This window comes from Bidens hawaiensis, unplaced genomic scaffold, assembly GCF_021521415.1.
Source record: "Bidens hawaiensis isolate Kalapana, Puna unplaced genomic scaffold, B.hawaiensis_p1.1 tig00022333_1, whole genome shotgun sequence".
Taxonomy (NCBI): Eukaryota; Viridiplantae; Streptophyta; class Magnoliopsida; order Asterales; family Asteraceae; genus Bidens; species Bidens hawaiensis.
In genome coordinates, this window is record NW_027493480.1 from 138,944 (window position 1) to 211,032 (window position 72,089).

Genomic DNA, 72,089 nt, shown 5'->3' on the forward strand with positions numbered 1-72,089 from the left:
TAATTTTAGGGTTAATTTGATCCTTCATTTCGGGATTTTGGTAGTGGATTGAAGGCGATAGGAGATTAAGGTGATTTTTTTTGGAACGATCAACTCAGTAAGGCCGGATACTCCGTATGCAGCCCCCATAAGTGATTTAAACGTGATTATACTTCTCTAATTTCCTTGTCTTATGTTATTTCAATTTCCTTAATTTTAGGCCTACTCTTTTAATTTTGTGAAGAAACTATAATAATTGCATTTGATTCTACCATTAAACTCATCCCGATTAAACTCGTCCCAATTAGAGCCTGTAGACCTAATTCATGGTAAATGATTTTTTTTTCATGTGTTTTCATGTTGTTTCATGTTAAAGTGATTTTCTTTGGGTAAGTGTTTTAGATGTGAGATTTATTAAGGTATGTTAGAGCATTCTTATCTGACCCTCTTATTTTATGGGAGTGATGTTTTTGTAATTTATAGAGTGATTTAGGGTGTTGTGAGTAAGAGTTTTTATATTTTAGAAAACGCATGGTCAGGTTACAAATATGATTGTTTTTAGCTTTTAGAAAACCAAATAAGCTTATTAAATACCGGTAATATTAGGTTTATATCATCTTCTTTCTTACCACATAAAATAAATCGAATACAGGCTTTGATCTGTAAAATAGAATAAATCAATTCAGTGGTGGTGGCTAACTTGATCCGTAAATTTGTTCAGGCTTTGATGCTAAATCAAAAATAGGAGATTGAAGAGGCCAGAAAGTCTTTGACAAAAGCCAATTCTAGGAATAACCCTTAGCAATACATGATAATTGTCACTCTTCTCATTTTTGTCCCCCCTTTGTAGAATAACTTGACCCTTAACAATATATGATAATTGTGTTGTTTATTATATTTTGCTTAATAGCTACCATTTTAAATTTTCATCAATTATTCGTGTAATACACGAGCCTCAAACTAGTGGATTCATATACAGATTATTTGATGAAATATGTTTTTATTTCATTCTTGTTTTTTATACTATTTAAAGAAATGTGTTGTTTTTCTTAAACTAATTATGACAACACCTCAGCAAATAAGAAATGTATTTACCTTTTTTGTATTCTTTGGGGTCTTTGGTTTGATTTTTTATTTTTTTGATGAAATTTATCTTTCATTCGAGTATTCATATTTCGTTTTCTAACCTCATCTTACTTTTGGAATTTAGAGTTTTTTTTTCTCTCTATCTCTATCATTATCTCTAAAAGTTGGTGACTAGTATATCTCCATATAAGATCCATTATTCTGGTCATTAAATTTAAAGATATATTTTGATTTGTAAGATTAGTTATTCTACAAATGTTGATAAAAATAAAAAGTGTGAAAAATCATAATTAATTGAAATGTGTCAAGTGAGAAAACAAAGGAAAAATGGTATAAAAGTAATACTAAACATTTTATCTCTCAACATACAAGTCACATGTTAATTCCTTCATCATTTTAAAATTTCTATAACTTTTTCATATGATATATATTTTTTTTATAAGTTCACCATAATATAAAGCATTTTTTTATCTTTAATATGAGTATAATTTTGTTATATAAAATAAAAAATATATGTCATTGTGTATTTTTGTTTACCATTGTGTCTTTTTTCTTCACTGTGTTTTTCTATTGTCATTGTGTTTTTTAAATACTAATAACACCGTTGTGTAATAATAATATGTAAATATAATGAAAAATACCAACAAATTATCTAATACATAAAACACAATGATGAAAACATATTACACAATAACCTGAAACGTAAAACACAATAATGAATACATGTAACACAATGGCCTAAAACGTAAGACACAATGATAAATACATATAACACAATGATCTAAAACGTAAGACACAATGACAAATACATATAACACAATGACTTGAACGTAATACACAATGAACATAATACTATTTTTCTCAAATTAAGTGAATGTTGAGCACAATGACTAAAACACAATGATAAGTATAAAGACAAACGCTGAGCACAAAGATACAATGCCGAACAAAAAGACACAATGACGTAATTTTTGTTTTAATTTTTATCTTTAATATGAGTATCAATTGAAAAACATAATGACCAAAATCTATAACAACATACATAGAAAAACACAATAGACAACTAAATAACACAATATAATAAAACCCATTATTTTTTTATTTTTATATAACAACATGATATATGATATTCATATTAAAGATAAAAAAAAACGTTTGTTATTATGGTAAAAGAAATATCTAAAAAATGTTGTATGAAAACGTTATAGACGTTTTAAAAATGATGGAGGAATTGACATATGAATTGCATGTGGAAACATAAAGTCATCATAAATGGGTTATTGCTTTCATGCCATTCTCATCAATTTTTATTCTTAAATTAATCTTCATAATCGAAATCTAAGATTGATGAATTAGATTATTTTTCACCTTTCTTATATTTGTTGTACTTTGTATTTTAACCTTACTCTTGATTTATACCACAAACATTATGATTTGTATCTCAAACATGAAAAAAGAGAAAAATAATAATAAAGTAATATAAATAAAGAAACGAATGATTGGATGTATGGAGTTTTATAAAATTGTAGCTAAGTTGGAGAATGAGGGATTTTAGTATAAGCATATATAGAGACATAGACATAGACATAGACATAGACATAGATGTAAAAAACATCAAGAATCTTTTCATTGAAAATCCGTTTTATGACATAACTTCAACATACTTCAATTTCAATTTTGGGATTTTATACCATACATGTATCACCCTCTTCTTATAAAATTCTTTTATTTTATTTAACTGATTTTTGTCGTAGTTGTTACTTAATTTCGTGACGAAATTTTTAAAAGTAGTGTAACAACTTGGGTTTTCACATATTATACTAAATACCAATACCCGACCCATTATCGTTTTCGGGTAATTTTAATCAACAACACATCGCATTATCGAGTTGATATTATTTTATTATTATTGTTCATTATATATGTTTATTTATCAAAATAATTTTCCAATAAATACATATTCAACCTTAAACTAGGTCTTACCTCTTTATGTATCCATACAAGAACAGGAGGGACTTATTTGCAAATATGGCTAGTTATTATACTAAAACCTGTTTACCCATTAACCCTAGCCCCTAACCATGCCCAACTCGTGAGTCGATTCCTTTCTTGATCCTTAATTCTCGTTGTATATGTGGAATTGATCTTTGCAGATTGTGTATAGGTCTATTGCGATCTTCATCGACTTAAATAATTAGGAAATTATGATCTATATGATACGGAATTACAAAATACCAAAACCGTCTTTACCTAGTTGGTGTTATACCATTTAGAAGGCACGGTATTACAATTAAACGGGCCTGCTTCGTCTCTGTGACCTCGCGAATCTAAGCTCCTTAATCAATTTCATTTTCATAGCCTGTTGATATGGATTCTTGTTCAAGATATTGTCGTCATTATAACACACCTTTAACTCATCAATTCTTTAACATTGTAAGTAAATATTATATGCTTCTGGTTCGTTGTTCATCATATATCATTAACCCTAAGGTTAATTGAACCAACAACAAGCAGAGTAATCGATATATGAATCTAGGGTTCTTAACAGAAATTAAGAATTTTTATAGTGTGTTTAAATTAAAGCATCTGTATATTGCTTGAGTTAGCCACCAGCCCAATGGCTGGTGCAAGATTGTTTAAGGCTCGAGACCGCTGGGGGAGCAGGTTCGAACCCCCTCCCCCCAAGCTCGTTTTTATTTTGGAAAGCTTTTGTTATATATTTTAATCATATTAAATCATTATAATACATATTAAATGATATAAAAAGAGTTATTAACTAATATTTTTATGAAATCAACTCGTTTAGTTAGTCGTTTCCATGCTTTTTGTTAAAAATATACATATGTATACACACATATAACATCCCGTTTTCTCGTTTCGGTTAATAAAATACAAATATGAGTTATTATGAGTCGGGCTAGTGTTGGGTTAAATGAATATGGGCTATGGACTTGGGTTATGAAGGAAAGAAGGAAAGACCATGGGCTTAAGCCCATGATCCATAATTATATAAGTTATAATTACCCATTTAATCATTTATTTTACACATATTCCATACACCACCAAAACACACACTTAAGCTCTCTCTCTAATTTCTCTCCTTTCTATAGCCGAACCAAGATAGAAAATCGATCCCGATCCAAGGTAATGATAGTATGATGTTGTATGAACTCAAACACGCTAGATTTAATCACGAAACGACGAGCCGACCCGTTAAACCGTTAAAGTCACGAGATCCGGGTGGAATCGGGTATAAACCGAACCTAAGATGAGCTTAGGGGTCACCCTAGCTCAGATCTGGATCGAACGGGACTAAACACGGTGAAAAGCGGTGGAAAACGAGCCAGATCTCGTTTTTCTTGTGAAACCGCGTTTTTCTGGCGACGGCGCCGGAAAGGCGGTGGGTACGAGGAATGTTATGTCAGAGAATGTTTCTGACATTCTCTGACCTAACCCTAATTCGTTAACGGAGAGTTAACGAACTAAGGGCGATTCGTCTGATGATTCGTTAAAGGAAGTCTAACGAACTAGACTTAGCTTGTGTTCAAGTTCGTTAAGGATAAGATAACGAACTAGCTCCCAATTCGCTATGACTATTCGTTAAAGAGATAACGAATTAGAAAGTCCAATTCGTTACATGGACTGGTTCGTTATATGGACTGGTTCGTCAAGGGACCAGTTAGTTATAAGGTCCAATTCGTTACAAGAACCAGTTCGTTATGATAACCCAATTCGTTAAGAGCAGTGTAACGAACTAGAAGTTTAACAAAATGACAGAATGGTCCCTGGACTTAGAAAAAGAATGATTTAATTACAAAGAAGCCCTTGAACTTTTAAGTTAGCAAATTAATTAATGATTCAAAATTCTAATGGAAAATGTGATAAGACGGTTAATGGAAATAAAATTTTTTCAAACTGACCTGGCAGCTCGACCCCAGCCAGGGGCTTTGCCCCTTGGACTTGCTAGGGGCTGCCGCCCCTAGAACCCCGCTGCCAGGGCCGCTGCCCCCCGGGCCCCCGCTCATTGAGGGTTATAATTGAACTAGAAAGTGATATGGATAGCGATAAAAATTAATACGCGTAATTATTATACAGTTAGCCGTGCACAACTAAAGAAAGGGATAACTATTAACGGTAAACGTAACATAGTTCAGGTGAGTTTCTAGCCCCATTTCCTTGTTATGTTTTCGGGGTTGTGTGCATACTCGATGTGATAGTTAATACACTTACCTTAAGTGGTAAGTGTATGCCTCGTATGATTTATGTATGGTGATTGTTTGACGGTGCTTGAACGATCTTCGGATATTGCATGCACCGCCAGGTAGTAGATAAAGATATGATTGGTATATATGATGTATGAATGACGTATGTACGATATATATATATATATCATATATATATATATATGATGCATGAATGATGTACGAAAGAAATGTTGACCGTACGTGAATGATCTTCGGATATTGCACGTATCGTCAAGGATAGTATGTAAAGACATGTATGGTAAAGTGGCACGAAACAAAGGGACCAGACCCTAATAATATCTGTGAGGATAGGGACCATACCCTAATAATATCTGTGAGGATAGGGACCAGACCCTTATAATATCTGTGAGGGTAGGGACCAGACCCTAATAATATTTGTGATTTTGGGGACCAGACCCTTATAATATCTGTGAGGTTATAGGGTGGAAGGCTCTTTAAGTAGTATGGATAGTTATGCATGTAAAGTAAAGTATGAATAATGTAAACCCCTTCGGGCATGTGTGCAAGTATGTGAACTGATTGAATGTTGTATGATTAACTAAAACTCACTCAGCGTAGCTGACTTTTAGTATGCACGCATGTGAGTAGGATGAGACAACTGGCTTGATGGGAGACACATGGCAGATGAATAAAGAAGCTGGAATATGAAGATTTATTTGTTAATATTTGAACTAAAAGACATGTTTCAAGTTATGTTTTAAGACAAGTTATGATTTATTGTGTAATATTTTTGAAAGTTTTAAATTCCGCCTAAAGTTTTAATTAACTATGATATTTAGAACTATGTTTATGAGTAAATCCAACGTTAAAGTGAGGCACCGGTAACGGGGCCTTACAACACACACACACATATATATATATGTATATATATATGTATATATATAAGTTATAAGTTAATAACGATCTTAACAAATAAAATTTTAATAACTATACTATAAGTATTGTTAATCTATAATAAATATTTAAAAATAAATATTATTATGTAAATTATCTAGTTATGATTTTTGGTTGTATTTTAATTATAAATATATGTTATGATTATATTATTTAATCTTAACTTACGGTAAATAATAATTTTTGTAATCATAATTAATTAGTATTTTTGTTATAACCGACATATTAACTAGTCGTTTTCTCGTATCTTTGCTAACCATATGTGTGTGTGTATATATATTTATATATGTAGGGGTGAGATCTAGAGAGAACTCCTCTTAAAGAGAGAACTAGAGAACTAGTAAAGAATTATTTTTAACTGTTTTTAAAAAAATATTTTGTGATTTTTTTCCTTCTTCTAATAAGATGATATTGATACTAAAAAAAAAACTTGTCGGTGTAGTACTGTAGTGCATATGTGCACTAATGCCTATTGCATATATACAATAGTGTTTTATTGCAAATAATACAACACAATTGCATTATACAATACTTACTACCGAATATATGCAAATACAACACTAATAATTGTATGCAATACACACTATCACATATATGTAATACAACTAATGCACATATGCACTATATCGATTTTTTTTATTTTTGTATATAATATAACACTATTGCACATATACAATAAAAACAATTACATATACGCTAATCAACACTATTGCACATATAAAAATACAAACTAGTGCACATGTGCATTAAGAAAAAGTCGACGTATTGCATATATGCATTACAACGAGTTTTTTTTTATTTTTTTATTTTCATATATTTTTTTGTGGTGAAGAATAACAACATATAAGAAGTATGAAAGAAAAAAAATTTAAAAATATTTTTTAATTAAATTAAAAATACTAATTTATTAGTTCTTTAGTTCTCTCTAAAATGGAGTTCTCTCTTGATCATTTCCCCTATATATGTATATGTGTGTGTATATATATATGTATGTATATATAATAAGTATTGAAAATTGGTAAAGGTTTTAATAAAGATTATAATAAGGTTTTAATTTAAATATATATAATTAAAATATATCTTATTAATTAAGTTAAAATAGTTATTTGTACAAATATTTTGTCACACCTCAACCTACGACGGAACATGCCTGGGGGCGAAAATATTGTATCATAGCTCAAATGACACTAAGTAAAATACACGTGTCAATATCTAAATTATTCATTCATATATCAAGTTTCAAAAGCACAAACATTGTCTCAAAATAAATATCGTTGCAAATAAATATTCAAAATATAAATAACTTAAAATAAATGTGTTCTTCATTGATCATAGCAACCTAAAGTATCATCTAAACTTCAATACTTGATTCATCCAATAATGCTACTTGCGTCATGCGTGAAAATATATATATTCGTCAACATAAAGTTGAGCAAGTAAATCACGGTTTTGCGTATACATAATATTTAAAAAGACAATTCCATGCGATAATTGTAAATCACTACAACTAGTATAAGAATAAATAAAAGTTGTCTTTTCACACGAATCATATTGATAACGAGTTATTTCGACGGCGTATGATCATACTATTGAGGATGAAAATGAGGATGAGATACCAATCACCACAATAAAATCAAACACATAGTAACATTCACACGTATCAACTAATCAATCAATTTCAATTCACACATATATTGGAATCGTAGTGAAAATCTATAATAAGTTTGATTGTGAACTCATAACGCCCCCAAAATTTAAACGGTAAAAAGGGGGATGTGAATTACTTACCTTAACAAGTGGATTTAGTGAAGATGAGATAATAAAAAGAATTAGGATGAAAACGGTCAAGCTCCTCGAGATTCGCCGACAAATATTCCTAGTTGTTAATGACAACATGAATGAAATATAATCATAACGAATTACTAAGATTTATGACAGGTTTTGAGATTCGATATGGTTGTGTGTAACATTAAAATATTATTAGATACATTTTCGTTAATTATAAAGGTTATTATTATATTTATTAATGTTATTGTTGTTATTATTATTATTATTTGTTGTTATTATTATTATTATTATTTATGTTAATTTTAATAGATAAAATAAATATTATATACAATAATAACGAAAAGATAAGAGATAATTTAGTTCGGGCGTTAATAGGATAACAATACGTCTCATTTAAGCGATTGGTAAAAAAAGAAATTATTGTTATTATATTTGTTATGTACGACATATCTATATTACATTATAATACATATAGGAGGCCTTTCATCTCCTGTCTTCTCTCTCTGAGACGCCGTAAAATTAAATGCATGTTTAACTCCTTCGGCAACTCACCTATCTCCGGTTAATCCACCCTCTCCGTTTAATCTTCTTTTCGCCTGCCCCAATTAATGATAGGTTTAAATTGTAACATAATTGCACATTCAATTATGGCAGTTGAAGATCTAATGATGCGTTTAAGACCTCCGCTCATCCTAATTGAAGTCTGGGTTCTCCACAATAGTTGTTTCAATTTGGTTCATCAGGTTCGTAGAATTGCAAAAGCCTCCGGCCCTAATCGATTATCTGCTTCTTCACAGTAGTTATTCCATAATCTGTGGAATATCTCTTCACGATTGATTTCGTTGTCGATTGGGTTCAAGGGAGTGATTTGGATATTGCTGCTGCTACTGCTAGGGTTCAGGTGAGTGATTTGGTAGTTTTAATGTTTCACAGGTCTTTGAACCCTTACCTTTTCACTATCATACTTGAAATCTGAGAACTCCTAAATCGATCTCAGATCTATGTTTACCTTAATCGATTGTCTGGATCTAGTTCATGATGCTAATGATTATATGTTATATGTTATTATATTAGTATTAGTTATATATGTGTATGTATATATTAAGATGAAGATCGAGAGAGATTTGGACAGAGTTTCGTTAATTAACTCTCAAAAACTTAAATTAACTTGTGAACAGAGTTCACTATATATAGAAGATAGGTCTAGTTCGCTAGCATTCCATAGCTAACTAGACACTACTTCGTTACATACATAATAAGATAAATAACTTAACGAATCATCTCCTGATTCGTTAAACATCCTTAACGAATCAGAAGGAAACTAACTTAAGTCTTAGTTCGCTAAACATCCTTAGCGAACTAGACATTACATTTAACGAACTAACTTAATACCTTAATATTTTATTATATTAATCAAAACGACAAATACGTTAAAGATAAATACAAAGACTCGAGACGCAAAACCGTGCACTAACAGACACCCTCTCGTCTTGAGCTCTTTGTCTTTAAATTACTTGAAGCGCTTGGACTGCCAGTCTCTGCAACTATGAATTCCGTTTTTATAACAAACACACACAACGCGTTGGAATTGCATAGCCAGGTCATAGTCTTCATTGCACTCAATCAGAATCCTACTCTTGTGTAGCACATCATTGTCGGTCTCGGTAAAATTCACCAACCACATCGGGTCAATGATCTTTATCAGCTCAGTCTTCAACCCTGTACCAAGAACAATGACGGCCTCTCCAGTACGATTATCGTAGTACCAACGGTTGAAGGATAAATGCATGTGTTGGTTTAGTGTCTTCACCGGCACCCGCTTCATCGTCTTCGGCGGCTTTACTTTAAGAACCAACTTCTTCCAACCCATTTTTGGATCAATCTCATTGAGACGCTTGCGGATAGGAATTTGTGGCTTAAAATACTTGAAACCGTGATTCACCTCAAACACCAAGTGTTGGTGAAAGCGTTTTTCATGTTAGTCATCCCCGCGATTAATAAACGGACGATATGCCAGAGTGCGTACATCCCTTCTCGGTAATGAAAGAAGATCAGTCATCCTTTCGTAATACTGGACGCCCTTTTCCCATTTCACAATATATACCTTAAGTTCAGATTCAAACATCCAAGAAACAATATTACCTTACACCTTTGACACGACCTTAAATGAAGTCTTTTGATTGGCTTTGGCTCGTGCAATACCTTCTTATTTATGTTCTTGATCAACAATCCTGAATGCCTTGATAATCTTACTTACTTTCTTGTTTCTGAACCAACTCTGAATCTCCTCAAGAGATGGGTCGAGAAGCGAATCTGATTTCATGTCAAAGACATTCTTGCCTTTAGAGTTCTTCTCGAGATGGTCTTCCGCTTCTTTTACCGATTCTTCATTAAATACTGGAGCACCCTGATTAACATTGGTGTGTTGAAACAGATCAGGGTAATCCTCAGCAGTCACATCTTCCACCTCAACCTCCTCATTCTCATAAATAAAATCCGTCCTCATCTCCACCGTAGGATCATTTAAGATCTCATCATCATTAATTACTTCAGCATCAGGCTCAGTCTCTAACACGGTCATCTCGTCTTCTTTCAGACCAAGCAAGATCGCAATCTGCTTTCGTGTCGACAACTTATCAACAAACTTCCCCACATTTATCTCATCGGCATTCACCATGCTTCTAACCATCCCCTCACCATCAATAAAAATAATCGTATTGGCCTCGATCATTTCAATTGGTTTGGCAGCCGTATAATCATGATAAACCATAACCTGCTTGTTCGAATCATCAACAGAACTCGTACCCACACCTGAAGCTGGGTCTTGAGTTTGTTTAGGCTCACCTGCAGCATCAGATTCATCAGGATCTTCCTCATCGTTCTTGATCTTCTTTAAAGCATCATCTTTGCAAGTTAATTGCAAGATCAGATCCTCTTGTTCTTTAAGCTTCACCCCCTGAGACTCAACAATCTCACGTAGGGCTTTTGTTTCTTTTTGACAGAAAGAAACATAACTGATTAGCTTCTTCTGGTTCTCCATCAAGCATTCTTGATTCATACGGTCAGCAGACATTTGATTTTCATACAAATGTAATAGATTCAAAAGCATATCTTTCTGACGATTCGGTGGCATAGAATACAAAGATGGATGAACATGCTGGATTGGTCCCTGAGGCCTTGTAATTCTCATAAATGAGATATCACTAGGTGAAGGAGGCCTCATAGACGGTGTTGGAGGAACAGTAGAAAGTGTAGCAGACGGCAATGGTATTTCAGTGAAGGCCGATTGTGGAATCATACCCAACTGCTCATGAGGGACCATCTTTGTTGTCAATGTAAGTGCCGGAGTGCTAGTAGTAGGCGGCACTACTGGGCGTTGGTACATGGTTTAACGAGACGGTGTAACTCCAATAATTACACCAGCTCCAGCTGATACTCGTCTCTTTGCTGGAACCTCAGAAGCCGGTGCTTTACCCTTTCGTTTCCGTTCACGTTGAGCTGCAATGGTAGCAGCTAACGTAGCTTCGACAGCAGCTTGTTATTCTCGAAGAGCTACATCACCATTACCACCGTTTCCACCATCTCCATCTCCTCCATTACCACCATCACCTCCATCATCACCATCGTTCCCACCTTCTCCTCCCTCACGCTCGGAATCCGAGTCATCATGGATCCGGCGATCCTCGGGAGGACAGACATAATCAGGATTAGCAGGATGACCTATCAATCTCTTGAATCTGGGAGGAGGAGATTGACGGTACTGTTTCATTCTTCGCATTGTATCTGCCTTCATGTTATCCAGCTTAAACTTATCATTCTCATCATTTGGATCAAGCACCAAATCTCTAATAGCATCATTTACAACAGTTGAACAAAATGTGGATACATCAAGAACTTCACGCGTCTCTTTCCTGGAATACAATTTTCTTTCATATGATCAAAGATCAATTCAGAAAAATTGTAACGCTTGTTTAGGATAAGTGCAACAAATGCTGATTGTAGTGCAATACAACATTCGTCAAACCCAGCCTTACGTCCACCAAGGCAATGAATAAGAACATGAAGTAAATACTTGTATTGGGGACACAAGTATGCCTTATTATACATGGATGCAGTGAGATCGTGAGCATAAAACAATCGCCTAAACAAGCCCTTGATCAATTCTTTATCAAATTCACTCGGATAATCAACTGTATCATCAAATTGTAACACTCGTCGAACTGTTTCAACGGAGACGACAACTGGTTTGTCATTTACCACACAGCTATATGGTCCTCAACTTCTACATACTGAGTAGTGTTCCAGAATTGATGAACTATGCTAAATCTAATATCCGGATTAGCAGTAACAACATAATGGATACGAGATCGGAGTAGAAATGCTAGCATACCACCAAAGACATCCTCATCAGGAAAGTCTGTATCAACAAAAGCACACACATTGTGTCGAGGATCATAAGGAAGTAAAGGAGCTTCCTCAGCTGGTTCACCAACATCTTGAGCTTGTTGTGCATCCTGAACTTGTGGTGGTGCATCAATAGGAGGGTCTTGTTCCATGTTATCAGCCATAATCCTGAATAAATAGTATTGTATATTAGTAATGTGGAAGTCTAGAAATCACACAAGTGTTATATACTTTAAGCATTTAGATGTAAACTATAATTATGGTTTAATCCCGTGTATATAAGTAATGTATCGACGCGGTTAGATCCTTGGAATATTGTATTAATTTATAATATCAAGTTACGTTAATTAATTAATTTTGAAATGTCATTCGTTATCAAAACAATCTGATTCGTTCTTGAATCAACTGATTCACTATCAAGTAAATAATTTAACGAAGTAGAATTAGCGAATCACTATAAAAGGTAACGAACTAGCAATCTAATTCATTATAATTAACGAATACCAATCTGATTCGTTAGAACTATTGATTCGTCAGAACCATTGATTCGTTATATTAAGTCGCTATTCTAATTCGTTTGAATTACTTAACGAATTGGACACAAATAGTTCCAATTCGCTAAGTATAACGAATGGCCACAAAATTGGCTTAATCTTTGACTTTACTTAGTCAAAGTCAAAATTAACCAAGAACACTCAAGGTCAAGAGTGCAATATGGAAATCAATTACTCCATAATTATCGATCAATAGCCAAACAAAAGATCAAATCAGTCTCTGAAACCTACAACGATACCAATGATATAGATTTGAGAAACCAATACATGATATAGGTTACTTAAGTTAGGGTTTAACCGTAGTATGAAACCCCGAAAACAACCACACACAATTAGTTCATCAATCAGTACTACAAACAAGATTAAATGTCACCATTGATCTCGGAAATCAATTCCGTTCAAAGTAGTAACAGATTCAAGGTTCAATACAGTTTAAAGATTAAAGTTTAAAGGATCCTAAAACACCCTATTACTAAACCGCATAATTAAACCATCACACCCAGATAAATGTTGACGAAAATCATAACGATGTGATCATCATTACCTTATGAACTCAAAGATATGATCAAAATGCGGAGAATCAATGAATGAGAAATCGGGAAATTTTTTTTTGCAGAGTAACAGTGTGAGTAAGGAAGAAGAAGAAAGTGTATATGACGGTTCGTTTGCACGCCGTCCTATATACACTTTTTTTCACACTTCCCAATGTACGAATTGAACAGATTCGTTAGAAATTTGAATTCACGAATTAGCCAATTTGTTAAGGTTAACGTAGTACGTGGCATAACGAATTAGATTCATTCCGTGTTTCAATTCATGGCTTGATTCGTTAAATATGTATAACGAACTAGTTGTGTTTCGTTACAGAGTGCGGAAGTGAATTAGGTGAACGAACAAGACTATAGTTCGTTAAAAAATACCCTAATTCGTTATCCATAATTAACGAATTAACCATTATTTAATTTTAACTTTAAATAAAATAAATAAATCAAATAAATAAATTAAATAAAATAAATTAAAGAATTAATAAATCTAAATTAATTTTAAAAGAATCACGAGAACTTTTCTCTCGATAATCGAATACCTTAAAATCCGTTTCACTTTTTGAAACCGACAAATAAATAATTTAAATAATAAGTAAAAACGAAATGAAAAATATATTTGGTATTTTGTAATATATAAAGAATGTATTTACATGAAAAGAATCCGAAATAAGAAATATAAAATCTTTTTGTTTTTTATATATGTTTTTCAAAAAACAGTACATATTTTTGTATTTTTGTTGAGTTTGAGCAGAGAATCATATTGATCAAATTGCCCTTCCATCACAGTTTTATATTTCAACGATATTATGACTGGTGTTAAGTCGGTCATTGGTATTGTTGTCCACTTAAATCTAATAACAAACTTTCAAGTGTTTTTGTGATATGATTAAAGGTTCAATTAGAGCACAGAATATCAGAAACTATCAGCCTCTAATCTCGGTTCAAGCTTAATTTGATTTTTTCCATATCACCCCAACTTGATTTAAACCGTTATATTGTTGATCAAAATTTTGAATTTTATAGAAATTTATGAGCAATGCATTGATTTTCTTTTACTATGAGTGAATATGCACGAGTCCATCTGTCGGCTTACATAAATTGTATCCCATGGGGTCTGTTTCTTAATGGTATTAAGACGCGCGCAAGGGAGGAACAATGTGTGACTAACAGCGGATTTTGATCAAGTCAGTAATTTGGAAATTTGTACGAAGTACAGCAGTGATCAAGTTTAATGACTTTGGGTTTGCTCTAAAAGCGAATGAAATATTCATGCATATATATACCCAGATGATTAAGCCGCATAAAGACTCAAAGCTTGTTATTTGCTTTATTTTATTTTTGGTTGATCAAACAAGTATAAGGCTTGAGTATGACAGGTTATTACATTTCTGCCATCCTCGCCGAGATTTTTTCTAGAGACTAAAATCCCTTTCAATTTGGTGTTTCTTTATGTTTATATCACATACTTTACTCTACTTGTTTGTTTTAAGATCTACCAATGCACCAATGCAATTAAGCACTCAGTCTTTTAAGCTTAGTTCTTGCTGGATTTGGAGTCAAGATAGTCAATGTACTATCATTTTCTCCTTTTGCTTCAAAAACTCAAAATTTTGAGGAGCATAAAACAAAATAAAGATAAATTTAATCGCCCCAGTTAACTTAAGTCTATAAATAAATGGCTGTTCTATCAATTAGACAAGTGAATAATAGGACCAAGACATGCAAGCATGCTTCAGGTGAATGGCTAACCCGATCATTCACAAGTAAATGTCAGGACCAAACATATACAAGTACATGTTTTTCAAATGTAGATAATTGACATATTTTTCAGTGAACGCATGCAAAAATCTTTTAGGTTTTTCTCTATACATACATTAAAGACACCATATTTTTGTCTTTTTCTCTTTTCAAAATAAATGTAACAATATTTTTGGTTTTTCGGATTTTTCTGTACAAACTTAAATTACAATCCTTTTGGATTTTCAAATTTTAAAATGTTTTTGGTTTTTCAAAATATTTTAAAGGAAAAATATTAAAGAAAAGAAATCACAATATTTTTGGATTTTAAGAATTTTTTTAATGTTTTTCGGTTTTATCTATACAAGCGAAAAGCACAATCTTTTTGTATTTTCTAGATTTTAAAGGAAAAATATTAAAGAAAAGAAATCACAATATTTTTGGATTTTAAGAATTTTTATTGTTTTTGGGTTTTATCTATACAGCGAAAAGCACAATCTTTTTGTATTTTCTAGTTTTTCACCCCCTAAAACCAAAATAAATTTTAAATGAAAAATTGACAGAAAATAAAGATAGTCATCCTTGTTTAAGGATATCTGCGAGGGTCTTCAATCCATTTAAACCAAGCAGAAATTGAAAACGCGTTTTGTCAAAAGCTTTGGTAAACAGATCGGCTTTTTGAAAGTCAGTATGTACTTTCTCATGGTCAATTAACTTCTTCTCAAAGCAATCCCGTATAAAATGATATCGAATTTCGATATGTTTTGTTTTTGAATGTTGGACGGGATTCTTTGTGATAGAAAATGAAGCAGAATTATCAATCAAAATAGGAGTAGTAAGAAACTTCAAACCGTAGTCGCGAAGATGTTGTTGTATCCACAAAACCTGGGAACAGCAACTCGAGGCCGCAACATATTCAGCTTCGGCGGTTGAAGTGGAGACCGTTGTCTGCTTCTTACACTGCCAGGAAACAAGCCGGTTTCCTAAAAATCGACATCCTGCAGTCGTTGATTTGAAGTTGATCTTGCAACCTCCATAGTCCGAGTCTGAGAAGGCAGTAAGCTCAAAGTGATCGTCCTTGGGGTACCACAACCCAATGTCTGGTTTTCCCCTCAGATACTGAAGTATTCGCTTAACCGCAGCTAGGTGAGTCACTCGTGGACTTGCTTGGAACCTAGCACAAAGACAAACAACAAACATAATGTCAGGGCGAGAAGCCGTTAGATACATTAAAGAACCGATCATGGTACGATAGAGGGTAGGATCAACGGTATCCTCCAATTCATCCGGTGATAAATTGTGACCCACGGGGATAGGAGTAGAAGGGATTTTTTCGGCATATATCTTGAATCGGCTTAAGACATCGTTCACATACTTGGTCTGGTGAATAAAAATTCCGTTTGCAGACTGGTGAACTTGCAACCCTAGAAAGAAATTCATCTCTCCCATCGAGCTCATCTCGAACTTCGTTTGCATGGACTTCTCGAACTCCTTACACAACGTATCGTTTGTAGAACCAAAGATAATATCGTCAACATGAATCTGAACTAGGAGAAGATCATCACCAACAGTCTTATGAAATAAAGTGCAGTCGACAGTCCCTCGCTTGAAGCCATTATTAGTCAGATGGTCGGCGAGCGTGCCATACCAAGCTCTCGGGGCTTGATGTAGACCATACAGGGCCTTGTTTAATCGGTAAACTCGGTCCGAATAATCAGGATCTTCAAAACCAGGAGGCTGTAAAACAAACACTTCATCGTGTAGTTCACCATTGAGAAAAACACTTTTAACATCCATTTGATAGACCCTGATATTCTTGTAAGTAGCATATGCCAGGAAGATTCGAGTCGACTCTAATCTTGCGACTGGAGCATATACTACTGTGTAATTAATACCCCCTTGCTGATGAAAACCTTGCACTACTAAACGTGCTTTGTTTCTGACAATCACCCCTCGATCGTCTTTCTTACATTTAAATACCCACTTAGTCGAAATCGCTTTCTTGACTCTAGCAGGCTTGTCGATTAAATTCCAAACACCCAAACGTGCAAATTGCTGTTGTCACACCCTCAAAATCCACTAACGGAGTTTTACCGTCAGAGGGTGTGAACTAACAGGATCGGAATCATTAGTTATAATCAAACCATAAGTAAAGTTTTCAAAACCACGAAAACATTTAAGTGTAAATAAGTGCGGAAGCGTAAAATCATAAACCAAGTGTTGCGTCACGCAGGACGACTTAAAACCCAATTAATAACAGTTTAAAAACAAGTTTGCAAAAACGATAGAGTTCAGTGTAATGCATGTTCCTATACCGCGCGCCCGCCTCGGCTACCTGAGAACAACATACTAAAAGTGTCAACACGGGGTTGGTGAGTTCACAAGTTTATATAAATAAAGCGTTTGCGTTTGCGTTTACGTTTTGCGTTTGCGTTTGTGTTACCAGATAATGTTATGTCAATTATATATCGATAGGTAGCTAGCCTATACAACAAGTATTACTAAGTGTTCGACACCGAAGCTGACTGTTTATCAATTGCCTTGCCACCATGTCTACCACGACCATGGAAACGTGTTAGCCAAGATTACACCCACTCGACCTCCAGTCGAGTTTAGAGTTGGGTGGGGTTTGTCAAATCCAGTAGTACTACTCAACAATGACTCCCTATTATCCAAATATTAAACGGTTCGATGTTATGAAGGACTTTAGTTGGTTCGTTTGCCACTTAGCCTTTACAAGTGATATATAATTAATAACAAAATCTTAAGCGTTTTGGAGTATGTTATCTCCCCCAAGTGAAAAGCGTTTAAAAGAGAAAAAGGGGAACGTGAAACTCAATGTTTGCGAAGAATTCAAAAACAAGTCAACCAAGAGATGCGCGTCACAGAAAATCCTCACTAGCGTTCTAAAACAAGAATGAGATTTTCTAAGTGTTGGAACTATTATTGAGTCTCTAGACTCGGCACATAATACCTATGCATGAGATACGTTTCGTGTGTGAATTGTGTGTGACTCAACAAACACATTGGTGATACGTTACATGTGTGAACAACTACTTACGTGTCAAGTATTAATATTGTACATTACTAGCAATCATTCCTCACAAGGGCAATTTAGTAAAAAACATAGCAATTATCTAGCAATAAGCACGTTTCATGTATTTTCATATAGTTCAGCAGTTAGTTTTATCAAGACAGAATTCTACTTGAAAGATTACTCTATTCAACAGATCATAACATATCAATTAATTCACCAAAAATTGTCACAAAAGCACACATGAGTTAGGTTTCCAGAACTATTTTTATTGTATTTTTATTCCACATAGATTTCTCACAATGATCAAAACATTACAGCAAACTCACAGCAGTCAAAATCATGCGCAACAGAATGTTATTTGTTATTCCCGTTAAATGGTAATTCCAATTAATGCAAGACCAATTGGGTTAGGTTCTTAACTCATGTTAACTTCCAGAAGTGGAACCAACCCATTTGGTCTTGTGGTTTATGAGATATGATAATTACAAAACAACCTAACAGCAGACCTCACAATTCAGACTTGCACTTCAGTTTTGTAAAATAATAAAAGTTAACTTTTACACGTCCAAAAATTACAAATTTGGACTTTATAGAAACTAGACTCAACCTAGTACACTGTAGTGTTAACAATCTCGACCAATTACCACGTTAACATTTAGTTACAGTTGTCTAAACATAACTTACAATCTGTCCAGTACCAGTTTTGACCTTTGATCACATTTAAATCGTTTGAGCAACCAAAACACCTCCAAATCAGGCGTGGTTGGGTTTTCTGAAAACTAAACTCAGAGCACTACCTTTTAGACTCATAAATATTCCAGTTTTGTTTTATATTTAACAAGTTACACCTCGTTCAAGTTTAAAATTCAGCAAGCACACACAAACATCTAGCATGCATCCTAAGCATACGACATATCCCCAAACATGCAATAAACATAATTATCCATAGAAATCAGTAGTAAACCCTCTAGGGTTTATGAACAATCGATGATCTAACAATCTTTCACCGTTAAAAATCACACATGATCATTTAAATCAATAACTGAAACATAATCAAGCATCATCTAATCCATACAAAGCATAAGAACACTTAAACACATGATATTCAAGAATTAGGGTTTCATATTTATACCTTAAAAACGCAGAAACAACCAAGAGGAAGGTGAGAGATGACTAGAAACAAGTGCGGGATGCTCCGATTATGAAAAACAAAGCCAAAACGGAAGTGATATGGTGGTGGTGATGGCTGCCGTCGCAAGGGGTGTGGGGAGGGAGTTAGGGTTTTGTTAATATTATTTAATAATAATGATATTACACAAAGGCCCCTCAACTTTTAAATATTACTTTTCTAGCATAAAGTAACTTGTTTGCATCTTGAGTTAATGTTCTACACAATATTATCAAATATCACATAAGCCTAACACATAATTATCAATAATTATTGTTTGGATGTTTGTCGTTTATTCACCAATGGTTTGCGTCAACTCGTTTGCGTTTCGGTGCAATCCCGAAAGACTACATGTGTAGTGATTGTCAAGCATCATTTAAAACCCTAGTTTAAATGTAATGAGATGTGCGTTATAGATTAAGTGATCTTAAGTTTGAATTGACGGAGTTTGGATTAACGGAGTTAACCTGAAATTGACGAGTGTCACAGCTGTAATTCTTCTTGCATAGCTTCTACCCAAGAAGGATTTTCAAGTGCCTTACGAGCCGTCGTTGGCTCAACTTGAGATAGAAAGCAAGTGAATTTTGCAAGATTTACAATTCCCGATGAATGTAAATCCGCATATGCACACAATACGTTATTTTCACTTGACGAAGCAACTTGATGACGTGTTTGTACTCCCACATCAAGTTCTCCAATGATGTTTTTCTGTGGATGATAACCATGAATCTGAAGAGTGGGATTCTCAGGAACAAAAACATTATCAAATAAATTAGTGTAATGTTCGCCAAGCTCGGGAGATGAAACATCACTATCAAGTTCAATAACTTGATCATTAACTTGATCATCATCAGAAGAAGTAGATACATTATCAAAGGCAGCTGGAGAAGCAACATGAGGTTCTTTAGTTGGAGCTATAGGTGGAGCTTCAACATCATTAGAACTTGAAAATCGTGGAATGGCCAAATGATCTTCAAAGTATGCTCGAACCAGATCTTCGTCTATGTGTTCAGTCGATGGAGTAAATGAATTAAATAAACTATCATAGTCAAAGATCCAGTCGGTACCTTTCCCTTGAGGAGGAGTTGTGTACTTTTGACAGTCCACATGGTACCATTCCTCAACACAACCAGACGTGAAGTTAAATACCATTTTCTTTGGAGATGCATATCCCAAGAAATACCCTTCAATAACTTTTTCTTCAAATTTACCCGTATCCTTCTTCAACATTGTACACGGACACCCAAAAGGTTCCAGGTACTTTAAATTAGGCTTTCGATTGTTTAAAAGCTCGTAACTTGTCTTTTTGAGTCGTTTAACAGTTAAAACCCGATTAAGCGTATAACAAGCTGTATTCACCGCCTCATTCCAAAATTGGACGGGAAGCTTAGAATCAGCAAGCATAGTTCTTGCAGCTTCAATCAATGTTCTATTCTTTCGTTCAGCAACACCGTTTTGTTGAGGTACATAAGGTGCACTATATTCTCGGTGAATTCCTTTTTGAACACAAAAGAAATCCAATACAGTGTTTTTGAATTCAGTACCATTATCACTACGGATTCTCCTCACCTTTTGTTTGTATAGTGATTCAATCTTAGTGATAAGGTTTTGTACCAAAACAGGCGTTTGATCTTTTGAACTCATAAATAACACCCATGAGTATCTTTAATAATCATCAGTGACAACAAGACAATACCAATCCCTAGAAATACTCGCACGATTCACATGACCAAACAAATCCGTATGAAGTCGTTCAAGAGTGATCAGATAATAACTTAGAAGTGATCAGATAACTTAAAATTCTTCAACGAGACACCCTCAACTAAGTCATTAGCCATTAAATAATTCATCTTTCGAACATGAATGTGACCCATTCTACGATGCCATAGAATAGAGTCCTTCTAGGTTGCTTTAGAGACAAAACATGTTTCGATAGACGTTGATACTTTAGAACTCATATTTAAGACATAAATATCATTTGATCGTGGTGATCGCATGACAACCATGTCCTCGGGAATCACAAAACCCGGTTTCAAAATAAACACTCTTTATCAGTAAATATCGTAGTGTACTTTTTATCGCAAATTTGCGACACACTCAATAAGTTATGATCCACCTTGTCACAGTAATTAACCTTTTCAAAAGTAATGTAACCATTTGAAACATCACCTTCTTGTGTGATCATGCCCCTAGAATTCCCAGCAAACGCTACATAACCCCCTTTGAATATTTCTCACGTTGGTTAATAGGTCGAGATTTCCAGTGATATGACGAGAACATCCACTATCCATTATCCAGTTTTCACCAGACACAGTCTTGGATGAACCCTACACACAAAGTAAAGATGATTAGTTCAAAAAGGCAGCCCAGGCCTCAGTCTTGGGCACCTTTTGATTTTCTCTTTGATCATTAATTTGAACAGACTTCAACTGTTGTTCAGCAACTTGAGAAGATGTTGCCGGCTTTCTAGATTTTCGTCTCAGATAAGCAGCTTCAACAACATTTGAATTCGTGTTCCTACATATAGGCTCAGTTGGAACGAATTTTGGTTTCACTTGACCATGAGTTTCATGCACATGAATTACCTTACGAGGATTCATGTTAGAAAACATGATATGTGTATCATCCTCACACGGCATTGGTCGTTTCAAGATCTCCTTTATCACAGGAACCGGTTTTGAATGGTCCTTGACAAAAGGATGGAGATTTTGAGATCTTTGTTGACCACAGTTTCTCACTACATGACCTTGTTGACCGCATAAGAAGCAACTTCGCATGTCAACATGACCATGTTGAGGTTTAGTAGAAACATAGGCAACCGAAGGTTAATAACTTACATTTTCAGTGAAACGTTTGGCCAAATCATCAGAAGTGACAGACTTCTTTTTCATATAAAAATCAAGATTAGAACAATTGGAAAAACTTTTCAATGTATATGTTCCAGTTGATTTGACAAACTGAACCTTTTTAGCTTGTTTTAACAATTGCTTTGCTTTTAGTACTGGGTCTGATGACTTTGATGTCTTGGCACAAACATATTGACGTTCCAAATCTTTCAACTTGTCAGTTTCATTGTAAAAGATGCTCTCAATTAGTTTTGGTTTAATAATACTAATCGGGATATCTTTTCAGTGAACATAGTATTCATTCCTTTTAACTTAAAAACCCTAACAGATGATGGCTTAGAAATAGGAGGATTAATGAAACGCATCAAGTCCTGATCAGAAATCTTTGGTTTATCTGACTTCTTTGCCTTCACTGGTTTGGTTTTCACAGTTTCTTCCTTTTTCATTTGAGACTTGAATGAACCATACACAGGTTCCTCAAATTCTTGAGGCTCGCAAAGAATATGATTAGAACTTGGGATTTATTCTTGTGTATTACCTCAGGTTCAAACACGTCTTCGATAATTACTTTGTCAACATTCTCAACAAAGACTTTGTTGCTTTCAACATGAGGTTTTTGAGGAGCAACTTGGGTTTTAACAGTTTCTGTTTTAACCGGTTTAGATTTCTCAGAGATCGCAGATTCTTTTTCAATCAAATCCTCTTCTTTTCTAGCAAAAGTATTAATTTTATAATCATTATGAAAGGTGGCGAATTTCAACAAAACCGATACCTTTCTTTGAATCTTTTTGTTTTCCAGACACTTCAATAATTTCATTCAACAGAAAAGAAGAGTTTCTAAATTTACCCAATTTGTTCTTCAATTCAAGAACCTCATTCTCAAGCTCGGTTATCTTTGATCTATGTTTCAAAATTTCTTGAAACTTTTGGTCATTAATTGTCATTCTCACAGATAACTCAGCCTTGAGATTGTGGTTACTTGTCGACAATGCTTCAATCTTGTCTCGAGATCTCATTTGAGATTCAAGAGATTGTCGATAAGTATCCTTCAAAGAAGCAATTTATCTTATGAGATTATCATTATGATATTTCAAAGCTTCTAATTTAGGTTTATTAGCTTCACAATCCACACATGTTACTTTAACAGATGAAGTAGCAGAGATAGAATGACTAACCTCATTGATCTTAGCCATGCAAGCAAACACAGTTGGAGATTTGTCACATGAATTGTCAGAATCAGACTCGGAATCATTATCAGAAGATAGCTCACTTTCACTTGCATCTTGACAGTCTTTAGTTAGCCCAAACATAACCAAATTTGCTTGATTGTCATTACAAAGTAAGCGTTGTGACCAATCATTTCCATCTGCCAACAATGCCTGTGATGTAGAAGTAGAAGGTTTCTTTTCAGCATCACTACCTCGTGGTGTAGAAGAACTTTGATGTTAACCACGAGGATTGGTATACTCTTTCTTCGGTACTCTTTTGCAAAACGCCCAAACTCTTGACAATTATAGCATTTCACTTTCAACTTGTCAAATCCCAATTTCTTATTTAAGGCCGGAAGATATTTTCCAGTCCTCTGTATGAATCTTTTAACTTTACGGACGATCATAGCCATGTTCCACTTTAAGTCCATGATTTCCAAACTGAAACTTGAGCATTACTTTCTTACTCTCAGCTGTGTTCCCCATACTTCTCATACGAAGATGTTGGAATAAGGAAGCACATCTCTTTATGCTACCCACTTGATGAAAGATATTTTCGGGTAACGCCATAGTAAGAGTAGAATAAGCCTTTATCTCGATCTCTAATGCTTTCTTCTCTTCTTGTGAATATTGAGAAATAGCTTTAGGAGTATAACCAATAGTGTCATCACCAATCATTGGTGCAATATATACCTCATCTAGGCAATACGAGTAGTCAGGGTGAACGGAACCCAAGTGAGCACGAAAACGAGGTTCCCATTTAGCAAAATCGCTAAATTTCATCAGACGTGGACATTTTGAATGTGAGCCAATCTCTGTGTCCAGTTGTAACATTTGTTGCATCAACATGTTTTGAGAAGCTAGTGCGTACATACCAGCCATTTTTGTAAAAGTTTCAAACTTTAAGGATTTAAAATTAAAATTAGTTAACGAACTAAAAACAGTGTAACGAATTGTGAACAGTGTTTAGCGAATCACCCTTTAACAAAGTAAAGATTAATGTTAACGAATCAGAGATGATTTAAGAGAATCCGAAGATTAAAGAATTAGACGGTCAAAGAATCAGTCAAACCACGAAACAGATGGTCAACGAATCAATAAGACTAACGAATTGACTAAGCAAATCACGAAGTGCAAGCTTAGCGAATTAGAAAGTTTCCTGTCACGAATCACTAAGAAATCCTTAGAGAATTGGATAACGAACAAGCTACATTGATAGCGAATCAACCTATAGCGAATCAGGTTGTTACAACCGTTTGTAACAAACTCTGACACCTAATGTCACGTGGAAAAGGTTGTTATAACATAATTTCCAAGGTAGACGCGTGTCACGCGAATCAGTTGACACGAATCAAATGATGAAACGAACTGGTTGACGAATCACTAAGAATTTATAACGAATTGACTGAATCAGTTAACGAATCAACGTGAATAAGATGACGAATCATAATCATGTTCAAATCTACAAATCTTCAAAGAAGATTTCCAGATTTTCTGGAAATGATGAACACCAAACCCAGAAATTAGATTTGTAATACACAGTCAATTCTTAACCAAATCATACAAATCAATTAGCACAATACTCGTCAATCACACGCGATTACACTCGTATGAATCCCGTAATCCAATTCATCGACAATCATAACCAATTTTACCACAAATCAATCCCCTGTCTCGGTCAATTCCAAATCCAAACAAAAACACAATCAAAACATAAACCAAAACCTCAATTCCGATCAACCTCACCTATCCAATACCTTAACAACCTCAGAACCAATCCAATTGATCCATATTCAATCCAAAACACGTTCAAACTGAATCAAACTCAACTGGTAACCAAACTTAATACTAAAACAGTTCCAATTTCAATTAAACACACTAATCAAGAGCAATCGAACGACCGAAAGCTCTGATACCACTTGAGAACTCCTAAATCGATCTCAGATCTATGTTTACCTTAATCGATTGTCTGGATCTAGTTCATGATGCTAATGATTATATGTTATATGTTATTATTATTAGTATTAGTTATATATATGTGTATGTATAATATTAAGATGGAGATCGAGAGAGATTTGGACAGAGTTTCGTTAATTAACTCTCAAAAACTTAAATTAACTTGTGAACAGAGTTCACTATATATAGAAGATAGGTCTAGTTCGCTAACATTCCATAGCGAACTAGACACTACTTCGTTACATATATAATCAGATAAATAACTTAACGAATCATCTCCTGATTCGTTAAACATCCTTAACGAATCAGGAGGAAACTAACTTAAGTCTTAGTTCGCTAAACATCCTTAGCGAACTAGACATTACATTTAACGAACTAACTTAATACCTTAATATTTTATTATATCAATCAAAACGACAAATACGTTAAAGATAAATACTAAGACTCGAGACGCAAAACCGTGCACTAACAAAATCAATTAGAAAAGAGATTATATATTGTCACGAAATAGTCTCGAGATTTCACCCTTCCGATGATGATATATATCCATCATTTATGTGTTTCTTTTTTCTTTCAACAGATTCTATATTATGGAAATTTATCGGCAACCTCTCTCTCTCCCGTTCGTCTTCGATCAATCGATAATCGATTCCATGTTAGTGATTAATCATTCCAATCGCTATTTAGTTCCCAGGTTTGTGTGTTACAATTGATTCGTTTTTTGGTTGATAATTGAAGGTGATAAATTTTGAACCTGGAACACAATCCAGGCATAATTGTTGACTAGTAGAAGAGCCCGCGCGTTGCAGCAGGACACAAGTATTTGGTCAGTAGTGGTTCGATTAGTTATGGCACTACTGAGGGAAAGGGGGAGGGGGTGGATCCGAGGGTTACACTAAGCTTTGTCGTTGTATATAACATTAGCCAAAAATAAATAAATAAAACACAATATATTACACATTTAAGTTGTATTTTTTTATTAAGTTAATAAAACATAATTTATGTATATAAGTAATTTATGCATACCTCTATCTTAAAAAAAAACTATAAGATGAAAGTTTGGCGACAATTTGTAACACGGTACTCGTTTCATTTAGTTCATCATCATTTTGAGATATATTGTATAGTTATATACCCGTCCTTTGACGTGTATCATATTTGGTTTCCTAGGCCATAGTTTAGCTTTTGACGGACTGGTAAATGACGCGTTACAGTAATGACAAAAGAAACTGAATGGATTTGGGACTAAGATTTCACTCGGTGGTTGTCACCGGATAAAAGTTAACATTGATGTGCAAATAATGCGCTAGACCCGGTCACTTATATACACAAGATCATTCCTAAATGAAGCTTGAATAATTCTTAACATGCACCTTGACCTAGATTCTTTATATTACTTGATTAAATGAAACATGCACAAGAGAAGACTTCAAAACAATAACAATAATAGTGTTGGCAATCATAATAACTGCTTGGGTGCCTTGTATAATCAATAACACATTGTATAAAAATTACATACTCAAGTCTCAAAAGAAACTCATGTTTAATAAAAAAAAATATATTTTATAATTTTAAATATAAAATATTTTAAAACAAAATAACCATTAGTAAAACATTATATTTTAAATGCATATTCCTAGCATGTGAGCTCGTGCTTTCTGGTGGATATATTTTCCTAAAATTGTCAAAAACCAATAACCGAAATAACCCAAACCAATTAGCTTTGGTTATTCAATAACAAGCATGTTTGTTTATGTTTCACATTAAAACACTATCCAAAGCAAACGAACTCATGTTTATACCGTATAAAATAGCTTTTTATTACAAAACTAACCTTACGTTTTTAATAAATCGATTTGTTCATTTTGTGCCTTTGGATGCACATAGCATCCTTTCTAACCCATTTGACTCAAATTGGTGCATAATTACAAAATGCAAGAAAGACCAATGAAGTCTACCAATATTCACAGTTTACATAAATGGCATAGTTGTACCAGGATCAAGAAAAGATAAATACATCTTTGCATTTCAAGTTTCTTTTGCCTTTGATTGTTGTGAGTGCTCCAAATGCACCCTACTTCATGACCTTGAAATAGCTAATCAAGAAGCACAAGTATATACAAAACAACTTTCTTGATTACCATTATTACTGAAATAAAGAACAGTTGTTTAGTTTCATTTCATGACCCAAACCCACCTTTTAAGTATCCAACAAAAGCAAAGATTAGTGACAAAAATTACACAATTTACAGAGGGTAAGCCTGTAAATGAACACGTATATGGCCTAGCAAAGGAGCCCACGCTTCTCGGCGGGGCGCATGAGAATGTTATCGGTGACATATTTGTTACATGTATAGGACCAATTGGTTCAGTGAAACCATATTAGAGAACTGGATAATTTATAAATATGTATTATTATTTAGTATTACAAATTAACATTGATGATATGTTAACTTAAATATATCATAAACTTTATTAACAATAAAACTAACTGAAAGTATTATCACACGCGTGTTGCGAAGAGGCCCTTCAAATGCATTAGATATAGCACAAATCCAAACATATTTTTAGTATAGGTGACACTAAACACCAATATTATAACCTACAAAATATATTCTTTTTTTAAGAAAGCAAAAACAAAGCTTACCCAATATTGACTACAATTTCCGTTTTATCACAGGTTAGAACCCAAATCTTGAATAGCCTCAGTTCTAAGCGTGAATGGTAGTTTGAGGGTAACAAAGTCCGATAAACTCCACTTATTTTGTAACAGATAACAAGTTACGTACATCAACAAATTACCTGCTACATCCACCTTTTCAATTGCCAACACAAATCTTCATTAATAGCAACTTGCAAACGTTAGCATCATCACTGCCACCCCCTTTGACCGTTAAGTTGTCATCTTATCACTGCCATGTACAGGGGCATTGGTGCAAACATGATGGGCTCATGCTCGCGTGGTCTCTACCATCTATCTTTCCCCTTTGGAAAGCCAAACTCGTGAATCTGCACACGAAATCACCAGGAACTATAGATGTCAGCAACCAAACCAATTATAATAAACCTCAATAATTAATCTAAAATTAAATAAACACATTTGTGGCTTGTGCTGGCTGGATCAAGTCCTTTGTAAAACAACAAGGTTTACTATATCCAGACTTGAAATGTTGTGCCTACGACTACACCGTTCAACAATCATCGAGCCCGAAAATTACAAACAGTTTGTGATCCTTTAATGTGGGTCAGGTGGGTACCCATCAACATTTTTGGGGCCAATTTTTTTTTTTTTTACTTTTAGATTATGTAGTAACATAACTACTATGTTTAGATAATGATCTGGATTTTCTTTTAATTAAGAAATCTAAGTTGTTAAAAAGTAACAAACCTTAGTTTGCACATCGGACATAGTTGGTAGTACCCCCACTTGAAAGTGGGCATGTTGCTTCAAAGAATGAAGTATTCCCTGCTCCACAATTTGTACAAACACCTTGCAAAGTTAGTTTTAATATTAGTCTACTTGAACCCGGTGGGTGATGTAACCTACTTGAGAAACCCACCAAACACAAACGTATATAAAGCAATTAAAATGAAAGTTAACATAATTATGACTAATGAAAGTACAAGTAAAGCGACACTTACAATCCAACATATTAGCAGCATCCGGAGTACTTATAAAGAACACTTTGAGGTAGTCAACTGTTAGGTCTCCGCAAACCTGCATCCAAATATGTTTATTAGTAGTGGGTTGTCAGAAAATGACAAACAACAAACTATTAATTAAAAATGCTATTTCCTAAAAAACAAAATTCATTTTGGTACTCTAAAGGAGTTCATTATAACTCTTAATTGAATATAAGCTAAGTTAACACCACATATTAGGCTTTAATGGATTAAAACCTTCTGTTTGTCATTGTAGCCAAGACACGAATGATGATACGATATCTGTTTCATGTATAACTCCATAAAATGATGCATATAGTCATGCATAAATAATTAGGCTTTTTTATACTATTATTCATACTCTAATCAGCTTAATAAAACCTTTTACTGAATTAAATTAAAAAAAAACTTTATATGTCACATGTACTACATACCGACGGTTGTAAATTCACACTCGTCATCATAAAATGTGGTGCGGGCTAGGGTTTATGGGCAGACTTCAAAATAGATTTTGCTTGAAGCAGGCTTACAGTTCCCATCATCCTGATTTTGACTTCAACTTCAGACATTAGTCCCTAACTGTTTTGGGGCTTTGTGCTGCAAAAATTACAGTTGCCAAAATGATTTTATGTTAAAAGAATTATACCCAATAAAGAGAGAAAATTTTAAAAATTTTACTTATTGGTGACTTAATAATCAAGAATTAATTGACCCACAAGAACAATAAACCTTAAACTAAGTTTCAAAAGAGAACAAAAAGAGGCCTTATTATCTTGTACAAATCGTTTCGGGTTGAAATCGGCTAGGGGTTTGGTCAAACCTGGTCAACAGCAGGTATTGGGTCAAAAGCATTTCTGGTTGAAACCGGGTTATAAAGGGAATATGACCGGTTTGGGTTGAAACCAGTTTTGGGTTGTAACGGGGCCAGTTCGGGTTTAACCAGTTTCAACATGGGATTTCTCAACCCAATTAGGACCCTATGGTCCACGCTACTCCAAACCAGATTCTCTCAAGCCAGTTTTAAAATTGGTGTTGGTTCTGTTATTAGCTGGTTTATGTACCAGCCTGGTTTTTTAGTTCACCTTTAAACAAAACCGAACGAAAACAACCAAACAGATTACTGCATATGATATAGTTTATACCTTCACAAGTCATTGTTTCCCCTTTTTATTACTGCATATGATGTCTTTTCAAGATCATGAAATATCTTCTGTTTTGAACTTAGGTAACCTAAAATGCATTGAGGTGTCAGTTTGATTTTTAAATGAAATTTATGAAACCTCTTTATATGATAATATAACTTTGTTGGCCTTATAAACTCACAACGAATAAGTTGCACTCACATCCATATTGTATGATATAATCTGTGTAAATAATGGGGCTTGTTCGATTGGATTGTAAATAGATCGTTCGACCCGGTTACAACCCGTGTATATGACTACCCCCAACCCATTTTGTCACGCCAACACATTTGACCCGTTTAATAAACGTTGCCCATGACGCAAATATATGAGAAATTTCATCTGAAGACTAAAAGAAAAACAAAAGTCAAATAAAGTTAAAAATATACGGATCAAAGAAATTAAGTACATCATTAAGGACTTGTACCTCTGCATATATAAGCCACTTAGAATGAATTGGATAATGATGGACCGGTACTGGAGCAAACCAACTCTATTGTTCGCATTTAAATTCATATTGAGAAATTTAGCCAGCAATTGAATTCGTTCTCCGGATTTCCAAAGTGAAAACAAGCTTGAATCTTCTTGTCCACATGAGTTTTCATTTGAAGCATGATTTCCATCGTAGCTATAGAACACGCAACATGCTACACTTAACACCTATAGGGATAGCAAGCACATGAAAACAAGAAACAATTGCTATGCTTTCTTAATAGGTAATTTTTTACACAAATAGATTGTTTTCAAAACCAATGATGATAATTGATTATGATAGCAACTTCAGTTTTGCAAAATTCACATTACAGAAGTCATTATCTCATAGATTGGTCTTCAAATATTGATATTTCAGCTATTTTTTAATGTTAAAATACCCATAAGTTTAGCAGATTTTGATATCATACCTTGCTAACCCTAGCAGGGGCATTCTTTTAAAACTGTGGAAGCAGTTCACCATGTGCATACCATCCTTCATTATCATCATCATCATCATCATGTGCATATGAAGGAGATAAACCAAATGTCTATAAAGATGTAGAAGTAAAAGAAACACTTGGAATCAATTAACTTAATAACAACAGCGAATCTGTTTCATTCAACATGAAATCATACGGGTGATGATGAAGTTGGGATTTCGTGTTCGAAGATGAATGGACTGGAGAATCTGGTGACCGAGAGAGAGAGAATTGTCAACAGATGAGCAAGCCGATCAAATAAGCAACGATTGAAGTCGCCGGAGGATAATCTGTAACTGAAGGACTGAACGGACCAATTAATATTACAACGTCTCCTGAAAGGGTGTCTATCTGTATGTATTATTATAAATGTAGTATAGATTCTGAGGTGATCTTGGTTCAATACTGTGATTTTCAATTCACTATTCTTTTCAATTTCAGGTCTTATGTGTATAACATGAACATAACATGAGAGAACAGTTGTTAAGATGTTTAATACTTGAACACCTCCTAAAATCAATTCGCCATCCAAGCCATTGATGTAGATGGTGCAATTCTTTTATTAATAGAACTGGTCTTTGTAACAAAGAAATTTTTTATTGTTTGATTTCTAGGATTTAGAGGCATAAACATACACATATGTATGTAAGTTAGCGTTCTGTAACGAACATCACATTGTAATAGGTTTGTGGGACATTTTCTTTAATAACAAACTGTTGGTGTGATTGGAGTCGGTTGTATTGGATCTGCTTATGCTAGGATGATGGTAAAATCTTGTTAATCCATGTTTTGTAATTCAGTTAAAACTGAAAATTATATGGTTATTAGATTGAAGGGTTCAAGATGAATCTAATATATTATGATCTCTACCAGGCGACACGTTTAGAAAAGTTCGTTGCAGGCATGTTTCACTCCATTTTGTACATTTTTAACATATAATTAGTTAATTTACTGTAATCATATATGAACTAATATGCAATAAACAATTTGCAGCCTATGGTCAGTTCTTGAAAGCCAATGGAGAACAACCTGTTACCTCTTGGAGACGAGCATCATCGATGGATGAAGCTCTTCAAGTGGCTGATGTGGTAAGAATTTGTTATGTGTTTCCATTATCTTTATGGTTTTGTTATAATATTTTATTTGTTTATTTATTTTATTATCGTGCTTACTAATAATAATAATATTGACATGGTTTTTAATTTTTTATTTTCATTTGGCGTGTGTGGAGCAAATTGATATCACTCTCTTAAACTTTTAATTGACTTTCTTCAAATCTGATAGTTGTGTTTATACTGAATTTAGATGGATACACCCTATATCTAATGTATGATTGTCGCGATTTAAAAAATTATAATAACTGGATCTTATAATCTTGATTAAAAGTAGCAAAGGTAAATTGGTAACTGTCAGTTGTTTGACTTTTGTTAGTCAAACTGTAGGTCTAAGCTAACTTGAATTAATTGGTTGCAGATTGATTACAAGGGATATTGTAGTCACAGTGAAGCTTGGGGTTTTGTACATTTTATGTTCAATTTTGTATACGGAGCAGTGAGTTATGAAGTGTAGCCATATTCAATTTTGGTGGCTCTGCTGAACGAAAATGCACCGGTGGCAGCAGAATCTTTCCATCCGAACTCTGGCTTACCTCGTGAAAGGCTCTCTAAAGGGTAAAATGGTCCTTTGGTAGTACTCAAACCAGAACTTATTTTTATTACTAGAAGGTAACGGGCTCGGTGTATGAAGAGTCGTTTCCCATTATCATTAGGAAGAACTTCAATCAAATGAAAGTCTAACTGAAGAGAACTTTTAAATGGTATTAACTTATTTAAAAAAATATTTCACTTTTTGCTACATATAACCTTTTTATTAATTCATTTAACTTTTGTTTGTTTAGGTTTGATGCATATGGGGCAACCAAATGCAGTGTGGTGCATTCATCCAAATCATTACCCGCAACAATTATTGTTAAGGAAACTTTTGGAAGGTTTGATGTTGTTTCCAAATATGGATTTGATGAGCATAAATTAAAATCTTGAGCACACATTGACTAAGATGATTCGACGTCATTGTGTATAAGTTTGGGTATATGTATAGTTAAAATTAATGTCAATCCATTTTTGATTTGTAACTGCATTTAGTAGTACTCGGGTGAAAAGATTCTCTTTATGCGTTAATCATGTTATGTTGGTATTTATTATCTATATACATTTTTCATGTATATACTACCTAGAGGTGGCAATTGGGTTGGGTTGGGTTGGGTCGAACGAGTCATGGGTTGAAATGAGTCATGGGTCAAAACGAGTATGAGTCAGAATGAGTTTTGGTCAAAATGAGTCAATTAAGAAGGGTTGTTTTGGTTTGGGTCGAAATAGGTTAGGGTCGAACCGGGTTTTTTTTTGAACGAGAATAACGGTGGAAACATTTTACTTTTTTTAGATTTTTCGTTTATATTTTTATTTTAAGTTATGATTTTTTTATTATTTTTTTTTAAATTTTTTTTGAGGGGTTTTCTATTAAGATAAAAAACCCTCAAAGAAATATTCAAAATAATAATAAAATTTTTTTAACTCAAATTATAAATCATAAACAAAAACAGTAAAAACACTAAAATGTTTCCTACGTTGTCCTCGTTCCATAAAAAAAACCACCTAGAATTGAACCGAAACCAAAAGAATCGACGAAAATGAAACAAAAAGCCAAAACCGGACCACATCAATCGAAATCGAAAAAATCATTCAAAACGAAACTAAAAGAATTCAAACCGAACAAAAACAAAACTGAAAAACGAACAAAAACGAGCCCGGAATCGACCAGAAAGAAACAAAATAAACCAAAACCCAACACGTCACGGGCGAAAACTCGTGTTGGCTTGAAACTTGAACCGAACCCGTTCCAATCTGAAACCCGTTGCGTGCCGAAACATGTCTTGTACGAAAACCCGTTCCAATCTGAAACCTGTCACATTTCCTTAGGACACTAACCCACATCGACCCATTTCTTTGAACTTGTCGACCAATTTTGACCCGAAAATAAAAGGATGGAATTTCAAATGACTCATTTTGACCCATTTAGTTAAAACCTTTTACCCAAACCAACTCATTTAACTTTTAAAACAACTCAAATTGACTCTTTTGAAAGGGTTTGGGTCAAGATTGCCACCCCTAATATTGCCAGTTCATTTTTTTAGTTTTTAACTGTTCAAACTAAAAAAGCTTGTACAGGTTGTATTTGCAAGCTACATGGTTGTTTTAGGTTGTTGCGCTAATTCTTTGCTTTATATGAACCGACTCACTTGGATGTTAAATCAATTCAAATTGTCTATGTTTCGGGTTATTTGTGATTGGGCTTTTGTATACATAAATGAACGCAAGCAGAGGTGTTAAAAAACCGTTTTGGGACCAATTCTATGCAAACCGAACCGAACCAGTTTGACAATAAAACCGGTTTCACCCAAACCAACCCAAACCGCCAGTTCTGGGACCGATGCCTCTTATGATATACCAAACCGGTTTTAAAACCGGATCGGTTTAAGAAAAGCATGTTTAAATCAGTTCTAAACCAAACCGATCTAGCTATACTAGGTAACAAAGATGTCATCGCTAACACTTTCATATTACCCCTTTGCGAAACGCAGAAACTCTTACTACTCACCAATCATTTATGTTGCTTAAAAATCACAAAACTCATAAACCTACTTTATTAACAAATATTTTTCAAAACACGATGCATCCAATAAATCCACACGATATTTTAGTGTGCACCCCAACACAACAAAATCCAACAAACCACAAACACAAGCGGCAGCGCGCTCGCACAAATAACCCATAACACGCTACACCAAACGATACAACCCAATACGATGAGATAATTTGTTTGAACCCGCAGCAACGTGCGGACACTTCTGCTAGTATATACATACACACACACATATGTATATTACAAGGTTAATAAAAGTCCAAAGACAAGAAAACATTAAATCCGGAGTTCGTTTTATGAAGAAAATGCATATTTAAGTATATATAAATGTATTGTTATAAAAATATTTGATTAAAAGTAAATAAAAAATAATAACAATTAAAAACATCAAAACCGGGTCTGGGAGGTTCGAACCCGCGCCCCAGGCCGGTTTGGACTTTAGGATAACACGCGATGGCCATCAGGCCAGCGCCTAACTTGTTTACAACTCTGAAACAATTAATATATATATATATATATATATATATAATATATATATATATATATATATATCAACACTGATAAGTTATCTTCTTCCCAACCAAGCCTTTGAATAAAATCGTTTTAAATGATCATTGTTTGTTAAAATTGATTTATAATTAATGTTAATTGATGAGAAAAGACTTGGGTGCATGTAACAATTACGATAAATGGTGCCAGTTTGAGGGTGAATGACGAGATGGGTTTCGTGGCTCAAGATTTATATCAAAGCTGATATTAATAAACTTGTATGTTGTAATTAGGTTAGGGTTTTGATTCGTTGGCTTAAGGAGTGTGTGTGCACAATTAATTGAATTATAAACGTGTTTATATAGAGTATTGAGTCAATGGCAGCCACGGTTCGTTAAGGGTATGATTTCGAATCAATTAGTTGTTCATTACTAGATTTAGAGCATCGGTGGAGCGCATTTAAGGTAAAGAATGATTCGGTAAATCCAATTTCCTTTATTAAGCTGATAATTGAGGAGCAAGAAAGAGGGGGGGGGGGAGTTGTGTCGGTGAAGGGAGAGGGAGAAGGAGGGGAAAAATAGTTTGTTATCTTGCAAGTTGGTCCCTTGTCTTTGGTTGTGGGTTCAAAAGTGAATTAAAGTTAGTTGGGGGTTGATTTTGTACAAGTCTCATAGTTAAAACCAAATATATAAATAAATAAATAAATAAAAATTACTAACAAATACGTAACTTTATTGATAAAATACCCGAACCCTAACCCGGGTCAGGTAATGATTACAAATACGAAAGAACGAAAAACCTAAATGTTACAACATTCCCTACTTTTGGAAATTTTTGTCCCGAAATTTGAGATTAAGCCGTAACGAAGAGGTGCGGGTACTTGGTCATCATTTAGTATTCGCGCTTCCAAGTGAACTCGGGACCACGTTTAGATTCCCAATGAACTTTGACAAGCGGGATGCGGCTACGTTTGGTTTCTTTTTCCATACGATCTATGATTTCAACGGGTTTCTCGGTGGCGCGCATAGATTCAACTCGTACTTCGTCGAGGGGTATGTGGAGATTCCCCTTGGCTAAGCACTTCTTGAGATTGGAAACATGAAAAGTTGGATGAACATTGGAGAGCTCTATTGGGAAATCGAGACGGTATGCAACTCTGTAACCCATTCAACGATCTCGAACGGGCCAACGAAACGGGGAGATAGCTTATTCTTTTTACCAAAATGAACTACTCCCTTCCATGGAGATACTTTAAGGAAAACTCGATCACCAACACGAGAGGTTTACGGTGCTTATCGGCGTAGCTCTTTAGACGGCTACGAGCGATAAGAAGATTTTGTCGAATAAGAGCGATTCGATCGGAAATTTTTTCATAAGCTCGGGACTAGTGATTTGCGATTCACCAATCTCGTTCCAACAAATTGTGGAACGACATTTTAGGCCATAGAGAGCTTCAAAGGGTGCCATGCCAATATTAGTGTGAAAACTATTATTGTAGGAAAACTCTACAAGTGGTAAGTGAGTATCCCAATTCCCACCAAAATATAGTTTGCAAGAGCGGAGCAGATCTTCAAGAGTTTGAATTATTCTCTCAGATTGACCATCGGTTTGCGGGTGATAAGCGGTGCTTAGATCAATACGGGTACCAAAGTCGGTTTGCAACGATCTCCAAAAGTGAGTGGTAAACCGACCAACACGATAGAAAATAATGGTCAAAGGTGTTCCATGGCGACAAATGATGTACTTGACATAGAGTCGGGCTAATTCGCTTACGGATGACTTTTCTCGGAACGGTATGAAGTGAGCCAACTTGGTCAAACAATCAACAATCACCCAACTACTATCATTGCGGATTTGAGTAGTGGGGAGTTTGGTAATGAAATCTATGGCTATGTCTTCCCATTTCCAAATGGGGATCAGAGGTTGCTCGAGAAAACCAAACGGCTTTTGATGCTCGGCTTTAACCTTAGAGAAAGTAAGGCATTTAGAGACATATACCGTGATATCTTTCTTCATTCCTGGCCACCAAAACATGGAACGAAGATCGACATACATTTTATCCGCACCTGGATGAATAGAGTATTGTGACTTATAAGCTTCATCGAGGATGAACATGCGAAGACCGTCATGATCGGGAACCCATAAACAGTCCAAATAATAGAGTAAGCCATTATGTTTGGTTTCAAGTTGGAGTTCGGCGCCACACGACATCTCGTTGTATAAGTTACCCTCAGTGACGGAGATGTGTTGTGCGTCGAAGATGTGGTATTGGAGGTTAGACTGGATGGTGAAACAATGGAGCAAGACAGATTTAATATGACTCTTATGACTAAGAGTATCGGCCATGACATTCGCTTTCCCGGGTTGGTAGCGAATTTCGCAATCGTAATCGCTTAACAATTCGGCCCATCGTCTTTGTATCACACTAAGGACCTTTTGGTTGAAAATGTGTTGCAAACTTTTATGGTCGGTGAAGAACACACACTTCGTGCCGTAAAGGTAGTGTCTCCAAATATTCTAGGCAAACACGACTGTACCAAGTTCGAGATCGTGCGTTGTGTAACTTTTCTCGTGCACCTTGAGTTGACGTGAAGCGTAAGCAATGACCTTTTCTCGTGACATAAGAACACAACTAAGACCTTGGATAGAAGCGTCACAAAAGACAACAAAATCGTCGTTGCCCTCGGGAAGAGCAAGGATTGGAGCATTGCAAAGCATGTCCTTAAGAGTTTGAAACACTTTCTCTTGTTCGGAACCCCATTCGTAAACTTTCCCTTTGTGGGTTAGTGCAGTAAGGAGTGAAGCAATCTTTGAAAAGTTGCGAATACAAATACGGTAATACCCGCTAAACCAAGAAATTAACGAACCTCCGTTGGAGAGGACGGGGTCATCCAATTTTTAACAACCTCAATTTTAGCGGGATCAACGTGAATACCCTTGTCGTTAACGATGTGGCCCAATAATTGAACTTGCTTTAGCCAAAATTCTCATTTGGAGAACTTAGCATAAAGTTGTTTTTTTTGTAACAAGTCGAGAATGGCGCGCAAATGGTCTTTGTGCTCGGTCTCGGATTTAGAATATATCAATATATCATCGATGAAAACAATCACGAATTTGTCGATGGAGGGTTTACAAACACGATTCATAAGATCCACGAAAACGGCGGGAGCATTAGTTAACCCAAAAGGCATAACTCGGAACTCAAAGTGGCCAAAACGAGTACGGAAGGGGGTCTTGGGTATTTTATATTCGTGGACACGAAATTGGTGATAACCCGAACGGCGATCAATCTTAGAGAAACATGCGTCTCCTTGGATTTGATCGAAAAGATCATCGATACGCGGAAGGGGATAATGGTTCTTGATAGTAAGCTTGTTGAGCTCGCGGTAATCGATTCACATACGAAGAGTACCATCTTTCTTCTTAACAAACAAGAGGGGTGCGCCCCATGGAGGCGAACTCGGGCGAACGAAACCCTTGTCCGTGAGTTCTTGGATTTGGTTGGAGAGTTCTTGCATTTCGGAAGGTGCAAGACGGTAAGGTTCTTTGGCTACGGGGTTTCCTCCGGGTACGAGATCAATACGGAACTCCACTTGACGAATGGGAGGAAGTCTGGCAACGTCATCGAGAAAGACTTCGGGTAAGTCGCGGACAATTGTGATGTCAGAAAGTTTATTTTCTTCATCGGCTTTTGTGGTGATGTGGGCTAAGAAAGCGGCATACTTCTTGCGTAAGTAACGTTGGGCTTCGAGGCAGGACATGGGTATTTTCTTTGAGAAGGGTCTTTATCCGAGAACGGTTAGAATCACTCCCTCGTTGATAGGGATTCGAATGAGTTTCTCAAAACATAAAATTTCGGCATGGTGGAGAGGGAGCTAATGCATACCAATGATAACGTTGAAGCTACCCATTTGCATAGGGATTAGGTCGATAAAGAACTTTTTCCCATTGAGAGTAATTGCGCAATTTTGAATGACGGAGTCAATAGTGATCGAACTACCATTGGCTATCTCTACCGTGAAGGGCTTAGATAATTTACTACAGGGAACATCAAGCATGGTGCTTAATTACTAGAAACGTACCATTCACTACATCATTCGAGTTTCGGGCTTGATGAGCATTGATGGTGAAATCTTGTCCTTGAGTTTGTTCGGGTGCTTGGGTTTGAGAAGTCGAAGCTTGAGGGGTTGAAGCTTGGCATGCTTGCATGACCATGGGTTGGGCTTGAAGAGTTGGAGGAGCCATGAGTTGGGGTACTTGGGGTTGATAAGCTTGCACTTGATAGGCTTGGGAGGTGTAGTTGGGTTGTGGTGCAACATAGGTTTGGTGAACTTGGGCGAGTCGAGGACACGCACTGCGAATGTGGTTTGGGTCGCCACAATTGTAGAAAGCCCTAACTGGGTTAATGATTGGAGCTCGAAGGAAGCATCGGTTGGGTTGGTTTGTTGGTGTGAACCGCGATGGAGCGACTTGCTCACGAGGTGCTTCTCGACAATATTGGGTAAGGTGGCCGAACATGTGGCAATTGGTGCACACCCGACAAGTGGCTTGGGTCGGGTGGTGGCGTTGGCAAGTAGAGATGCACAAATCGGGTTTTTCAAATACCCGGGTTCGGTATGACCGGGTATTGGAAAATCGGGTATTGGTAATACCCGGGTCGGGTTTGGGTCCCGGTATTGTCTCTAAAAACCATACCGTATGCATCAGGTTCGGTTCAGACATAGAACCGGGATTCAAAAACTGGGTATTTGAATACCCTATTTTCTGGTATTGAAAAACACTATTTTAGGGTTTTTCGGGCTTTTTCCAGATATAGATCGGATATTTTAAAGGTTTGCATTTTTTAGGGGAATTGTTCTGGTATTTTTAAAGTATTTTTCGGGTATGCATCGGGTATTTGAAATAATTGGTTTCGGGTATTGGAAAAACCCAGTTCCGGGTATGGAACTGGTTCAGGTTTTCGGATATTACCAGGTACAGATCGGGTCTGGTTTGGGTTCAGGTTTTATTACCGAATATACCTTATCCGTACCCTGCATTAGGTAGGGTCGGGTATGGGTTCGGGTATTAAAAAACCGGTTCCAGGTTTTTATTTCGGGTCTGGTTCCGTGTTCGGGTTTTTTTTGCACCTCTATTAGCAAGTGTTGCAATACGGGTGTGGGCCACTGTAGGGCTTATTGTTTGGAGGGGCTTGTTGGGCTTGTGGTCGGGCTAAGACATAATTTTGGGAATTGGGTTTTCTCTTGTTGTTGCGGTAGTGGGATGAGTTGTTGTGGTTGTTATTCTTGGAGGATTCGGGCTTAGATTCCTTAGTGGCCTCGTGTGTGGGCTTATCATCGGGTTTCTTAGAACTCTTCCGCGTAAATGTCCCGACCATAACGTGGTTCTCGGTGAGGGTACCAGCTAGAGTGATGGCATCATGAAGAACTATCGGGTCATAGATCAGAACGGAATCTTGGATTTGCATCGGCAAACCCGAGATGTACTTATCAATGGCCCACTTCAAAGAAGTGACCATATGCGGGATGAGAAGGCTTAATTCGTGAAATCGATTATTGTAAGCGACATTATTACCACCTGCTTGCTCCAAGTTCCAAAACTCCTCTTCCAACTTACGGAGTTCATATTTTGGGCAGAACCTTTCGAGCTTGCGTTTCTTGAGGTCTTCCCACGGCAAATCCATGGCAACCTTAGCCCCACGAGCGTACTTTTCACCATTCCACCAAGTGAGGGCACTCGATTTGAAGGATCTCGAGGCGTAGGTGGTCTTTTTGTCTTCCAGGCAAGCACAATGGATAAACACACTTTCCATGTGTTCAAACCATTGGAGGGAGGGTGGTAGCACCCTCAGCTCCAACGTAATCGGTTGGGTTAGCATTTGTGAATTGCTTGAAGGAGCAAGCAGTTGGGTTTTGATTCACGGGTGTGGCAGCGGCATTCACAGTTTGGAGTTTAGAGATGATTGTCGAGAGGGCTTCCACGATTCCCTTAGCGATGCGGGACGGCATGCTACGGCTAGAGTTGTCGGAGCAACGTTTATGGTTGATGAGGCGGGAAGTCATACTGCAAGGGTAAAATGTGTAAATTTCATGAGGTTCGGGTAATTTTTGTAAACATATGAGTTTGCATAAATTGATACTTGTGAATTTTATTAATAATTTGAGGTTGTGATTGTGATTGAGATTGAGAATTTCATTACTTACGAGACTTGATTGTATAACATTTTATTATTTTTAACATTTTGAGAAAAATAAATAAATATATTTATAATAATAACATAACTTAAAAGATATACATGGGTTCATTTGTTGATTAGGGCTTCATGAACCACCATAGGTCCTTCCAACAAATGAATAATATCGAACACCAAATAAACAAAATCATTCGAAAATCAAATTTGAGGGGGGTGTTGAGGTAGATGGTTGAAGTAGTTCGGGAACCACCCCATTATACATACTTCATCCATCCGTCCAACAAAACACAATACGGAAAAACCGAGTTTAGCCAAGAACTACCGTGAATTCGGTTATAAATTAAGGGTGTGATCGTCACATGACCACGTTTGATACAATGAGGGTAGTAGATTTGGGTACGTTCGATGTGATATGCTTTGGCTTAATAATTTTCACACCCTTATCGAACACTCCAGGAAGGCAACCGGGTCTCGCGGTTGATTGAGATTTATGCACATTGCACTTCCTTAGGCTCGCAAGACTTTGTGTCAAGGGTTCGGTAACAAGTGAGTCCCTCTTAGAGTTACTACATATCCATCTCACGAATCATCCTCAAGGAGAGGGGAATCAAAAGATGGGATTTCTTAATGAATTTGCCGATTAAAAATCGTCCTAAAGTTTGAAATATAAATTTTTTTTAGAGTGCGACATAGCCTCGAAATAATTGTGTGCTTTTGTGTACAATTGTATATAAACAATATAAATATGCTAGGCTATGTATAAAAATTCAAACAACAAAAGCAAACACATAGTCACATTCATACGTATCAACTAATAGAGCAATTTCAATTCATGCATATATTGGAATCGTTGTGAAAATCTACAATAAGTTTGATTGTGAACGCATAACGCCCCAAAAATTTAAAACGATAAAAAGGGGGATGTGAATTACTTACCTTAACAAGTAGATTTAGTGAATGTGAGATAATAAAAAGAACTAGGATGAAAACGGTCAAGCTCCTCTATATTCGCCAACAAATATTCCTAGTTGATAATGACAACATGAATTAAATATAATCATAACGGGATACTAAGATTTATGATGGGGTTTGAGATTCGATATGGTTGTGTGTAACATTAAAATATTGTTAGATACATTTTCGTTAATTATAAGGGTTATTATTCAATCAATCAATCATGCCCAGTAAAATCCTACCAACAACAAAGCTTTAAGTAGGGTCTGGGGAGGGTGGGATGTAGGCACACCGTACTTCTATCCAAAGGAATAGAGAGGTGGCTTCCAGAGAGACATAAATATAATAAGGGTTATTATTATATTTATTAATGTTATGTTGTTGTTGTTATTATTATTATTTATGTTGATTTTAATAGTTAAAATAAATATTATATACAATAATATATTAACGGAAAGATACGAGACAATTTAGTTCGGGTGTTAATAAGATAACAATACGTCCCATTTAAGCGATTGGTAAAAAAAGAAATTATTGTTATTATATTTGTTATATGTACGACATACACACACACACATATGTATATTACAAGGCTAATAAAAGTCCAAAGACACGAAGACATTAAATCCGGAGTTCGTTTCATGAAAAAATGCATATTTAAGTATATATAAATGTATTGTTATCAAAGTATTTGATTAAAAGTAAATAAAAAAATTATAACAATTAAAAACATCAAAACCGGGCCTGGGGGATTCGAGCCCGCGCCCCAGACAGGTTTGGACTTTAAGATAACACGCGTTGGCCATTGGCCAGTGCCTAACTTGTTTACAACTCTGAAACAATTAATATATATCAACACTGATCAGTTATCTTCTTCCCAAACAAGCCTTTGACACTATGTGAAAATCGACTTTTAGGCACACATGTGGTCTGGGCGATTTGCCACACTTCGGCTAAAGAAGTCCGCGGGCGGGAGAGACAACCACACCAAAGAGGGTAATGATTGCAGTATATCTCAGCATACGGGCGGTTCAATAGGGTTTGATGAGCATCGTATCCACTTGGTAAGCTAGTTTTATTTGTAAATTCAATCTTAAAAAATTAGGTCAAAAATTATAATTGTTTGTGCTTTAACGTTTATTACATTACTTCTTATTAGGAAAAAGAACATGGTCGAAAAGTTAAGTGGATTGAAGTATTCTTAGATACCCACCTCATCAAAGAAAGCAAGAAAAAGTATTGGGTGGGCGAGCTCAACATTAATAGCCTTGTTGGATTTGATTTTTGTACGGAAAAGTCAGAACACGCATTTGTAAGTTATCTTTATCATTTTTCGTTTTGTTATATAATTAGGTATAACATATCAACCAGGGGCGAGCAAATGAAATAGACAGTTTCATATTTCATATACATGTGGTAACATAAAAACTGCTAACACTATAATTTAATATACATGTGGTATACTCATAAACGGGTTGGTTCGGTTTATAACTAAAAATTTAAATGAAAATTACATACTGATTTTGTGGGTGTAATATATAAACGGGTTGGTTCGGGTTCAGGTCCATGAAACCAAACCGGAACCAAACCGTTAGTAACGGTTTGGTTTGGTTCGGTTTAAAAGTTATACAGTTTGGTTTTGGTTTACATAAATTAAAACCGTTACCAACGGTTTGGTTTACAGTTTGATGAAAAACCGCGAAAACCGGACCGTGAACACCCCTACTTTGCTTTGAGGTTTCGCCTTACATTAACCCTTTGTTAGTTATGATGCTAATATTTTTAACAATTTTAGGTTCAAAAAGTTAGAGCCGAAATGGAAAAAGAACTAGAAAATGAAAGGAAGTCAAGAAACGAGTTGGAAGAACGAGCAACGAATGAAACAAATGGAAAAAGAACGTAAGGAAACTGAAGAAAGGAGGCAAAAATAATCTGATGAGCTTATGAGAAAGTTTGAGGTCGGTAGTAATTAGTAGTAGTTTCAAATATTTTGATTTATAACTTATTAGTGAATGTTTGGTAATGTAAACCTGTTTTGAATTTATGTTGTTGGGTTTGTTAAACTTATGAAAAAACATGTTTTGAATTTATGCTAATGTGTTTAGTTACATTTTTAGCCACATTGACAATAACCTCCAGTGTCTATATGATATGGTTGTCCACACAATACATCACTATGTGTGACGAAAAGTTTGACATTAGCCACACTTTAAATTAGGAAAAGCATTATGTGTGACAAACGGTAAGACAATAGCCACACCACAAACTACAAAAGAGTGTTTGACTGGCAAGTTCACAATTTTAGCCACATTGACAATAAACTCCAGTATCTATAAGATATGATTAGCCACACAGTACCTCACTATGTGTGACGAAAAGTTTTACAATAACCACACTTTAAATTACGAATAGCATTATGTGTTAAAAACGGTAAGACAATGGCCACACCACAAACTACAAAGAGTTTTTTACTAGCAAGTTCACATTTTTAGCCACATTGACAATAACCTCCAGTGTCTGTATGATATGATTAGCCACACAGTACCTCACTATGTGTGACGAAAAGTTTGACAATAGCCATACTTTAAATTAAGAAAAGCATTATGTGTGACAACCAGTAAGACAATAGCCACACTATAATCTACAAAGGAGTGTTTGAGTGGCAGGTAAACATATTTAGCCACTTTTAATGTAATATCCAGTGTCTATATCATATAATTAGCCACTCTATTATTAAATTTAAGTGGCCATTTCTTTGCTATATCCACATGGTATAGGTCACAATGCAAGCTTAACACAACCCTATTGGCCACATTATTATAAAATTCATGTGGCTGAAACATTAATTCATGTGGCTCTATACGTGCAATGGTCACTCATAGTAAATAGTCATGTGGCCATTTTCTGCCGTTTAGCCACACTTATTGGAGAGACTTCTTGATGGCCAGCAACTAATGCCTGTACCCTTTAGCCACACTTATTACCACATAAGGCCACTAAAAATTGTGTGTGGCCATATCATACCCACGGTGTCACGACCTTTGGCCACATATGACCTGAACCAAATGTGTGTGGCTATAGGCCTACGGCCACACTTTTTTCGTGTGGCCGAAGGTCAATTTTCACGTAGTGTGAATCAAATCGTTTTAAATGATCATTGTTTGTTAAAATTTATTTCTGGTTAATGTTAATTGATGATAAAAGACTTGGGTGCATATAACAATTACGGTAAATGGTGCCGGATTGAGGGTGACTGACGAGATGGGTTTCGTGGCTCAAGCTTTATATCAAAGCTGATATTAATAAACTTGTATGTTGTAATTAGGTTAGGGTTTTGATTCACTGGTTTAAGGAGTGTGTGTGCATGATTAATTGAATTATAAATGTGTTTATATAGAGTATTAAGTCAATGGCAGCCGTGGTTTGTTAAGGTTACGAATTCAAATCAATTAGTTGTTCATTACTAGATTTAGAGCGTATGTGGAGCGCATTTAAGGTAAAGAATGATTTGGCAAAGCCAATTTCCTTGATTAATCCGAGAATTGAGGAACAAGAAAGAGGGGTCAGGGGTGTGTTGTGTCGGTGACAGGAGAGGGAGAAGGAGGGGAAAAATATTTTGTTATCTTGCAAGTTGGTCCCTTGTCTTTGGTTGTAGGTTCAAAAGTGAATTAAATTTGGTTGGGGGTTGATTTTGTACAAGTCTCATAGTTAAAATCAATTATATAAATAAATAAAAATAAAAAAATACTAACAAATACAGAACTTTATTGATAAAATACCCGAACCTGAACCCAGGTCGGGTAATGATTACAAATACGAAAAAACGAAAACCTGAAATGTTACATATTATATAAACAAATGCATTTTTATATATTATTATTATGACTCACAATTTTTAATTAAAAATAACCATTCTAAATAAATAATAAATTTGACTAAGTTATTATTTCTTAATCACATGATCAATCTCAAATATCTATATTGATCCATAGTATTTTTCGTTATCACTCTTAACTAGGATCATTCATTGGTATTATACGAAGAGCATGATTTATTTTTCTCCTTGTTATTAACCCATTTATCTTGCTTATAAGGTAAGTAATCACTCCCCTATTTTACCTATTATCAATGTTTTAGGGGCTTATGCGTACATGCTATCAAACTTCATTTTTTTCATTGTACTATCAAATGCAAACTGTTAATCTTTGTGTGGTGTATCAATTGAATGATTACTTGCTACTTGTTATTTTCTTTTGTGTTTATTTATCGCATTCGAAGAGGTCCATCATATTAATCACATTATGTGGTAGTGGCTAGCGTTTGATCGCATGACAATGGTTTCACCGACAACTTAATTACTCATTCATGGTAACCAATGCCCGATTCGCATGGTAACGGTTTAGCCCAAACATCATTATTGTTACATGCTATGATTTGATTGTTTATACTCCCAGATAATAGTTTTGCTCTTTGTTTATATATTATTATATTGCAATCAAAACTGGTAATTTTCTCACTCAACCTCGTGTTGACAAACCTTTTTTTATTTTGTACGCATTTGCAGGTTGGATTGTTTATCAAGATGAAGATCACTTATAGAAGGCTTTTAGGATATAAAACTTATACAAGAATGATTAGATATCATTTTGTAATTTCTTTATATTTGATGTACATAAATGTAAATTTTTTATTTAAATAAATTAATTAGATATTGTCACTTTGCAATTGCATAATAGTACCTTGTGAGCTGTGAACAATCAGTTCGGGCCCTGACATTTCCCCATTAGGTTGGTGTTTGACAAGGAGGGAATATTGTGACATTCATCAATTTCACTTTATTTGTTTACCTGACCCGAGATTTTATTCGAATTCTTTTTATTAATGAAATCGAGTGTTTATTGGTATTTTATGATGTTTAATTCATTTTATATTGTTTTGGTATTTAATCATGTTAGAACATCCTTAAAAATATATAATTTAGCCTAAAAACGCATTTATGAAACTATATGGACTAATATTGTCAAAGTTGGAACTGCTGGAACCACCCTCCCCGCGCGGTGCGAAGGAGGGGGTTGTGTGATACGCAAGACTTGGGTCACGTAGCTGTGCAGCTTGTTTCATTTTCTAGCTCGTTTAATTCATTTAAAGCCGATTTTTAATCTTAATCTTTTTTTATTCAACTCACTTGTTTGAGATCATTCCTATGAGAAATTCTATCATAAAGGAACAATCTTTATCGTCAACTTATGTAGTTTTTTCTTATTTCAAGTTATTCTATCTCTAGTTTAAGTTTAAACGAATTATCTCTAAATTGATGATGATTTCTTATATAAACATTCATTCATTAGCTTATGTTCTTCATCTTTCACGTCTTAGTTTCACTCTTTTCCACAAATTCAAGTGTTCAAGCAAGATGTTCTTCAAGGTTGACTTCAGAAAAGTCAAACTGGTCCTTTAATCCACAATCAACTACTTCTTGTTCGATTCTCAAGTAAGTTTGTGAATATTTTCTGTTGCAAATAATCTAAGGAACAAAACTCCTCTATCAATTTGATTATTGATAGGGTTTTGTCGGTCAATTTATGTCCGACCCGTTTAAGGTTCATAAAATGCAAATAAACTTGTTTTCTCAATTACTATATCTTCCAGTCAAAATTAGCTTTCTTTCTAGAATATTTTTAACTTTGTTTTTATGTTTTACATGTGATAGACCATAGCCCACACTCAGATTAACTGTTTGGGTTCTGACCCGCATAAGCTCGTTTAAATCTTGTTTTTATCATAACTTGAGAACCGTATTGAGTTTTTACGTGATTTTAGTTGCTAATTGCTCGATTTTAATTATATTACCATCTGTAATTTTTAGGATTATTTTTCTGAGTTGGGTCAACTCGCTTATTTTTCTTGTTTAACGAATCGGCTAGCTTATAACTCGAAGGTGAGTAATTCACATGATGTGTTGTAAAACACACTTACTTTCCGTATCGTTTTATCATGTTTAAGTGCTTGAATAGTTTAATAAATAAGAGTTATGGATTGTTTTTGCATGATCTTACAAAGATTGAATATTAATGTAGGTTATGAGTTTTAATGGAGAAAAGAGTAAAGTTTGAAGACTCTAGGGGCCTTTTGATCAACTTTGAAGACTACAACTCAAGGCCCAACCCAAACCCACAAGATTAAAGCCTTACATGATAATATATTAAGTTAATTAACAAGAAAAAAAATCCTAGACCAACCCTAAATCCCGAAATCAGCAGCCCCCCCTAGTCCGATCGTAATCTGCAGCCAAGAAAAGAAAGAAAAAAGGTGTTTTTGAAGCTTGTGGCGGCTAGAGGAAGAAGAAGATCATTAGAGAAGGTTGTGGACAGCAGCTAGGGTTGATATTAATCATTAAAATCAGCCCCAATTGGTAGTAAACATTCCATATACTTTGTGTGCTTGTTCAAGGTTCATAACTTGTTGATTTGATCATTAAACTTGATTTCTTTTGCAATTGAATTGAAGATTTGATTGTGTATGATCTTGATAGATTGTTGAATGATTAATATGATGTTTATGATGATTAATATGGTGTTTATAATAAGATATAGCTGCTGTCCAAAACTAATGTTAGGCTAAACTTGTTAGTTCTACCTAGGTTGGATGAATATTGTTAGGTTTTAGTAAGTAATATGGATTGTTGATTATCATGACTTGAATTGTTGATGAAATTTTGGTTTAATATTGTATTAGGTTGTGTTTAGTGGATGTGATTTATTTAATTATACTCATATACCTCTTGCTTTGATTGATTGAATCTGTTTTGGTTGATTTTAGCTTGTTTGAACTCTTTACTTTGTGTTTAGAGATTGTTTGCGGGGTGTACAAATGTAGGGTTTATGTGGGTATGTTAATTAGTTAAAATCAATGGGTAGGCACCTTCTTAGAGACCGAGAGGTGATACAAAGTAGGGTCGTCTCATAGTTTTTACTTATTAGGATTAGGATCGCGCGAGAGCGGGTTCAGTTCTTGTCGGGTTTGGGTGAGCGATTAGTTGACCTAGTTTAAGCTAAACTAAATTGTTCCTCTATCCTTGGTCCCGTAGTATTCGTATCCATTAGGGTAGTGTGTCGGTGAGACCGAGAGGAGAGTCGACATTAGAACACTTTAGCAATTCGTTTCCCGGTTAGTTCTTAAAATCAACTAAGTTTAAGTTAGGGTTTGTTAGTGAGACCGAGAGGTGATCTAGCTTTCTTGAGTGAACCTTAGTTGTGTCATCCTTAGATACCGGTGTCGTGAGATTCTTCAATCCATTAGCTTATTATGCTTTCAATAGGATTCTTACCTAGGTAAACGTTTTCTCCATTGATAAGTCTCATTCTCAAAGTTTCGTCTAGTCTTGTTAGGTTAAGTCTTTTAAGTTAGTAAAAGTAAGTTAGGTCAAATAGTTAATAATTAAAAATCATTTAAAAAAAATAATATTCTTAGGTGAGTCTTGGTTAGGGTGAATTATTAAGAACGTTTTCACGTGTCCTTGTGTTCGATACTCGGACTACCTTAGGTCTATACTATTTTTAATCGGTACACTTGCCGGTTGTGTGTGGATTCATTAGGATTTTTGTTTTATAAATTTAAAACTTAGTTGTGAGTTATTTAGAAAGAGCATCATTAGACACACATCATCACACCTACTTTTTCATCTTTTACTTTTTGGGAGTAACACGCATATCTTATACATTAAAGATATTATATTTATTTAAATCAATAAATCAACAATTACAATTCGATTATGTTTTTATGGATTTGTTGCTTATTGATGACATGCTATATGGTCATGTGTTTAATTTTATTGTTTGGTGGTTGGGCCACCTCATCCTCATAGAGTATGCATACCTTACCCTGGTAAACTGGCTTTGAGCTAGACCGAAAGGGTCCACATCTATTTTATTTGGTAATTGTTATATATCATCTGTAAGCCCCCGTTACCGGTGCCCTACATTGGACGTTGGATTTACTCATAAACATAGTTCTAAATATCAGAGTTAATAAAAACTTTACGCAGAATATAAAAACTTCAAACCAATATATTACATAATCATCAAATCTTGTCTTAACAAACATTCGAATCATTTAAACATAAAACATAGTCTTTTAAATAACATGATATTTCCTTGAGATACCAGTATCTTCAATTCCATGCCATGTGTTTCCCCTCAAGCGAGCTGCCTCATTCTACTCACCTGTGTGCATACTAAAAGCCAGCTACGCTGATTGAGTTCTAGTTAATTAATTAACATATAATAATTTCACATACTTATACATACGCATCCGTAGATACTTAGTATTTCCTTAACCTGCTTAACTTTATTTAGTACATACAAGAATAAATATACTTTCACTCTTTCTTTCTTTCATTCTTTATTTTAAACCCTACTTTACAATATTCTATTCTGCCTCGAGAATTATAAGGGCTCGGTCCCTTTTCTACCTCAGATATTATTAGGGTCAGGTCCCTTTTTGCCTCAAGTATTATTAGGGCTTGGTCCCTTTTCTACCTCGAATATTATTAGGGTCTGGTCCCTTTCTGCCTTGAGTATTATTAGGGCTCAGTCCCTTTCTTCTGTGTCTAGCCATCTCTTACATTCATTTATAACATACATATATCATTCACACATTATATATTGCATTCATATATGTAATTATATCTTGACGGTGCATGCAATATCCGAAGATCGTTCACATACCGATAAGCAATCATTCATACCTTTCACATATATCATATATGGCATGCACTTATCACTTAGGATAAGTGTATTAACTAATCACATCGAGTATGCACAAAGCCCCGAAAACATAACAAGGAATGGGGCTAGAAACTCACCTAGATCCCGTTTCTTTCTCCGTTAATTGTTATCCCTTTCTTTAGTTGAGCTCTGCTAACTGTATATCAGTTACATGTATCAATACTTGTCCTATTTGTATTTCAGCCAAGATTGGCTAAGTCTGGTCTAATCTAATGGTATGGTATTAGATTACTTTATACTTAGAATATTTTATTCCAACCCTAATGTATAAGACTTTTAATTATATTAATATTCTTTTCTTTCTTTTCATTTTTAAACCCTAACCTTAGTTACTCTTTCCTTTCAGCATTAGAAATGCATATTTATTTATATATGGCACTGTACCACAGTGTATATATATATATATATATATATATATATATATATATATATATATAGCATGCAAATCATCAGTGTGCTTCGCTATGTTCATTGTATGCGAGTCATACATGATGTATGCGGGTAGTTCAATGTAATCAGGTTGTGATCGAACCTAAAATGTAAGCAAGTGTATACATAGTATTCGAGTCCCTTGTAAGCAACTATATCGAATGTGATCGATTGTTTTGTTGTAAGCGAGTTTTGATTGTAAGCGATCCCCATTGCAAAAGAGTCTCAATTGTAATCAATCTATCTTGTAATAGATTAAGCAAAGTAATCGAGTTCTTTAAAAAGTAATCGGGTCTCAAAGTGATCGATTGTGATGTTGTAATCGACCATTCAAAGTAATCGATTACTAAAAGTAATCGAATTCAATGTAACTGAGCATAAAGTGATCGAGTTCTTTATATTGTAAGTGAGTTATGCACATTGTAATCTAACATGGCGTGTATTCAGCTAAGGCATATGTATGCGAGTTCCTTAGAAGTAACCGAGTATATATTGCAAGAGACTTCCTTATTGTGAGCGATATATATAAGGTAATCGGGTCTTAAAGTGATCGAGTTCAGTGTGAGCGATATGGGTTTGTATGCGAGTCAATCTTGTGGTTGATTACTTTTGTATACGACTACAATTGTGATCGATTTATTGTAAGCGAATAAAGTTTAAATCGACTATACCCTTTGTAGGCTAATGTAACATCACGAAAATTTTGAGCCAAAAAAAAGTCAAAAATCAAAGTCTAGGGATCAATTCTGCCAAATTCCAAACTCCAAGGTTGAAAATGAAAAATTTGTTTTCTTGTCCTATTGCGCTATGCGATGGGGACAAAAGATCAGCCCATCGCGATACGCGATGGGGCTTGGCCAAAGCTTCTGGAAGGGTCAACAACGATACGCGATGGCTGTTGAACCAACTTCATCGCGTATCGTGATGACGTGGTCTGACACGTTGTGACACGTGTGCCACGTGGCACACGGTGGCATCGTCTGCCGCCACGTGTCACCACGTGGCAACACGTCCGCCACGTGTCGCCACGTGGCACACCGTTTGCTACGTGTCGCCAAGTGGCAGGCCTACACACTAACTCAGCAAGCCTACATCGCGCTACGCGATGGGCTAGCCAAAGGACCCATCGCGTACCGCGATGGGATCCAAAATCAGCCCTATAAATAGTAGGTCCGGGCTTTCATATTTTCACACCAAAATAACACCTTCTACTCTCTCTCTAACCTCTCTCTAAACCTCGAAGTTCGTGCCCTCGATCCACCTCGATAACTGTACCCGATTCCTCGTTTTCCGTGCCATATCTGAATAATCGTGCCACCTCCCGATGATGTTAAGCAAGAAGATGGTATTGGAGTGACATCCCGACACGTTACCTCGTGAAGCGTACCGACATGGAAGTGTGTCTCGTTTTGCGTGCCGAAGTGAAGTATTGATCGAGAGAGAATAGAAAAGATCAAGCGGCGTCGAAGTGTTGCCCAAGTGTCTAGGGATATTAACCCAACGAAGGTAGGCATAATGCCTGACTGAATTAATAATAATATATTATAAAGGCTTAATACCCTAAGTCGAAATTATACTCGATGTCTCAAAGAAAAATATATAACAAAGATAAGAAAAGAAAAGAGACATAAATATATTTATGTATGTGTGTAAACATATAATTCTTTGTTATGAATATTATTTAAGTAATAAAGAGTATTTTTAAATAATAAAAGAAAAAGAATACGTTTCTTAGAGAAGAAGAAACATCAGGTTTTTATAATAAACTAAAGGTTTATAAATATTACTTTTTAACTAAAGGGTTTAAAGTACAAGATTATTGAACTAAAGTTTCATCGAGATAAATAAGACTAAAGGTCTTAAGCCGGATTGTATATCTGACTAATAAAAGTTATACTCGTACTATAGGTGCGAGATATCAAGAGAAAGACTCACGGACGGTGTTGGAAACCGATCCATATCAAAAGGTGAATACGCCCCACTTTTACAAACTTGTTTTCAAACAAATCAAACGCGTTATGTGTAAAACTTTACATGAGACTAAGTGTCTCTAAAAACATTATGAATAAGAGTAAAAGCCTAGCCCTCAGGCTGTAGTATACGTTTGTCTGGATCCTTACATATGTGGTTAAATGCGGTGGGCACATCGCACCACGCTTGGTCACGACCTCCAGCCACGATGGGCCGGACCTAAGTACGTTCAAGTGAGAATGACCATGTGTATATTTATGGCACCTAAGTACGTCGAAACGCTGCGGTGTTTTGCTGGGGTGACCTAGTGTAGAGACTCGAAATTATAATGATGTTTGTTTTAACTTGATTTTTCCTAAGCCAAGATGGGCCGAGACTTACGTGGTCTCGAGGGGTGATTAAGTAAAGAAAATATTTTTAGCGTTAGCATATTCACCAGCATTCGTTGCTGACGTATTTTCTAATATTTTGCAGGTGACCAAGATTAGAGCTTGAAGGACGAAGGGCTCAAGAATCCGATGGCTCGAATATTTTTGTTGAATATTAAAATATGATGTTTTTGTTAAACTTATAAACAAGTAAATCTAAACGAGACTTTTGTCTCGTCTTTTGTAATGTAAATATTCTAACTTTAAATCCACATGTTTTATAAAGTCTTCCGCTAATAACCCGTAACTCTGATATATTTACAAATGTGGTACCAACTGTTGATCACGCTCCTAGGCCTAAGACGAGGGTGTGACAGGTTGGTATCAGAACCATCGATCTTAGCGAATTGGGTATCATAAAACAATACCCAAGTTTCGATCCAAGCATTGGAAATATTTACTTGTTTATTTGAATAGGGATAAGATTGGCTTGTAACCCTTTCTTTCTTTCTCTACATTCTAAACCACCCATAAAAAGATGTCTTACGAGAAATTAATGGAGTATTATGATAATAAAGCAAGAAGAGCAAGGAAGTACTATAAATTCATTCATTCTTCAATTCCAACGAAGGACATGGCCAACATCCCAACATGAATCAATTCCCATTTACCATTTGGATAACACTGCACATCAAGTGTACCAAGCACCAAGACACTCAAGTTATCACCCGACAAGTCTACCTATGTACCAATCATCCGAGATTCCTACATATCATCCTTCCGAGATCCCTACTTACCAACCTACTGAGATCCCGCCATATTAACCATCTAGAGGTTCAACACATTTACCACCAAATCCTCACCCGTCGTATTCATTCCTCTCCAACCGACCAATCAACGAGGAACCAAGATCTCCTTCGTCCGACTGGATGCTATGCCACTCCGATCAACGAAGGTGGCATACCGGCACTTCAACTATGGATTATGCTGATTCCCACATCAACAAGGAAGGGCCATCTCGTAAGCCCAAGATGAGAGTGACGATGCCATACGAGAAGATCCACGTGCCTACAATAATCGAAGAGGAACCGGAAGAGGAACCAGAAGAGGAACCAGAAGAGGAACCATATCCCGAGGAAGAGGAATATCCCGACAACCCGAATGAGGTGATGACACCGGTGGAGGAACCATTCACTAACCCAAGTTATGGTTCGGTTGACCCCTACATGCAATTTCTTCATGAGCTCAAGGGCAAAGCCTCATCAAATTTCCCACCGTACTCAGGCAAGATCCCATCAGTTGAAGAACAAGAAAATGAAATCCAAGAGCAGAATGAGGATGCCGACACTTTCTTCAACTACCAGTCTGATGTGACGACATCTCCATATCCAGATCAAAGGAATCATTTTGATGTGGTAATGATGGGGTACCCAGATCCACCACCCCGTTATGGTTATCCCAATGACATTCCCCAGTCACAGGATGAACACCTGGATCGATCTTTACATAAGACCGATGATTTAAGGAAGAAGATTGCTATTGATGGGAAGAAAAAGAAGAAGATAGGAGAGACGCTTCTTCGTAAGTGCAACAAGTTAACAAGGGTTGTAAAGAAGTTCATGAAAGTATAAGAAGATGGTGATGATGGCGTGTTTCAAGAGATGAAGTTTATGTGTTTAAACTAGTTTGTATGCTATGTGTAAAGTACGATGTAATAAGGATAAGAGTTTATATATCGTATGAACGATATATAAAGAATGTTGTAAAATAATATATATATATAGATATATCATTTTATGATATATATATATGTGTATCGTTAATAAAATAAAACTTGTGTTTTAAAAAAAGAAACATGTTAAAATTTCAGATAAAAAGATTGAAAAAAAAGAATAAAAGATAAAAATGTCTCGACAAAGTGATAACCGAGAGGCCTCCCGAAAGAAAGCCGAAAGAAGAGAAGAAAAAGGGAAAGGTCCCGAAAATGAACAAGAGGAACCGATTCCCGATAAATATATGAAACAAATCCAAAAGTTAGTAAAAGATGCCGTAAGGGCCGAAACTGAATTTAGATCCCAATCTAGAAAAACGAAACATTCACAATCTTCACATCCTTCTCGAAAATCCGTTTCTAAACCCCGTTCTTGACCTTCACGTATGGGTGAAAGCGTACATGAATCGAATGCTGATGGTGGGGTTCGTTAGGAATTCAAGAAACTCAAAATAGGTGGGTGTTCATTCAAGGACTTTAAATACTATGGACCGAGAAGGATTTCCATGGTGACAAGGGAGCCATCACAACCGTGAGGTGGCTTGAAGAGATGGAGACAATTGTGATTACAAGCAAGTGTTCTGATGAAGAAAAGATTCAGTATTCTGCCCTGATGTTTAAAGGCGAGGCTCTAGAGTGGGGGAACACATTAATCTTGAGTAGAGGAAGGGAGGTTATGTACAACATGACTTGGAACGAGTTCAAAGAGTTGCTGATGTCAAAATTCTGTCCGATGCACGAAACGGACCAAATTCAAACCAAATTCCTAACTCACAAGGTTGTTGGAACAAACCTTCGTGAGTACAACACAAAATTCCATGAATACTGTCGCTTGGTTCCCCAGCTGGTTACCCCTGAATCCAGGAAGGTTACACGTTATATTTGGGGACTACCACGAGAGATTCGTGACATGGTGAGGTCACACTTGCAATAAACCGCTGACTCCGCGATGGAGTTAGCTGTGTACTTGATGGGCGGAATGATTCGCAAAAAAGAAGAGGGCAAGAGGGTTATAACAACACAAGACCCGAAGTAGGAAGGAAATACCCGTTTCAAGGGTAAAGGAGTTGACCAACGAAGGTCTGGCTTCAACCCGGCATCCCACAATGCAAAGTTTGTAAGAAATACCATAGGGGAAGATGCCACCTAACTCCACGACTTTGTGAATCATGTCACAAACCCGGCCACACCACGGCCGACTGTTGGAAAAAGAAAATGACCTGCTACAATTGCTAGGAGATAAAGACATCTTGGCTTCGAGTGCCCCAAGGATAAGCCTGCGACTGGCGGTGCGGGTGGTAGCTGTTGGTGCATAAATGTCAGTAGTTCATATGTCTAGTGTCTGTAATCGAGTCTGTAATATTGTTTATGTATTTGTTTGTTTAAAGCGAAGTTGTTGACAAGTTCGCTTAGGCGAACTTGTTAGCCAAGCGAAGTTGTTGACAAGTTCGCTTAGGCGAACTTGTTAACCAAGCGAAGTTATGGACAACTTCGCCTGAGGCGAAGTTGTCGTGTATTTATATAGGTTACGGATTATTGTTTAGGTGTTGTTAAAGTTCGTGTAAATCAGTGAGTCAAGTGACGTGAGGTCGAGAGTCTGTAACTGTGATTATATCAAGTGTTGAGTTATTAATATAACGTGTGTTTGTTCGTATCGTATTCGTGTGTTCGTGTGTTTGTGTTCTACGTCCGTAACGATCTACACAGGGATTCCGCACCTGTGTATATCGGGATATCTCGTGTGATCCGTCCAGGGAACCTACAATTGGTATCAGAGCTTCGCTCATGGTAACTAGCGAACTTGTGTTATTCATTAACGTTTATCTAACTTGGTTCGTTTGTTGCAGATATGGCTGCAGTAGCTGGTGCTGGAGGTGCAGGAGGAGACGGTGGTGATAACCAACGGCAATTTTTCCCGGGTCACAATATGTACATCACCCTTGACCCGGAAGCGAGCGGCGTTGAGGATTACCGCGAGATTATTACTTTCCTCATACGCTCGAGGATTTTTCATGCTATCACGAACACTCTGCCGATATCCTTACCAAATATCGAAGACTTTTGGCAAACGGTAGAATACAATTGTCGTGTTGAGCCCCCGGTCATGCGAGCGACTGTGAACAATCAACAGGTTCAGTTCAATTCTGAACAGATTCGGGTGGCGTTACGGTTTGGAGAAGAGACGAGGGACGACCCAACTGAGTTTGTGGCTCCGTTTCGTGATGGAGCGTTTCTCCGAATGGGCTATTCTGGTCCATTAGGCGATACACAGAGACGGAAGGGTTTTCTACTTGATTAGTGGCGCTTCCTTATGCACGTCATGATAGTTTGCATGTCAGGAAGGAAGGCGGGCACTGACGGTATAGGTGCGAAAATGCAGTCCGCAATGACTGCACTGACTTACAATAAACGCTATAGTTTTAGTCAGATGGTCTTTTACGAGATTGACAGACAGAGGAGGGCGATGGCTCGTGAGCGGTTCATTATGTATCCACGTTTCATCCAGATGATATTGAACCATGTGGCTCCGAATCTACCTCAGCGACGACCAATAAGATACGTGGAATCTGTGAGCAAGCGTATCTTCGCTCAATGCCGCACTTCGAGTGCGAGGAGCAACCCTGAACGTCGTCTAAGGCATACTCCACTGTTTGGGTTTTTAATCAACCCAGAGTATGTTCCTGCTGGTGGGGACGAGTTCAGAGATCCTCAACCGCGACAGGCAAGAGCAACTCAAGCTGCATCTGCTGTGCCTATTGTGTCGGCTGCAGAGGATATAGATCTTGATGCTGTCTTTGGAGGTCAAGGTTATTTCGATATGGATCAAGTTGTTACACATGAAGAGGTGCAGGTCTCTGCTGCACAAGGTTCGGGTGTGAGTGTTACTAGAGCAGCTACGTCGATGGCTGACTCAGATTTGGATGAGATCATGAATGAGGGGAGACGGTTGATGGTGTCTCGAGAGAGAACGTTTGGGAAGAGAAAGAGAACGGAGGATGATGATGAGTCAGAAGAGGAAGAAGATATACATAAGCTGATAAGACGATCAAGACGGGAAAGGACAGGTGCAGGTATGGGAGCTGGAGAGACTTCAAGGATGGTACGTTTCGCTCCGGCTGCACTGTCTGGTATGTCTATCGTTCCTACTTCTGTACAGGTTACAAGTATAAGCACTGCGGATGTTCCCGTGGTGGCTACATCATCTGCTGGCATTCCATCTACCACTACTATCCAGATGTCGACTCCGGAGATCGTGTCTCTACCATCTCCAATGCTTACTCAGTCGGTGGTTGCTGCACGATTTGTAGAGTCAATGGTCGTCACTACTGCAGGGTTATCAGGTATGGTACCACCTGCGGTTACGCCTGCTTCTGATGTCTCGCCTACGCCTATGTCAGACTCAGAGAGAATAGCTTCACTAGAGCGGATCGTGGCAGAGCAATCGAAGACTATTCAACGCCTAGTAGAAGCAAACCAACTACAGTCATCCCTCCTGGTTGAGCATGGGAAAATTATCGATGCCTTGAAGGAGTTCTTGGCATCTCAGGGGGAGATGAGCTGTAAGGGCGACGAGCTAAGGACGAAAAGAAGAAATGACCGAGACGATGATCCCAATGCATCGAAAGATGCAGGTGGTGAGCTGCCAAGAACTTCTCAAGCTCTTGGTACTTCCACAGCTCAGGGGGAGTCTGCCGACGCGGCTGGTGGTTCTGGTGGTGATGATGTGGTGTTGGTTGATGATGACGTGATTGATGCGTTGAGGGAACTTGACGATGATATGTTCAGTGACGATGTGTTATTTGATGAAGATGTGCTGCCGAGTGATGTGATTGAGAAGATCGGTGAGCAGATTGAGATTGAGAATGAGATTGAGGAAGGAGAGATAGTAGAGGAAAATGTCGAACATGACATTCCAGAGGTTGAGAAGGCCGATATGGGTGATCAGACGGCAGTTGAAGATACTGAATGGGAAGAGCAGCCGAGGTGGAAGGAAGGATACGCTCAATGGTTCGTCAAAACGAAGAAACTGGCAGTCCCTACCATGTTCAAAAAGAGTTAAAATATTAAGGGCTATGCTGAAGCAAAGAAAGGGATTACATGCTGGATTTATGATGAGCAGTTGCGGCTCTTAGTGATTAAACGATATGATGGAGTTCAGTACCTTAGAAGAATGTTGAGATCGTTAAACACACTGCCTGAGTGTGAGGTTAAAGACTTAGCCAGATTGGGGTTGATCAATCGAAGTGACGATAATATGGCTAGAGTCATAGGGAAAATCGTATGGAAAGAGAGCATAAAGGAAAAGAAGTTTGAGCTGTTGAAACCACAGAAAGGGAAACTTGTTGAAGACAAGGATAGAGGTTTGAGAGCTGATGGAAAGCCTTGGATGGTTATGAAGTATAAACCAATCCGGTGCCTTAAAGAAGTACCGATGAAGCTTATGCCCAAGGATGTGCTCAAAGACCTAAAGTGGTGGTTCGTTGATTGTGAGACAGCGGAGGCAGTGATGGAAGATGAGGATGAACAAGAGATCCTTAGAGTTTACGATCCGATGCATCTTGTTAACTTATCGCAAGCTGATCTGAAGATGCTTAACGAGAAAAAGATCTTTTATATTCCTGCTTGGAAGGATGAAGCAAGGAAATATCAAAGGGTTGTGTCGGTGTGCGTTAGAGAAGGAGTGCACGCTTGAAGTTACAGGATTACGAGACAAGAGCTGAAAGATCGAGATATGAAGCTACTGCCAAGGGGGAGTCTGTTGGTGCATAAATGTCAGTAGTTCATATGTCTAGTGTCTGTAATCGAGTCTGTAATATTGTTTATGTATTTGTTTGTTTAAAGCGAAGTTGTTGACAAGTTCGCTTAGGCGAACTTGTTAACCAAGCGAAGTTGTTGACAAGTTCGCTTAGGCGAACTTGTTAACCAAGCGAAGTTATGGACAACTTCGCCTGAGGCGAAGTTGTCGTGTATTTATATAGGTTACGGATTATTGTTTAGGTGTTGTTAAAGTTCGTGTAAATCAGTGAGTCAAGTGACGTGAGGTCGAGAGTCTGTAACTGTGATTATATCACGTGTTGAGTTATTAATATAACGTGTGTTTGTTCGTATCGTATTCGTGTGTTCGTGTGTTTGTGTTCTACGTCCGTAACGATCTACACAGGGATTCCGCACCTGTGTATATCGGGATATCTCGTGTGATCCGTCCAGGGAACCTACAGTAGCGGTCAAAAGAATGAGCCCAAGAAGGGTAATGCAAGAGTCTTCGTTATAAAGAAAGCGGCCGACATGCCGGAAACTATTACCGGTACGTTCCTAGTTAACAACGCTTATGCTAGAATCTTGTTTGATTCAGGAGCCAACTTGAGTTTTATAGATTATAAATTTTGTAGTCTATTAAACGAACCATTAATCAAACTTAATAAAACTCTAAGCGTCGAGACCGCTAATGGCGAAATCGTTAAAATCTCCGAAGCCTTAGAAAACGGAAAAATCTTATTAGCTGGTTACGTTTTGCCTATTCAATTGCTACCAATGACTCTTGCTGGTTTTGACGTTGTATTGGGTATGGATTGCTTAACCGACAACCATGCTCGTATCCTTTGCGATAGCAAGACCGTTGAACTTCGAGCCCCTGATAAACGTACCATACGAATCGATGGGGAGAAAGACGCTGGCCAAGTTAGCCTAATCTCCATGATAAAGGCTAACAAATGTTTGAATCAAGGATGCTTAGCATTCATGGCCTACGCCACCGAAGAATCAAAACCCAAAGAAATCAAAAACGTTCATGTTGTTTCCGATTATGCTGATGTCTTTCCCGACGAACTTCCTGGTATTCCTCCCGATCTTGAAGTAGAGTTTAGGATTGATCTTATTCCTGATACTTATCCGATCACCAAAGCTCCGTATCGCCTCGCGCCAACCGAAATGAAGGAACTGAAGAAACAACTGGACGAACTTCTCGAGAAAGGTTTCATACGACCAAGTTCATCACCATGGGGAGCGCCGATACTATTAGTCAAGAAGAAGGATGGATCCATGCCTATGTGCATCGACTACCGAGCTCTCAATAAAGTCACAATCAAGAATCGTTATCCACTCCCTCGAATCGATGATCTGTTCGACCAACTTCAAGGTGCTAGCTTCTTTTCAAAAATCGATCTTCGTTCCGGCTATCACCAGCTCAAAGTCCAAACTGAAGACATTCCAAAAACAACTTTCCAAACAAGGTAAGGCCATTATGAGTTCACCGTTATGCCGTTCGGACTTACTAATGCGCCAGCCACGTTCATGGACATGATGAACAAGCCTTACTTGGATAAATTTGTTATCGTTTTCATCGACGACATACTCATTTACTCTAAGTCTAAGGACGATCATAAAAATCATCTTCGAACATTACTTGAAATTCTTAGAACCGAGAAGTTGTACGCCAAGTTCTCGAAATGCGAGTTCTGGTTGCACAAGGTGCAATTTCTTGGTCACATCATCAATGTCAACGGTATTCAAGTCGATCCCGCTAAGATTGAAGCTATCTCTATGTGGGAGATTCCAAAGTCGCTAACCGAAATTCAAAGTTTCTTGGGATTGGCCGGCTACTATCGAAGATTCATTGAAAAATTTTCCCGAATCGCTGTTCTTTTAACTTCTTTAACTCGTAAAAACATTAAATATGAATGGGGGACAAAGCAACAAGAGGCGTTCGATATACTTAAACAAAAGCTTACCCAAGCTCCTATACTAGCCTTGCCAGAAGGTACTGAAGATTTCGTCGTCTTTAGTGATGCATCTCATTCTGGATTGGGATGTGTATTAATGCAACGAAAGAAACTAATCGCTTGAGTCTCTTGTCAACTCAAAGTACACAAAAAGAACTATACAACTCACGATCTAGAGTTAGGCGCCATAATCTTTGCACTTAAGATATTGAGGCACTATCTCTATGGAGTAAAATTTATCGTGTACACGGATCATAAAAGCTTGAAACATATTTTCGATCAAAAAGAGCTTAACATGCGCCAACGACGCTGGATGGAAACTCTAAACGACTATGATTGCGAAATTGTTTATCATGAAGGTAAGGCCGACGCCTTAAGTCGTAAAGAGCACGAAAATCCCAAAAGAGTCCGAGCGTTATGTCTAGAACTTCATCGATCTTATTGACCAAATCAAATTTGCCCAAATTCAAGCAATCAAAGAAAACCAAATCTACGATGAAAAATGTAACGACACCATTGACTCGTTAGTCAAAGGTGATGATGGTATCCTTAGAATGGGAAACAGGATTTGGGTACCAATCGTTGGGGACTTGCGTGAAAAGATTATGAACGAAGCCCACAAGTCCAAGCCAAATTACTGGTGGAACGGAATGAAAAGAGACATCGCTTCGCATGTTGCGAAATGTTTAACATGCTTGAAAGTCAAGGCCGAACACCAAAAGCCTTCGGGATTGCTCCAGCAACCCGAACTTCCTGTACGGAAGTGGGAGTTAATAACCATGGATTTCATTACCAAACTCCCTAGAACGACTCAACAACACAATGCAATTTGGGTGATTGTGGATCGATTTACAAAATCCAAACATTTCATATCTACCAATGAGTCGTACTCAATGGATAGATTAGCGCGTATTTAAGTAAACAACATCGTTGCTTTGCATGGAGTACCGCTATTGTAACACCCCGGTTAAAGCGGAAACGCCTGAGTGTGACGTACAGATTGCTCAAAACACATGTGACACTATTAAGTGACAATATTATCATTAATTCATTCCAAAGCATCAATTACACAAATTATTTCAAATGAACAAACACAAAGAAGAAGAAACAAAACAAATGTCTTCTTATTTATTATTTAAATAACCTCACTTCTAGTATCTCCGCCAATTCATCCTCTAACGAAAGTACCTGTAGCATATATATAAAATAAAGTCAACTAACTGAATAGTTGGTGAGTTCACACAGTTGAAAAATAATATATAAAAACCATACAATTCTATGAAAACTTTTGAAAATCACATAAGGGTTCTTTACACTAGAAACAATGGTCCATGAGTGTAAAGAATAAATGAAGGTCTTTTCCAGTTGGGATTGTGCACCAGCGTACTCAGATCGGAGTCCCTTTTCCACCAGAAACAAATGGTCCATAGGTGCAAAGGGGGGCGTATGATCATACTTATCGAAGAAATCCATGCACGTAATATTTGAGCAAGTAACAAGTAAACACACAAGTCCATGATACGAATTCTAGTTTGTAAATAATAAATAAACGAAATTGAATTTTGATAGGATATATATGCTACCCCCAAAATAGTAAAAAGGTAAAAAGGGGGTGTGAGAAACTCACCTTTGAATTGGAATGACAAACTTGAAAAACGAAACGGAAAGCACGTTATATGAAACTGAAGGATCGAATCTCGCGAGCTAAAATAATAAACACGATAATTACTAACTAAATAATGGAAAATAAAAGGTTGGTTTTAAGGTTCGTGGATGTTTGTTTATGTTTATACTTTTACTTATTTTATAGTATTCTAATATTAAGGTTTAACGGATTTTAACGATTTATCATTATAATATTATTTATAAGTTTTATACTAAATTTGTATATAATAATGTTACGGAATTTTACTGTTATCGGTATGATTATTAGTATAAGTGTTTGTTGATTTAGAACTTATTACAACGACACTATATCTATTATCTATATAATTATTTAACGAGTTTTAACGAGCGGTTTGGGTTTGTAAAAGTTGATACGTGAAAGAAAATGCTAACGGAAATTAAACAACTTTTATTTATTAATAAAACTAACTTTATTTATTTTGTATGATATATATTTAATTTATTATAACTAAAAAAAATAGTTTTCAAAATAAAATAAAATGGGTCTGCTGTGACCCCGGTTCGAACCCGGGTCCTCATGACACATACAGCATACCCAACCACTGGACTAAACAAATTTTGTTGTTATAAGATGAAAGCAAATATTTATAAACACAAACCCAACTTCATCTTCTTCACATAAACCCTAGGTTTTCAATTCTCCAAAACTATTTCAAGTTTGATTGATCTAGGTTAGGAGTTTTGTTATACGGCCAAAAACAATACTAATACATATTACAATTACCTTCCAAGGATATGATTTGACAGAGAACCGTAAGTTGGCCGGAGTGTGATGATAAGCACGAATTGATGATATAAACGAGTTTGTTAGTATGATTTTATGTCTGTAGCAAGTTTAGAAGAAGATTAGGGTGCTATTTATAGCCTCAATTGATCCGTTGAATGATTAATTCGCATTATTGATATTGTAATTATAATCCGACGGTTTAAGGTTTAAGATCCGAACGTTGTAGGGTGTTATTACGCATAATGGGTCTTGATTAAGCATTAATATGGTGGAGAAACGAGTTTATAACATTAATAGTTGATTAAAATGGCGTTTTGAAGTGGTTTAAAGGTCGCCGGAATTTTTGGTCGCCGGACGGAATTTGCCCTTGCCGGAAAAACGTGGGAAAGAAGGGGGGAAGAGGCTTGGATTTTATTTATTATTATTTTAAATGAATTTTACACTTTCAACCCTTTAACTTTCATATTTCTTTTAAGTATAAGTTGAAGTATATTTATATATTAAACCTTGAGCTTTAGAAAGTGTTAGAAATGGAAATAACAGTTTAATGAATTTGAATTTATTTTCGTATTATACTTGATAGTTCGTGAATCGTTTAAGTAAAACTTTAAATATCGGAGTCTTGTAAATTAAAAGAAACGAATAGTAAACGATTGACTTATAACTTGAATTATCGAGAATATTATATAGATAATAAACAAAATATACAAATACACCGAGACATCATAAGACGAAAATTGAAATCTATATTTATGTAAATACATACATCTATAAATAAAAACCAAAAATTTAAAACGGGTCGGATTTTCTGTTTTGCTTCTGTATTGTTTTGACACTGGAGCTGATAGGAGTTTTGTGTCGAAAGCCTTTAGCCAACTCTTAGTCTTAACTCCAACTCCGTTAGATGCTAAGTTTCCTGTTGAATTAGCTGACAGTAAGACTCTAGTAACGACTCATGTACTTGCGGGATGTAAGTTAAAACTGTCAGGTCATATTTTTGATATCGACCTTATTCCTTTTACGCTTAGTAGTTTCGATGTCGTTGTCGGCATGGACTGGTTATTCGGGAACCGAGCGGAGATTATATGTCACGACAAGATAGTTCACATTTCTACCCCTTCCGGCGAGATCATTTCGGTCCGAGGTGAGAGGAGCGGCATGACCACCAGCATCATTACCCTTATGAAGGCGCAGAAGTATCTACGAAAGGGTCATCAGGCAATTTTGGCGCAGATTGTTGAGAAACCCGCGGAGGAGAAACGAATTGAAGATATACCGGTTGTGCGAGATTTTCCGGAAGTTTTCCCAGAGGATTTGCCTGGACTCCCTCCTATTCGTCAAGTCGAATTCCAAATCGAGTTGACACTCGGTGCAGCACCCATAGCACGAGCCCCGTATCGGCTCGCACCGGCGGAGCTTCAGGAACTGTCCACTCAGTTGCAAGATTTGTTGGATAAGGGTTTTATCCAACCTAGCTCATCGCCGTGGGGAGCCCCTGTCTTGTTCGTCCGAAAGAAAGACGGGACTTTCCGCATGTGTATCGACTACCGGGAGTTGAACAAAGTGACGGTCAAGAACCGTTATCCTTTACCCCGAATCGATGATTTGTTTGACCAGCTTCAAGGATCGAGTTACTACTCGAAGATCGATCTGCGATCCGGTTACCACCAACTGAGAGTGCGCGAAGAAGATATTTCAAAGACGGCTTTCAGAACACGGTATGGTCACTACGAGTTTTCGGTTATGCCTTTTGGCTTAACCAACGCACCAGCCGTATTTATGGATCTCATGAACCGAGTATGCAAGGCGTACCTCGACAAGTTTGTGATTGTTTTCATTGATGATATTCTCGTCTACTCCAAGAACGAAGCTGACCACGAAGAGCACTTAAGGGTAATTCTGGAATTGTTGAAGAAGGAACAACTGTATGCTAAACTCTCGAAATGTGAATTTTGGCTTCGCGAAGTTCACTTTTTAGGGCATGTGATCAACGAGAATGGTATCCATGTCGATCCCGGTAAGGTAGAGGCCATTAAAAACTGGGAAGCACCTAAGACTGCGAATGAGGTGCGACAATTCCTAGGACTGGCCGGCTACTAACGGCGTTTCATCGAGGGATTTTCAAAGATTGCTCAACCCCTCACCGCTTTGACTCACAAAGGTACTAAGTACAATTGGGGTGATGCGCAAGAATCCGCTTTTCAACTATTGAAAACCAAACTCTGCAGCGCCCCTATTCTAGCCCTCCCCGAGGGAACGGAAAATTTCGAGGTACACTGTGACGCATCTATACAAGGTCTCGGTTGTGTGCTGATGCAACTCGAGAAGGTTATAGCTTACGCCTCTCGACAACTACGGGTTCACGAGAAGAACTACACGACCCATGATTTGGAACTTGGAGCTGTGGTGTTCGCTCTTAAGATATGGAGGCATTACTTGTACGGTACCAAGTTTACCATTTACACCGACCACAAGAGTCTCCAGCATATCTACGATCAGAAGGAGCTGAACATGCGACAGCGTCGTTGGGTCGAGCTGCTCAAAGATTATGATTGTGCCATCAAGTACCACCCTGGCAAGGCCAATGTGGTGGCCGACGCCCTCAGCAGAAAAGAAACAGATAAACCCAGACGGGTGAGAGCATTGCAACTCACGATTCATGCCAGCTTACCCGATCAGATTCGCGATGCGCAACTTGAAGCTTTGAAAGATGACAATCTTCCATCGGAACTCATGCGGGGCATGGACAAGCAACTTGAAACCAGATCGGACGGGGTCTGATATTTTGATAACCGGATTTGGGTTCCACGATACGGAGAGTTGAGAACTCTAGTAATGGACAAAGCTCACAAGTCCCGATATTCTATCCACCCTGGCTCAGATAAAATGTACAATGATTTAAAGGCACTTTACTGGTGGCCGAACATGAAAGCCGACATTGCCACCTACGTGAGCCAATGCTTGACTTGTGCCAGAGTTAAGATAGAATACCAGAAACCATCTGGACTACTGCAACAACCGGAACTCCCAATGTGGAAATGGGAACATATCTCAATGGACTTTATCACGGGTTTACCTAAGACACTGACGGGATGCGATACCATCTGGGTGATCGTTGACCGGTTGACTAAGTCTGCACACTTTTTAGCGATTAAGGAATCGGACAAAATGGAAAGACTGACTCGCGTCTACATGAAGGAAGTAGTGTCTAGACACGGAGTGCCTGTCTCAATCATTTCTGATCGAGATTCTCGTTTCACTTCGCACTTTTGGAAGTCACTGCAAAGCGCACTAGGCACCCGTCTTGATATGAGCACAGCATACCATCCTCAGACGGATGGGCAAAGTGAACGAACTATTCAGACCCTGGAGGATATGTTGTGTGCCTGCGTGTTGGATTTCGGAAAAAGTTGGGAACCCCACTTACCTTTGGTAGAGATTTCGTATAATAACAGCTACCACGCAAGTATTAAGGCAGCGCCGTTTGAAGCGCTGTACGGACGGAAGTGTCGATCACCACTCTGCTGGGCAGAGGTGGGTGACAGCCAAATCACTGGTCCAGAACTGGTACTCGAAACTTCGGAAAAGATTGTTCAAATCCGAAATCGCATGGCAGCAGCACGAGATCGCCAAAAGAGTTACGCCGACAAGCGCCGAAAACCTCTCGAATTTCAAGTTAACGATCGAGTGTTACTCAAAGTCTCACATTGGAAAGGTGTGGTTCGCTTTGGTAAGCGAAACAAACTCAACCCACGATATGTTGGTCCCTACCGGATAACTGAGCGCGTTGGTCCGGTGGCGTACCGACTGGACCTACCAACGGAACTCAGTGGCGTACACGATGTATTCCACGTATCAAATTTGAAGAAATGCCTGTCCGATGAAACCCAAGTAGTTCCTTTGGAGGAACTGCAAGTTGATGAACAGTTACGTTTCATTGAGGAACATTACAAAACATATTGTTAGACCATTCAGGCCAATAACAAGACGAAAAACCCTACGTCGAGTAAATGAAATCATCGTTGTCTGAACCAGTTAAACGATGTTGAAAACAGAATAAACGAGGTAATGAAAGTTAGAGAATGAAAACATTTGAATTATGAACATCATAATATGTAATTGAAATAATGGAGTTGTGAATAACGTGGTAGGTAAACGTAGCATTTAACCAACGAAATATGAACATGTAAATTGATAACGCATTGGGTTTGAGAATATATTAGATAAACGAAACTTTTATATATCAAAATATCAAAAAGTTTAACGAATGTGATATCTCTGATTAATTTTCGACATAACTAGCGGAAAACATTGAAATGAAATAAAGTGAACATTACGACATATAAACTAATAATTTGAAATAAAGCGGATAAATAAAATACTATTATCACAATATTAAAATTCCTTAAGTTTACGAAAGAAAAATTCCAATAGCAGCCTTGAGTTTATCAAAGTAAGTAGTTGAAACCTCGAAATTAAAATAAAACATTTGTTCCATATTGATGAAATCAAGAACAACAAAATGGTTTAAATAAAACATCGAGTGAAAGAGAAGTACACAAATAAACAAAATAATTTATGTAAAAATATAACATAATATAAACTCGGCATGTACATGGGACACAGTCCCGATTCTAAGTAAACGAATTCGTTTGGAGAGAACCGGTCACCGATAGTAAAGTGTAGAAATAAAATGAAAATACGGTTTCTATTAAGTATTTATGTACACATACATGTTCATAGTCCCAATTTCCACTTAACGTATCACAAGATTTGAAATAACAAACGTAAACCGAATTAGCAAAGCAAATAAGTATGATGTACGAATTTACGTTTTCGTAAAATACAAACGAATATGGATCCAAGATCAATAGACAATCAAAATAAACTACGTAAATAATATTCTAAGGAAGTGGATGTAAAAGTCACTTTGGGTTAGTTCGAAACGTACATGAAAGAGAAAATAAAGAAAAGTAAATGTAGCTTGCGATGCTTGTCTTCTTGAATGTAGGTTTGTTGTGGCATGAAGATTGATGTAAGAGATGGTGCCATGATTTCTTAGCCGAAACTCATTGACATTAACGAAGGGAAAAGAAGGGAAGGGATATATCATATATTTTAATTTACGAACATCGGTTGGTGTTTTTATATCTCATGATGAAATAATATTATTCTATTTTAGTTACGCAAAACGTTTTTAAACTAGCGCTAAAACTTGAGAATTTCATGAAATCCTTAACGAAAAGAAAATAAATATGACAAACCGAAAATTTTTCTTACTTTTTCAGACACTCATCACGACTTGACTCAAATTTTCGGGACGAAAATTCTTTAACATGGGAATGATGTGACAATCGTCAATTTCAGGTTAACTCCGTTAACTCAACTTCGTCAATTCAAACTTAAGATCATTGAATCTATAACGCACACTTCATTACATTTAAACTAGGATTTAAATGACGCTTAACACTTACTACATGTGTAGTCTTTCGGGATTTGCATCGAAACGCAAACGAGTTGACGCAAACGATTGATGAATAAACGAAAAACGTCAACATAATAATTATGTGTTAACATATGTGTCACTTGATTATATTGTGTGTAATGCTAGACAAGAAACAAGAAATAAGTTAGTTAAGTTAGAAAAAACAACAATTGAAAGTGGAGGGACTTGAGTGTAACTTGTTATGTTTATAAATATATCATTAACTTAACCCTAACTATTATTATTATTATTATTAACCCTAACCCCGATCGGAACCCCACCCCCCCTCTCCTTGGCTGCCGTCCACTTTATACACACATTCAATCAAGAAATCAAGCTTGTGATTGAAGAACTAGGTGCTAGGAAGGTATAATTGATCATCCTATACATCTTTACTACTTGATTTTGATGTTTGTTGGGTTAATAACAAACCCTAGCAGCCGATTTCATGTATACATGTAATCAATATGATTGTTGTTGATTGAGTAATGATTTGATAAGTAGAATCGATATTGTAACATGTTGATTGTTGTGTCTTTGATTTGAGTTCAAAACTAAAACCCTAATCTTGTGTGTAATGTGTAATTGATGTGCATGGATGGTGTTTATGGAGTCTAGAGGGTTATATGAATGCATGATAGTTCATAGATTGTTATTATGTTGAGTTTGGATGCAAACAGTTTCTGGACAGAATGTGTATTTGATGTTTAAGTGACTGTAACGAAGTGTAAACATGAAAATTGGTTGAGATTATTAATACTACAGTAAACTAGGTTGAGTCTAGTTTCTAAAGAACATAAACTTGTAATTTTTTGACAAGTAGAAGTTAACTTTTATGATTTTACAAAAACGTTGTGCAAAGCTGAGCTGTTAGACCTGCTGTTAGGTTGTTTTGTAAATGTTATATCTCATGAACTACGAGACCAATTGGGTTGGTTCCACTTCTGGAAGTTGTCTCATTGAGTTAGGAACCTAACCCAAGTGGTCTTGCATTTATTGGATTTTTTGTTTAACGGGAATTGCAAATAACATTCTGTTGCGCATGAATTTGACTGTTATGAGTTTGCTGTAATGATTTGATGATTGTGAGAAAATTATGTGGAATAAAAATATAATTAAATATTTTCTGGAAACCTAAGACATATATGCTTCTGTGATGATTTTTTGTAAATTAATTGAGATGCTATGATCGGTGGAATAGTACAATCTTTCAAGTAGGATTTCTGTCTCGGTGAAACTAGCTGCTGAGTTTTGTGAAAATGCATGAAATATGATACTTGCTAATTTATTATCGTGTTTTGACCAAATTGCCCTTGAGGGGAATGATTGCAAGATAATTGTCATGATTTGACCAAAATGCCCTTATGGGGAAAAATTGCTAGTGATGTACTTTATGAATACATGACACGTATATGATTGCTTACACATGTAATGTGTCACAAATACACTTGTTAAAGTCACACACGATTCACAAATGAAACACGAAACATGTTATGTGCATAGGTATTATGTGCCGGGTCTAGAGACTCGATAATATTCCGACACTTA

General features: G+C 36.4%; 1 long non-coding RNA gene across 3 annotated transcripts; it reads right to left on the bottom strand.

The window, feature by feature from the left end:
- Positions 1–27,547: 27,547 nt before the first annotated feature.
- LOC143565435 (uncharacterized) lies at positions 27,548–31,503 on the bottom strand. 3 transcript variants are annotated; one of them, XR_013141070.1, is made up of 7 exons: positions 31,214–31,503; positions 30,739–30,971; positions 30,474–30,660; positions 30,273–30,360; positions 29,565–29,727; positions 28,856–29,185; positions 27,548–28,476 (listed from the first exon to the last, which is right to left on the bottom strand). It is a non-coding gene; the product is annotated as an uncharacterized LOC143565435 (long non-coding RNA). The 3 variants fall into 3 exon arrangements; XR_013141071.1 differs by having other exon boundaries at positions 29,565–30,653; XR_013141069.1 differs by having other exon boundaries at positions 29,565–30,660.
- Positions 31,504–72,089: the final 40,586 nt, after the last annotated feature.